This window comes from Micromys minutus (genome assembly GCF_963924665.1).
Source record: "Micromys minutus genome assembly, chromosome: 11".
Taxonomy (NCBI): Eukaryota; Metazoa; Chordata; class Mammalia; order Rodentia; family Muridae; genus Micromys; species Micromys minutus.
Window position 1 is genome coordinate 5,858,533 of NC_137980.1, and position 71,811 is coordinate 5,930,343.

General features: G+C 42.1%; 3 protein-coding genes across 3 annotated transcripts in view; 2 read left to right on the forward strand and 1 right to left on the reverse strand.

Annotated features, from left to right (window-relative positions):
- Positions 1 to 1,737: 1,737 nt before the first annotated feature.
- MBLAC2 (metallo-beta-lactamase domain containing 2) lies at positions 1,738 to 28,480 on the forward strand. Its single transcript, XM_080925829.1, has 2 exons — positions 1,738 to 2,256; positions 27,668 to 28,480. The coding sequence occupies exons 1-2, from the start codon at positions 1,803 to 1,805 to the stop codon at positions 28,051 to 28,053; spliced, it is 840 nt and encodes a 279-aa protein (XP_080781955.1). The 5' UTR covers positions 1,738 to 1,802; the 3' UTR covers positions 28,054 to 28,480.
- Positions 28,481 to 40,060: 11,580 nt separating this feature from the next.
- LOC308426843 (C-terminal-binding protein 2-like) lies at positions 40,061 to 41,335 on the reverse strand (the record flags this gene model as incomplete). Its single annotated transcript, XM_080924800.1, has 1 exon — positions 40,061 to 41,335. Exon 1 carries the CDS (start codon positions 41,321 to 41,323, stop codon positions 40,061 to 40,063), a length of 1,263 nt encoding a protein of 420 aa, XP_080780926.1. The 5' UTR covers positions 41,324 to 41,335.
- Positions 41,336 to 62,025: 20,690 nt separating this feature from the next.
- The window catches only part of CETN3 (centrin 3), a 12,768-nt gene continuing 2,982 nt past the window's right edge, over positions 62,026 to 71,811 (forward strand). Inside the window, exons 1-4 of the mRNA XM_080925062.1 lie at positions 62,026 to 62,144; positions 63,389 to 63,524; positions 65,395 to 65,509; positions 70,654 to 70,845. Coding sequence (XP_080781188.1) covers positions 62,128 to 62,144; positions 63,389 to 63,524; positions 65,395 to 65,509; positions 70,654 to 70,845 — 460 coding nt within the window. The 5' untranslated portion in view covers positions 62,026 to 62,127. The remainder of the gene's footprint in view (positions 62,145 to 63,388; positions 63,525 to 65,394; positions 65,510 to 70,653; positions 70,846 to 71,811) is intronic.

Sequence of the window (71,811 nt, forward strand, 5' to 3'; positions counted from 1 at the left end):
TCATGGCCACAGAACAATACTGTGCCATCTCACCGACCAACTCCCTTCTGCGGCAGAAACAGAGCAGAGGGCACCGTGTTTCTCTGCAGAGAACTCCTGCTTTAAAGCTGGTGCATTCGGTCAATAGTCCATCTATACGCAGAATCCAGTTTTTGCATCCATGATGCATTATACAGCAAGAATTTGTACACGTGTGTCAGCTTCCTCAGATTCTTGAGAACTCAAATCGGACTTTTCTTTACACGGGTTTCCTGCTGGTCACACGTCCTTTAGTTCAGGCACTAGTTCTAAGAATGGTCCCAAGTGCATAACCCTGTAATAGATGAGATTAGCAAAATACTCCAAAGAGCAGAAAGCTGATCCAACACCCACCAGAGAGCTGAGGAAGAATACACCTCTCCCTCCAGGAAAGACTTATTAGGAGAGGCCACAGAAAGGAGTTTCCTAATTATCCTGAATAATGCTGTCCCGTGGGTCTCTTTATAATTTCTGAAGGTTAGTCAAATTCTCAAGGGAATTTCTGCATCTGAAATAGATGCATCGGTAGCTAGTGGTAGGGTGCAAGCACGGGAACTTGATATTGGCAGTGGGGGTGATTTCGGTGGCTTGTAAGGCCACACCCAGTTATTATCCACTTTTCCAGTCCCTCAAAGTGCTCCGCCTTTCCATAAGCTCTTCTCTGCTCTCTTCCACGAGCAAAGAAACACCCAGAACTATGTCATTTAGGATTTCCTTTTTAGAAAAAAAAAAAAATCCCATCACCAGCCCCTCTGCCCACTATCAAAGGTGCCAACGGTTAAGAACACAGAAGCAATAAGTATGTCCTTATCAGCAAACCGCCGCCAAACTTTCCTTGAACAAAACCCACAGTCACCGGATTTGCAAAGTCTTCTCTGTAAGATAAACTCCCTCCTAGCTCACTGAGAACACCCCCAGCGGGAGGCTGGAAGATCAGGCTACCAAAACTTTGAAAGGTTTGGAAGGCGGCAAGCAGCAGGCTTTGGTGAGGTAGGGTTACCTCCCAAAGTCGCGCCTGAGGGGCTTTGATGAATTTTGCCTCCAGATACCGGGCCACCACGTTCTCCATGTGCCCCATCAACTAACTCCCTTCCACCCTCTTCTCCTCCATCCCGATCCCGGATAGCTTCCAGTTACCTGCTTACCAAGTCTGGAGGGTCGGGCACAGTGTGCAGCGACGGTGGCAGGACCCGCAGAGTCCACCACCCGAGAGCGGCGCGCACCACTCCGCACGCGGTTACAGCCAAAGGCAGCTCAAGGAAGCCCCGCCCAACGCAGGGAAGCCCCGCCCCGTCTCTGCGAGGCCACACCCCCGGAAAGGAGCTTTTTAGCCCTTGGCAGGCGCCGTAGTCCGCCTCCAACTGGCTCGGCCTCGCTTTGGCTCGCCCGCTGCCAGTGTGGGGGCGGTCCCGTCGCTTCCCACGCATCTCTCCCGGCCTCTGCAGTAGGACCCCGGTGCAGGACAGCATTGCGCCCCCTCCCCGTGTCTCCGCCCCGCTCCAGCGGCCTGCGTTACCGCCTTGGTGCTGCGGCTGCAGGAGCTGCGGCAGCTTGGGGGTGCAGTCTTTGCGCTCTGCGGCTTGGACGGGAGGGCGCGGAACAGGTGATCTGGGCAGTGTCGCCGCGTCCTATCCGCGCTCCTTTCCGCATCCCCGCCCCTCGTTCGCGCCTCCTCCTCCCCCGAGCCGAGAGTCGCTCCTCGCGCACTGCAGCAGCTGCGAGTCCCGGACTGCCTGTGGGAGGCACACCCACCTTGTCCGGCCGCACCCCCGCAGCGCAGCAGCATGTCGGCTCTCGAGTGGTATGCCCACAAGTCCCTGGGCGATGGCATCTTCTGGATTCAAGAACGGTTCTACGAGTCGGGCAACCGGGCCAACATCTGGCTGGTGCGCGGCTCGGAGCAGGACGTGGTGATCGACACGGGCCTGGGGCTACGCAGCCTCCCGGAGTACCTCTACTCCTCGGGCCTCTTGCAGGATAGCGGGGCTAAAGAGGACGCAGGACGCCGGCCGCTGCTGGCTGTGGCCACCCATGTGCACTTCGATCACTCGGGCGGTCTCTATCAGTTCGACCAGGTGGCTGTGCACCGCGCCGAGGCCGAGGCCCTGGCTCGCGGGGACAACTTTGAGACCGTGACCTGGCTCTCTGACAGCGAGGTGGTGCGAGCGCCCAGCCCTGGCTGGAGGGCCCGGCAGTTCCGAGTGCCGGCAGTGCAACCCACCCTGATTCTGCAGGATGGTAATGGGCCCCGCGGGCGCGCGCCGTCACTGAGGGAGGGGCTCGGAGAGCGGGCAGAGCATGCTGCAGACCTCCGTGGCACTGCTGGGGTACCGTACGGGGAATACTCTGCTGCGTGAAAGCCAGATTGGGCAATGCCCTAGGCCTTGGGAGCCTTTTCTGCCAGGAGACGCGCGCCACTCCTGTGTGGCTGTCTCTTTGAAAGCTCACACCATCCCCAGTCAGTAGTAACACCGCAGAGACTGTGACTGGAGATTTTTCCATTCTTTTCCCAAGTACCGGTTGAACATTTCCAGCTTTTGTAACGAGTAGGCTTTTAAGAAATGGCACCTTGCCTAGGGTGTTAGGCTCTGAGCTTTGCAAACTGCGGACTTCATTGCGGAGTCCCACCTGTAGGCGTAGGAAGCTCTGCTTCCGCTTCCTCCATCCTTACCTTTCTCATGGGCTTGTTTGCTGATAGCCTCAAAAAAAAAAAAAAAAAAAAAAAAAAAAGCTTGATCGTGAACATAAACGCAGAATTCTGACAGATTCTGGTCTGGGTTAGAGTAAGGCCTAGGGAAGACCAATAAAGGAGTTTCTTCCAGTGGATAAAGTGTGTGTTAAAGTAGACTTCATTCCCTTGCTCCTAAGAAACTGATAAAGTGGAGCAAGATGGAGTAGGGTCCCAATCCCCTTCTCCCGTGCAGGACTGCACTAATTGAACTGATTAGCGACAACGTCAATATTTTTGATTTTATATTTTTGTCTTAGGGTTTATTTACATCCTCAAAGCCGTTCCGTCCCTCACAGAGTTCCCCCTTCTCCTCTGAGAGGGAGGATCCCCTGGTCATCCCTCCTTAGGTGCATCCTCTCACTGAGGCCGGACAAGGCAGCCATGGAGTCTGAGCTGCATGTCTGCTACATATGTGCCTGGGACCTCGTTTTAGTCTGTGTATGTTCTTTGGTTGGTGTGTCCTGTTAGTTGACTCTGTTGGTTTTCCTGTGGAGTTCCCTATCCTTTCAGGGCCTTCAGTTCTTCCCCCAACTCTTCCATAAGAGTCCCTGACCAGACTGAACATGAGGACCCCAATGAAGGAGCTAGAGAAAGGACTGAAGGAGCTGAAAGGGTCTGCAACCCCATGGAAAGAACAGCATCATCAACCAACCAAACCCTCCAGATCTTCCAGGGACTAAAACACCAACCATTGAGCACACGGAGAGACCTATGGCTCCAGTTGCATATGTAGCTAAAGATAGCACTGTCTGGCATCAGCACCATCCAATGGTTGCCGTGGGTGTCTGCATCTGTCTCAGTCAGCTCCTGTCTGCAAGCATAACAGAATCACTAATAATGTCAGGCATTGGTGCTTGCTCATGGGATGGGGTTTGAAGTTTTACAGTTGCATGAGGTCCCATTCATCAAGTATGGACCTTAGAGCCTGAGCCATTGGTGTTGTGTTGATGAACTTGTCTCCCATACCAACGCAATCAAGCCTGTATCCCCACTTTCTCTTCTGTGAGCTCAGTGTGTCCAGTTTTATGTTAAGGTCCTTGATCCACTTGGACTTTAGTTTTGTGCAGGGTGATGAATGTGGGTATATTTGCAGTTTTCTGTATGTAGACATCCAGTTAGACCTGTACTATTTGCTGAAGATGTTTCCTTTTTTCTACCACATGGTTGATATGATAGAAGATTAAGTGTCCATAGGTGAGTGGGTTTATGTCTGGGTCTTCTATACTGTTCCATTGATCAATCTGTTTTTGTACCAATACCATGCAGGGTTTTTTTTTTAATCACTATTGCTCTATACTAAAGCCTGAGATCAGGAATGGTGATTCCTCCAAAGGTTCTTTTATACTTCAAGATTGTTTTGTCTACCTTAGGTATTTTGTTTATCTATATGAAGATGAGAATTACTCTGTAAAAGAAAATGTGCTGGGATTTTGATAGGGATGCATTGAGTCTGTAGATTGCTTTTGGTGAGATGGACATTTTTACCATGTTAACCCTACAGATCCATGAGCATGGGCAGTCTCTCCATCTTCTGATATCTTCTTCATTTTGTTTCTGCAGGGACTTGAAATACTTATCATACAGATAACCCACTTGCTGGGTTAGAGTTACATGAAATATTTTATATTATTTGTGGCTATTGTGAAGTGTTATTTCCCTAATTTCTTTCTCTGCCCATTCATCATTTTTACTTAATTTTGTATCCAGCCACTTTGCTGAAGTTGTTTATCAGCTGTAGGAGTTCTCTGGTGGAATTTTGGGGACCGCTTATGTACACTATCATGTCATCTGCAAATACTGACATCTGGACCTCTTCCTTTGCACTTAGTGTCCCCTTGAACTCCTTTTGTTATCTAATTTCTCTAGCTACAACTTCAAGTACTATATTGAATAGATGGGGAGAGAGTGGGCAGCCTTGTCTTGTCAGTGCTTTTAGTAGGATTGCTTCAAGTTTCTCTCCATTTAATTTGATGTTGGCTATTGGCTTGCTGTATATTATTATGTTTAGGTATGTGTTTTAAATTCCTGATTTCTCTAAGACTTTTAAACATGAGTGGGTGTCAAAGCCTTTTCAGCATCTAATGAGATGATCACGTGATCTTTTTCTTTGAGTTTGTTTATATAGATTATGTTGATAGATTTTCTTATATTGAATGATCCTTGCATCCCTGAATGAAGCCTACTTGATAATGGTAAATGATGTTTTTGATGTCTTCTTCAATTCCATTTCCTAGAATTGTATTGAGTATTTTTTTCATCAGTGTTTATAAGGGAAATTGGTCTGAAGTTTGGTTGTTGTGCGGTTTGGATATCAGGGTAACTGGAGCCTCATAGAGTGAATTAGGTAGTGTTCCTTTCCTTCTCTTTCTATTTTGTGGAATAGTTTGAGGAGTGTTGCTATTAGCTCTTCTTCAAGGTCTGTTAGAATTTTGCACTAAAACCATCTGACCTTGGGCTTTTGTTGTTGTTGTTGTTGTTGTTGTTGTTAGAAGACTTTTAATGATTGTTTCTATTTCCTCGGGGGTTATGGGACTGCTTAGATAGTTTAACTGTTTGATTTAGCTTTGGTAAGTGGCATCTATTCTGAAATTCATCCATTTTTGGTTTTTCAGTTTTGTGGAGTACAGGCTTTTGAAATAAGACCCAATGATTTAAATCTCCTCAGTTTCTATTATTATGTGTCCCTTTTCATTTCTATTTTATTTTGAATATGGATACTCTTCTCTGTGCCTTTTAGTTAGTTTAGCTAAGGCTTTGTCTTTCTTGCTAATTTCTCAAAGAACCAGCTCAGTTTTATTGATTCTTTATATTGCTCTCTTTGTTTCTAATTGATTGATTTCTGTAGATTGTTCTGAAGCTGTTGTATTTTAATGTTAATTCCATTTCCCCAATAAGGACTCCTACTGAACCTTCCCATTTTAATTAGTAAAATAAGGGAAAGCCAGTGACTGGGCAGGGCAAGGGAATTAGAGAGGCCTGAGAGCCCTGAGGAGGTCAGAGGACGGAGGGTGAAGGTCATCATGGCACCATGGATTTCCCAAGGACCAGCTAGACCCAGGTGATATTAGTTGGCATTAAATAGCTATGAACATTAGGATTATATAGGTCTAGCATCTTATATGAAGGGCAGTTTGTATCTTTGTCTATATGATGTAATCTTGTTGTAGAGGGTTTGTGGATTGAGAGTTGAACATATAAACCTGTATGAAAAGCTATCGGGCTGTAGAGTTATGTTTATATGGGATTTTGGGGTACAGAAATACCCTGGGACAGAGGCGGAGAACAGGCCGTAGTAAACCACCAAGGGAAGGGAGTTGGCAGACAAGTTGGGCTGTGGTGGCTCGGACCAGGCTCCAGAGGTACGTGGGTCTCCATATCGGGGTCGGGCCTGAGGTCCATAAAGAGATAACCGATTTTATTTTTTAATATTTACAGCAACAGATTTCAACCCTGAGTTTGTCTATTCCTGTTGGGTGTTTGTTGTTGTTGTTGTTGTTTTGTGTTTGTTTTCTTGGTTCTTGAGCTTTCAAGTGCTGTTGAGAGCTCTCTAATTTCTTTATGAAAGCACATGGTGCTAAGAACTTTCCCTTTAGCACCGTTTTTATTGTGTGATGCTGCACTTTTAATTTTGTTGAATTCTAGAAAGTCTTTAATTTTTTTGTTTATGACCCTCCTGACCAAGTTGTCATTGAGTAGAGAGTTGTTCAGTTTCCATGAGCATGTGGGCTTTCTTTTGTTTCTGTTGTTGTTGAAGTTCAGCCTTATTCCATGGTGATCTGATAGAACACAATGAGTTATTTCAATTGTCCTGTATCTGTTAAGGTTTGCTTTGTGTCTAATTATATGGTCAGTTTTGGAGAAAGTTCCATGAAGTGCTGAAAAGGTATTCATTTATTTATTTATTTTTATTTGGGGTTGAAAGGTTCCATAGATATGTATTAAATCTGTTTGGTTTTTTACATGACTTTCATTGTTTCTCTGTTTATTTTTTGTTTTGTTGACCTGTCCATTGGTGAAAGTGGAGTGTGAATTCCCTCACTATTATCATGTGAGGTTCGATGTGCAATTTGAGTTTTAGTAAAGGTTCTTTTATGAATATGGGTGCCCTTGCCTTTGGAGCATAGATGTTCAGAGTTGAGATGTCATCTAGGTAGGTTTTTTTTTCCCTTTGATGAGTATGAAGTGCCTTTCCCCATTTCTCTTGATAACTTTTGGGTAAAAGTCTGTTTTATTAGGTATTAGAATGGCTACTCCAGCTTGTTTCTTGGGTCCATTTGCTTGGAAAATCTTTTTTTTTTTTTTTGGGGGGGGGGGGGTCCTTAACTCTGAGGTAGTATCTATCTTTCTTGCTGAGGTGTTTCTTTTTTTTTTTTTTTAAACAACTTTATTTAACAAAACAAAGATAAATGTACAGATTTTAAACATTTTTTGCTTAAAATTATACATTTTTTGTCAGTACGTTTTTTTCAGATTTTAACATAATTTTTATATAAAACTATATGAATATATTTTTTAGTCAGTACTTGATTTTTTTCAAGGTTTGGTTGTATGCCTTGAAATAGTTACAATGAGCTAAAGTACATGTAAAACAAAATGTGACATGGAAATAGTTAAAGTTTTCTTGTTTTGTAAATTTTTTTTGTTTTGTTTTGTTTTCTTTATTTCTTGGACTTCATACATTCTTGTGAGTTGTTTCTGGGGGAGTGCAAGCCTCTGGGGTTAGCATCCCACTATCAGTGACTGCATATTATGTCTGTTCTTTTGTGACTGGGTTATCTCACTCAGGATGATATTCTCTAGATGCAGCCATTTTCTTAAGAATTTGGTTAAGTCATTGTTTCTGGTGGCTGAGTAGTATTCCATTGTGTATATGTACCACAATTTTTGTATCCATTCATCTACTGAAGGACATCTGGGTTCCTTCCAGCTTCTGGCTATTATAAATAGAGCCGCTATGAACATTGTGGTGCATATATCTTTGTTGTGTATTAAAGTGTCTCTGGGGTATATGCCCAGAAGTGGAATAGCTGGGTCTTCAGGCAGTACTATATCCAATTTTCTGAGGTATCGCCAGACAGATTTCCAGAGTGGTTGTATTAGCTTGCAACCCCACCAACAGTGGAGAAGTGTTCCTCTTTCTCCGCAGCCTTGCCAGCATCTGCTGTCATCTGAGTTTTGGATCTTGGCCAATCTGACTGGTGTGAGGTGGAATCTCAGGGTTGTTTGGATTTGCATTTCCCTGATGGCTAAGGATGTGGAGCACTTCCTCAGATGTTTCTCGGCCATTCGGTGTTCCTCAACTGAAAACGTTTTGTTTAGCTCTGTACCCCGTTTTTTAATAGGGTTATTTGATTCTCTGGTGTCTAGCTTTTTGAGTTCCTTGTACACCTTGGATATTAGGCCTCTATCTGCTGTGGTGTTGGTAAAGATCTTTTCCCATTCTGTTGGTTGCCGTTTTGTTTTCTTGACAATGTCCTTAGCCTTACAGAAACTTTGCAATCTCATTAAGTCCCATTTGTTAATCTTTGACCTTAGAGCTTGAGCCATTGGTGTTTTGTTCAGGAAATTTTCTCCTGTGCCTATGTGTTCTAAGGTTTTCCCTACTTTCTCATCTAATAGTTTCAGTGTATCTGGTTTAATGTGGAGATCTTTGATCCACTTACACTTGAGCTTTGTACAAGGAGATAAGAAAGGGTCTATTTTCATTCTTTTGCATGCTGAGTGCCAGTTGGACCAGCACCATTTGTTGAATAGGCTGTCCTTTTTCCATTGAATGTTTACTGCTCCTTTGTCAAAAATCAGGTGACCATATACATGAGGGCTCATTTCTGGATCTTCTATTCTATTCCATTGATCCACATGCCTATTTCTGTACCAGTACCATGCAGTTTTCAGCACAATTGCCTTGTAATATAGCTTGAGGTCAGGGATAGTGATTCCCGCAGATGTTTTTTTGTTGTTGAGGATGGATTTCGCTATTCTAGGTCTTTTGTTATTCCATATGAAATTGCACATTGATCTTTCCAATTCCATGAAGAACTGGGTTGGAATTTTGATGGGGATTGCATTGAATCTGTAGATTGCTTTTGGTAGGATGGCCATTTTTAAGATGTTGATTTTTCCAATCCATGAGCATGGGAGATCTTTCCATTTTCTGAGATCCTCCTCAATTTCCTTCTTTAGAGGTTTGAAGTTCTTGTCATACAGGTCCTTCACTTGCTTAGTTAGAGTCACAACAAGGTATTTCATAGTTTTTGTAACGATTGTGAAGGGTACGTTTTCCCTAATTTCTTTCTCCACATGTTTGTCCTTTGAGTACAGGAAGGCTACTGATTTGTTTGAGTTGATTTTGTATCCAGCCACTTTGCTGAACTTGTTTATCAGCTGTAGGAGTTCTCTGGTGGAATTTTTGGGGTCACTCAAGTACACTATCATGTCATCGGCAAAGAGTGATGTTTTTATCTCTTCCTTTCCGATTTGTATCCCCTTGATCTCCTTTTGCTGTCTAATTGCTCCAGCCAGGACTTCCAGTACTATGTTGAATAGGTAGGGGGAGAGTGGGCAGCCTTGTCGAGTCCTTGATTTAAGTGGGATTGCTTCAAGTTTCTCGCCATTAAGTTTGATGTTGGCTGTTGGTTTGCTGTATATTGCTTTTATTATGTTTAAGTATGGGCCTTGGATTCCTGTTCTTTCCAGGACTTTTAACATGAAGTGGTGTTGGATTTTGTCGAATGCTTTCTCAGCGTCTAGTGAGATGACCATGTGATTTTGGTCTTTGAGTTTGTTTATATGGTGGATTACGTTGATGGATTTCCTTATGTTAAACCATCCCTGCATCCAGGGATGAAGCCTACTTGGTCATGATGAATGATTGTTTTGATGTGTTCTTGGATTCGGTTTGCAAGGATTTTGTTGAGTATTTTTGCATCAATGTTCATAAGTGAGATTGGTCTAAAGTTCACTTTCCTTGTAGGGTCTTTGTGTGGTTTAGGTACGAGGGTTATTGTAGCCTCAAAAAATGAGTTGGGTAATATTCCATCTGATTCTATCTTTTGGAATAGTTTGGCGAGTATTGGTGTTATATTCCCAATAAATGTCTGATAAAATTCTGCACTGAACCCGTCTGGTCCTGGGCTTTTTTTGGTTGGGAGGCTTTTGATGACTTCTTCTATTTCTTTAGGTGTTATAGGGTTATTTAGATGGTTTACTTGGTTCTGCTTTAACTTTGGGACCTTGTATCTGTCTAGGAAAACGTCCATTTCCTCCAGATTTTCCAATTTTGTGGAGTATAAGTTTTTGTAGTAGGATCTGATGATTTCTTGAATTTCCTCAGTTTCAGTTGTTATGTCACCACTTTCCTTTCTGATTTTGTTAATTTGGATACTCTCTCTTTGCCCTCTAGTTAGTCTGGCTAGGGGTTTATCAATCTTGTTGATTTTCTCAAAGAACCAGCTCTTGGTTTTGTTGATTTTTTTCAATGGTTCTTTTTGTTTTTATTTGGTCTATTTCTACCCTAATTTTGATTATTTCTTGCCGTCTACTCTTTTTGGGTATATCTGCTTCCTTTTGTTCTAAGGCTTTTAGCTGTGCTGTCAGGTTGCTGATGTGAGCTCTCTCCAGCTTCTTTTTGGAAGCACTTAGGGCTATGAGTTTTCCTCTCAATACTGCTTTCATTGCATCCCATAGGTTTGGGTATGTTGTGTTTTCGTTTTCGTTGAATTCTAGAAAATCCTTAATTTCTTTCTTTATTTCTTCTTGACCCTGCTATCCTTTAACAGAGCATTGTTTAGTTTCCATGTGTATGTGGGCTTTTTGTTGTCTTTGTTGCTGTTAAAGACCAGCCGTAGACCATGGTGATCTGAGAGGATGCATGGGAGTATTTCAATCTTCTTATATCGATGGAGGCTCGTTATGTGTCCAATTATGTGGTCATTTTTCGAGAAGGTGCCATGGGGTGCTGAGAAGAAGGTATATTCTTTTACTTTAGGATAGTATGTTCTGTATATATCTATTAATTCTAGTTGGTTCAAAGTCTCTGCTAGTTTTGCAGTGTCCTTGTTCAGTTTCTGTTTCCCGGATCTGTCCATTGGTGAGAGTGGGGTATTAAAGTCTCCCACTATTATTGTGTGGGGTGAAATGTATTTTTTGAGCTTTAGTAGGGTTTCTTTTATGAATGTGGGTGCTTTTGTATTTGGAGTGTATATGTTAAGGATTGAGAGTTCCTCCTGACAGATTTCCCCGGTAATGAGTAAAAAGTGTCCTTCCTTATCTTTTTTGATAACTTTTGGTTGGAAATTTACTTTATTCGATATTAGAATAGCCACTCCAGCTTTCTTCTTGGCGCTGTTTGCTTGGAAGTTTTTTCCCCACCCTTTTACTCTGAGATAGTGTCTGTCTCTGTCTCTGAGATGAGTTTCCTGTATGCAGCAAAAGGCTGGATTTTGTTTATGTATCCAGTCTGATAGTCTATGTCTCTTTATTGGGGAGTTGAGACCATTTAGGTTAATAGATATCAAGGAATAGTTGTTTCTGTTTTCTGCCATTATTGCTTTTTTGGGTTGAGTTGTGTCTGTGTTTTTTTCTTCTTTTAGTTTTCTTGTTTAGGAGTTTTCTTGTTTTTACTAGGCTGTATTTTCCCTCATTGTATTGGGTTTTCCACCTATAATTCTTTGTAGTGCTGGGTTTGTGGTCAGATATTGTGTGAATTTTGATTTGTCTTGAAATATCTTCGTCTCTCCATCGATGGTGATTGATAGTTTTGCTGGGTATAGCAGCTTGGGCTGGCACTTGTGCTCTCTTAAGGAGTGCATGACGTCTGTCCAGGCTCTTCTAGCTTTCATAGTCTCTGTTGAGAAATCGGGTGTGAGTCTGATTGGTCTGCCTTTATAAGTTACCTGACCTTTTTTCCTTACTGCTTTTAGTATTCTTTCTTTACTTTGGGCACTTGATGTTTTTACTATTATGTGTCGGGAGGTATTTCTTTTCTGGTCCAACCTATTTGGAGTTCTGAAGGCTTCTTTTTTGCTCGTGGTCATCTCATTCTTGAGGGTAGGGAAGTTTTCTTCTATGATTTTGTTGAAGATATTTACTGTGCCTCTTAGTTGATACTCTTCTTCCTATTATCCTTAGGTTCGGTCTTCTCATTGTGTCTTGGATTTCCTGGACATTTTGGGTTAGGAGCTTTTTGTTTTTTGCATCTTCTCTGGCTGTTTTGTCTATGTTTGCAATGTTGTCTTCTGCTCCCGAGATTCTCTCTTCGATCTCTTGTAATCTATTGGAAATGCTTGCTTCTGTGACTCCTGATTTCTTTTTTTGGTGTTCTGACTCTAGGGTTATCTCTTTTAGCGTTTTCTTTATTGTGTTTTAAATTGCTTTTTCCATTCCTTCATCTCTTTGGTTCTCTTTTCCTCTCGTTCTTTGAGTTCTTTGAGTGTTTTTTTTGTTTCTTCTTTAAAAGATTCTGAATCTTTTTGCTTTTCCTCCCTTTCTTGTTTAAGTAACTCTATCAGCGTCTTGAGGTATGATTTCAGGTCTGTGTCTTCTTTTTCTGGAGTGTTTGGAATTCCGATGTTTGCTGTTATGGGAGAGCTGGGCTCTGGTGTTGCTAGATTGTCTTGGTTCCCTTGGGATATACTCTTTCTCTTTCCTCTTGCCATTTTGTTGTCAGTGATATGTTCTCGTCTTTCCCTTGTTTCTGGTCTGTGTCCCTCGTTCTCCACTGGTCCAGGTGTCAGATGGGTCGAGCCCTGTTTTATGCCTCAGAGTCGTCGGGTGTGAGCAGAAGTTCCAACATTCTGTTTTTGGTTGCTGGATCAGGCACGTCAGGGCAGGGCAAGGCAGGGGGTGCACTTTCCGTGTGCACTCCTCAGAGATCTCTCTGCTCCCCTGCTGTCTAGGTCTCCCACCCACCAGTTGCTCAGCCTCTACGAGCCTCCGTTCCGGGTGGCAGATGGGCCAGGCTCTGCTCTGCGTCCTGAAGTCGCCTCCGGGTGGAAACAGAAGTTCTAATTTTCTGTTCCCAATCGCTGGATCGGGCAAGGCAGGGCAGGGAAAAGTTAGGGTGTGCACTTTCCGTGTGCACTCCGCAGAGATCTCTCTGCTCTCCTGCTGACTAGGTCTCCCACTCACCAGTTGCTCAGCCTCTATGAGCCTCCGTTCCGGGTGGCAGATGGGCCAGGCTCCGCTCTGCGTCCGGAAGTCTGAGGTGTTTCTTGTATGTAGTAGACTGATACATCCTGTTTATGTACCCAGCCTGTCAGCCTGTGTCTTTTTATTGGTGAGTTGAGGCCATTGATGTTGAGATGTATTAATGACCAATGATTGTTAGTTCCTATTATGTTTTTGTTAGAGGTGGTATTATGTGTATGTGATTCTCTCCTTTTGGTTTTGATGTGAGATGATGAATTTCTTGTGTTTTCTTGGGTTTAGGTGCCCTCCTTGTGTTGGAGTCTTTTTTCTAGTATCCTCTGTAGGTCTGCATTAGTAGAAAGATATTGCTTAAACTTGGTTTTGTCATGGAATATCTTGGTTTCTCCATCTGTGATGATTAAGAGTTTTGCTGGGTATAGTAGTCTGGGCAACCATCTGTGGTTTTGATTATTATGTGTTGAGAGGAATTTCTTTTCTGTTCCAATCTATTTGGAGTTCTGTAGGCTTCTTGTATATTTATGGGCATCTCTTTCTTTAGGGTAGGGAAATTTTCTTTTATATATTTTTTGAAGATATTTACTGGCCCTTTGAGTTGGGAATCTTCGCTTTCTTCTATACCTATTATTCTTAGGTTTGGTCTTCTCATTGTGTCCTGGATTTCTTGCATGTTTTGGGTTAGGCACTTTTTACATTTGGGATTTTCTTTGATGTGTCCATGGGTTGTGGCATCTTCCATACCTGAGATTCTCCCTTCCACCTCTTGTGTCCTGTAGTTCCTGTTCTGTTTCCGAGGTTTTTCATCCCCAGGATTGCTTCCATTTGTCTTCCTTGTTTCTATTTCCATTTTAGTCTTAGACTGCTTTATTCTTTCCCTTCACCCACTTGCATTTGCCTGCATTTCTCTAGGGGATTTATTTGTTTTTCTCTTTGAGAGCTTCTACTTGTCTGGTTGTGCTTTCCTGCATTTCTTTAAGGGAATTATTTATATTCTCCTTTGAAGGCCTCTATCATCTTCATGAGATGGGATTTAAGGTCATAGTCTTGCTTTCCAACTGTGTTAGGATAACCAGGACTTGCTGTAGCGGGAGAGCTGGGTTCTCATGGTGCCATATTGCATTGGCTTCCGTTGATTCTGTTCTTGCACTTGGATTTTGCCATCTGGTTCTCTGGTGTTGGCTGGCTTGTATGTCGCAGGTTTGAGCAGGCCTCTTGGGAAGTAGGCAGAGCTGTGGGGTGAGGTGCAGTGTGCTGGCCCCTGACTGCTGCAGTTTAGGTGCAGGCCAGAGGAGGATAGGGCTCCGATAGGATACTTTTACTAGTATAGGTGCGGACCAGAGGCAAGATGGAGCTCCAACAAGACAGGGCAGAGCCTGTGACTGCTAGTAGGATTTATCTTTAAATTTTATCCGCATAATACTTGTGACGTGAGGCCAGAGACTCCCGATTAAGCGTCTCACCTAGAGATCACTGAGCAGAATCATAGTCAACCTGGGACTTAAACCAAGGCATAAAAGATGAAAGCACAGGAGAATACAGAACAATTCTACTCATGAGATACATTATGAAAATCAGGGGTAGATCATGGAAGTCACTTTTCTGTGTTAATCATCTTAAATTGCCTACAAACTCCTCTGTAATGTTAAGAAAAAATCCAGTTGCTGCATTAAAATGAGTCTTACTAAACTAAACCATACGGCAATAATAAAATATTTTACAGAGATACATTTATCTCACAGGATATAATATACGATATTTAAAAGTATGAGGCTCTGTTCCCTTACAACCATGTAACAGGTTCTGTAATTATGGTTTTAAGTCTAAAGATTTTGTTTTAAAAATTGCTCTAAAGGGGAGTCTCCTTTGGAAATTGTAAACTTCATGAAGTGGCACACAGTTTTAATTGCAGCACTTGGGGGGGTGGAGGCAGGTAGATTTCTATGAGTTCAAGGCCAGCCTAATCTACAGATGGTGTTCCAGGACAGCCAGAACTACATAGCAAGACCATGTCTGGAAGACAAAGCAAATGAAACAAAAACAAATCAGAAATTACACATTTACGTTAAATATAATTTTTATTACTATATTTGTTCTTAAAATTGATGGTTTCAGGGAAAAACCTAAAATTTGCATTAGCTGTTTGTGGCGGTGCATATCTCTAATCCCAGCACTTGAGGGACAGAGGTAGACAGATTGCTATGAGTTGGAGGCTGTCCTGTTCTACATAGTGAGGAAGAAGAAAAAAGAAAATAATCTGAAAGGTACGTGGTGTGAGCCTGTAATCCCAGCTCTAAAGAGACTGAGCAGTTCAAGTCTACCAAAAAACCAAAATACCCTCTTCTTCTGCAGAGAAAACATGTCTCTCCCCCACTTAAATAATTTGAATTAATATTAAAACATATTAAATTAATAGGTGAAGGCATTTCCATCCAGCCTGACGACCGGAGGTTGAGCCCTAAGGAGAGAAGTGACTCCAGCAAGTTGATAGCCACACACACCTGGGCATGCCTGTGTGTGCACACACATTCACGCGAGCACACACACATCCTCGATTTTCATTTTAGGGATGGTAGGGTTATTGTTATGCAGAAGAGGGAGACTAGCTGAATATCATGGTTGTGGTCACCTACTGGTAAGAGACCAGGATTATGATCCTGATTTCCCAAATCCGAGTTGATGTTGCTGGGTTTCAGGAATCGCCACAGAAATCATGCGAACGATTAAGCAAGGATAGTTCATTGAACACACGCTGAAATACCTGTCAGGCCATCATTCAGAATTGGGTCTGAAACTATGACATTGAACATTTCTCAGAGCAGGCTTTTTATAGAAAATACCAGATCCAGAAGTTTAACAGCAGCCTGTGGCGTGATACAACATTTCGGCTTCCTAAACAGTATTATCAGCTAACCTTCAAGCCAGCTGGTCGTGAGTGAGGTAAGGGGGTGGTAGACAAGCAGGGCACAAGGAAACACCATAGATAACAGAAGTGATTCAACCATAGCCTTTTAGCTTATTAGTAACATTTCCCAGTATCGGCTATGGATAATTACTTCTGGGAACCAGAGTCTAAGAACCTGAACTAAATTTCACCTTACGAGCAAATGGAGACTGAACGCAAAATGCCTTCGGTTATGTTCAAAGGAGCAGGCCTCAGCCACGGGCACTCCTGACATTTTTGGAGCTGGAAAAGTGTTGTGAACAACCGATGTGCGGTGCTCTCAGCCTTGTCGTGAGGACAACGCGACCATGTTGTGTCATGTCGCCCCTCGTTAAGAGATGGACACCTCCAGCTCTCCGGCACCATCTGATCTCCCATCTCAGGAATAGTAATTTCCCGTCTTCCGGACGATGTGGGCTAAGTGAATATTAACACAGTCCAGATGTCTGGAAGAAGATGTAGGATATTTATATTAAAAATTCATTTTCAGTGTGTGCACCCATACTTATGTGCAGCTCTAGAAGAATAGCCTTGGTTTGAATACGAGTAGACAGAGTCAGTGCATCTCACTAACTGAGCAGATGATCTGCTGTGGAGGAAAAGCATAAATCTACTTTGTATCTCTAACCTGAAAGCTGCCTCTAATTGAAGGTCAAAGAGGATAGCAATCTCATCTCCTGCATTAGCCTGAGTGAAAAACAATTCATGTCCTAACAGTGAAACAGTATCTTCTGTAAGATGAAAGCTATAGGCCTGAAATGTAGTTCAGCCCTATGAACTAAACATATCTCTTCCGTCTTATTTCTTCCACAATATTCTTCTGGTTCAATTCCAAGCGATTCCCCTTTGTCTTCTTCATCCATATTTAAACAGTTTGCCTAACGTCACCAAGATCAATGACATCAGAGGAGAGAAGTAGTTTTAGACAGACGTGCCATTTATGCAAATTAAAAACAAAAGCTGCATGGGCCAGAAAGGGAAGAACAGATGTGCAATTTGTTTCCCTCCTGAAACCTGGAACTGTGGGCATCCTTGTGACCACCAGAGCCAGCAGGATGTCCATCTGGGAGAAACAAGGAATTTAATTTATTTAATTTGGTGCTCTAACGGTCCTTTTATAGGGTTCACCTAAGGCTGCTATGAACATGGTGGAGCACGTGTCCTTGTTATATGTTGGAGCATCTTTGGATATATGCCCAGGAGTGGAATAACTGGGTCCTCAGGTAGTACTATGTCCAATTTTCTTAGGACCTGCCAAACTGATTAGGGCTAGTCTCCTAAACTGCCAAATGGAAGCCTGTCATGGAGTCAGCCTAGTTTTCCCAGTCACGACTAAGCATTAAAATATATGATCCTGTAATCTATCATGTGGGTCCTGAGAACAGACCGTGCTAAGTGCTCTTAATGGCAGAGCCTTGTCTCCAGCCCTTTAAATTTATATTATTTTTATTATGTGTGCATCAGGGAGGATGTGTGTGCATTAGTACGGGTGCTGGTGGAGGTCGGAGGATGTGGGCTGTCCTGTGAGTGCTGGCATCTGAACTTGGGTTGAATCATATGAACTCTTAACTGCCAAGCCATCTCTCTGGCCCTTGAGGTGCACATACATATTGATGGAATTATCCCTGATACTTGAAGTGAAGCCACCTCCATCATGATTTTCATTGTCTCCTTAGCTGAATTCTGTATTGGCTCACTGAATGCGTTTAAAAGTGTTCTCTCCATTTCTAACCTTTGGAATACTTCAAGGAGATGATTTTAACTTTTCTATAAAGGCCTGTTAGATACAAGCAATCAGTCTGTCCAGTCCTGAGTTTTGTGTTGGGAGTCTGTGACGGCTCTTACTTCATTGCTCATTATAGACCTGTTTGTGTTTTGTATTTTTTTTAATTTAGTTTTGTATTTGTGGGGGAGGGTTGTTTTTAAAATACGTTTAAAAATATTTTCCCTAATTATTGCAGAAACTTTATTGAATCTGCTTAACATCCCCTTTTTTGTCTAGTTTTAAGGATTTAGGCCTTGCCTTTCTCTTGACTAATTTGCCGAAGGGTTAGTTGGTCTTGTTTTTTGTTGTTGTTTTTCAAAGAGCCGTTAAGGTATTTTTCTAGTCTTTTGATTTCTGTTTCAATAAATTTCTGCCCCCATCTTTTCTGCTGTTGTTATTTTTTTTCCATTTCCGGCCTTGGGTTTGAGCTGTGCATCACTGAGTACTGAGAGCCCTCTAGGTTTTCAGTGGAATCTCTAGCATTTGCTTAGTCTTTCCTCCTAGGACAGCCTTTGCTGCTGTGCTGTTGTTTTCATTTGACTCTGGGGTTTAAAGTTTTATTGTTTTATTTTGTGTACATGGGAGTGTTACCTACATGTGTGTCTGTGCACCCAGGAAACGGCACTGGATCTCCATAGGAACTCAAGTTACAGAAGCTTAGGAGACTCCAAATAGGTGCTGGGAATAGAGCCTAGTTCTGCTGGAAGAGCAGCTAGTGTTCTTAAATGATGATCCATTTATTAGCCCATATTTATTTTTCTTGGATATTTTATTGATTTACATTTTAAATGCTATTCCCCATCCTGATTTCCCCTCTGCAAACTCCCATTCCCTTCCCTGTTTCTATGAGGGTGCCCCTGCCACTCCCGCCTAACTAAACCACCCTAGCATTCACCTACACTAGAACATAGAACCATTACAGGACCAAGGGCCTCTCCTTCCACTGGTGTCTGACAAGGCCGTCCTCTGCTACATATGCAGTTGGAGCCATGGGTCCCTCCATGTGTGCTCTTTGGTTGGTGTTTTAGTTCCTGGGAGCTGGGGGGGGGGAGGTCTGATTGGTTGATATTGTTGTTCTTCCTATGGGGTTGCAAACGCCATCAGCTCCTTCAGTCCTTTTGCTGCCTGTTCAGTCTGACTGTTGGCTGCAAGTAACTGCATCTGTATTGATTAGTCTCTGGCAGAGCCTCTTAGGAAACATCTATATCAGGCTCCTGTCAGCAAGAATTTCTTGGCATCAGCAATAGTGTCTGGGTTTGGTGTCTGCAGATGGGATCGATCCCCAGTGGGACAGTCTCTGGATGGCTTTTCCTTCAGTCTCTGCTCCACACCGTGTCCCTGTATTTCGTTTAGACTAGGGCAGTTCTGGATTACCATTTTGGAGATGGGTGGGTGGTCGCATCCTTCAGCCGGGAGCCTTGCCTAACCTCTGGATATGGTCTCCACAGGCTCTCTCTTCCCTTTCTTGGGTATTTCAGCCAATACCATCCCCACTGGGTCCTCCAGGCCTCTTGCTTTCCTGGCATCTGGGAATTTCTGGTGGCTATCCCCAGCTCCCTATCCCCCACTGCTACACACCTCTGCTCATTTCCTGACCCTCTGTACATCTCCCCTGACTCTTCTCATAACAAATCCTGCCTCCATGTTTTCCTCCCCCTTCTTTTTTCCTCCCAAGTTCCTGAACGCTCTACCTCCCATGATTATTTTGTTCCTCCTTCTAAGTAGGACTGAAGCATCCATACATCTGTCTTCCTTCTTCTTGAGCTTTATATTGTCTATGAATTGTATTCCAAGCTTTTTGCCTAATATCCACTTATCAGTGAGTACATACGCTATTTGTGTTCTTGATATTCTCTCGTTTCATCATTTGCCTTCGAATTTAATGAAGTCATTGTTTTTAAGAGCTGAGTAGTACTTCATTGTGTAAATGTACCACAATTTCTGTATACATTCCTCTGTTGAAGACCATCTAGGCTCTTTCCTACTTCTGGCTATATAAACAAGGCTGCTACGAACATAGTGAAACATGTAAGCATCTTTTGATTATATGCCCAGGAATGGTATAGCTGGGTCCTCAGGTAATACTATGTCCAATTTTCTGAGGAACTGCCAGACTATTTCCAGAGTGGTTGTACCAGCTTGCAATTCCACCAGCAATGGAGGAGTGTTCCTCTTTCTCTACATCCTCACCAGCATCTGCTGCCACCTGTGTTTTTGATCTTAGCCATTTTGACTGGTGTGAGGTAGAATCTCAGGGTTCCTTTTAGTTTGTATTTTCCTGATGACTAAGGATGTTGAACATTTCCTTAGAAGCTTTTCAGCAATTTGATATTCCTCAGTTGAGAATTCTTTGTTTAGCTCTGTACCCCCATTTTTCATAGGGTAATTGGGTCTTCTGGAGTCTAACTTCTTGAGTTCTTTTTATATATTGGATATTAGCCCTCTGTAGCCTATGTAGGATTGGTAAAGATCTTTTCCTAATCTGTTGGTTGCCATTTTGTCCTGTTGACAGTGTCCTTTGCAATTTTATGACGTTCCATTTGTCAATTGTTGATCTTAGAGCATAAACCATTGGTGTTCTGTTCAGGAAATTGTCCCCAGTGCCCATGTATTCGAGGCTCTTCCCCACTTTCTCTTCTGTTAGATTCAGTGTACCTGGTTTTAGGTGGAGGTCTTTGATCCACTTGGACTTGAGCTTTGTACAAGGAGATAAGAATGGATCATGCTGACCACCAGTTGAACCAGCACCATTTGTTAAAGAGGCTGTCTTTTTTTCCACTGAATGGTTTTAGCTCCTTTGTCAAAGATCAAGTGACCATAGGTGTGTGGGTTCATTTCTGGGTCTTCAGTTCTATTCAATTGGTCTACCTGCCTTTCTCTGTATCAATACCATACAGTCTTTATCATTATTGCTCTGTAATACAGCTTGAGGTCAGGGATGGTGATTCCCCCCAGAAGTTCTTTTATTTTTTGAGAATAGTTTACACTATCTTGAATGTTTTTTTTCTTTTTAATTTCAAATGAATTTTCAAATTGCTCTTTCTAACTTTGTGAAGTATTGAGTTGGAATTTTGATGGGAATTGCATTGAATCTGTAGATTGCTTTTGGGGAGATGGCCATTTTTCCTAATCCTGCCAACACATCTGTGAGCATGGGAGATCTTTTCATCTTCTGAGATCTTCAATTTCTTTCTTCAGAGAATTGAAGTTCTTGTCATACAGATCTTTCACTTGGTTGGTTAGAGTCACACCAAGGTATTTTATATTCTTTGTGACTATTGTAAAGGGCGTTGTTCTCCTAATTTTTCTCTCAGCATGTTTATCCTTTAAGTAGAGGAACACTACTGATTTGTTTGAGTTAGGTTTTTATCAGCTGTAGGTGTTTTCTGGTGGAATTTTTGGGGTAACTTAATTATAATTATATCATATCATCTGCAAATAGTGATATTTTGACTTCTTCCTTTTCCAATTTGTATCCCTTTGACCTCCTTTTGTTGTCTAATTGTTCTAGCCAGGACTTCGTTCGGGTACTATATTGAATAGGTAAGGAGAGAGTCAAATCTCTGATTTCAGTGGGATTGCTTGAAGTTTCTCTTCATTTAGTCTTCTGTATATTGCTTTTTACTATGTTTAGGTATGGGCCTTAAATTCCTGATCTTCCTAAGACTTTTACCATGAAGGGGTGTTGAATTTTGTTAAATGCTTTCTCAGCATCTAATGAGATAATCATGTGGTGTTTTTTTTTTTTTTTTCTTTGAGTTTTGTTATATTGTGGATTACATTGATGGATTTCCATATATTGAACCATCCCTGTATCCCTGGGATGAAGCCTACTTGATCACATTAGATGATTGTTTTGATATATTCTTGGATGTGGTTTGTGAGAATTTTATTTAGTATTTTTGCATCAATATTCATAAGGAAAATTGGCCCGAAGTTTTCTTTCTTGTTGGGTCTTTGTGTCATTTAGGTATCAACATAACTGTAGCTTCATAGAAGGAATTCGGTACTGTTTTGTCTGTTTCTGTTTTGTGGAATACTTTGAAAAGTATAGGTATTAGGTCTTCCTGAAGGTCTGATTCTGCACTGAATTCTGCACTAAAGCCGTCTGGCCCTGGGCTTTTTGGTTCGGAGGTTTTTGATGATTCTTCTATTTCCTTATGGGATATGGGCTTATTTAGATAGTTTACTTGCTCTTGATTTAGCTTTGGTATGTGGTATTTGTATAGAAAATTTCATCCAGATTTTTCAGTATCGTTGAGTAGAAGCATTTGTAGTCAGATTTGATGATTTTTTTGAATTTCCTTGGTTTCTGTTGTTATGACTTCCTATTCATCTCTGTTTCGTTAATTTGGGTACTGTCTTGGTGCCCTCTGGATACTTTGGTTAAGGGTTTATCTTTATCTGTCTTCTTGATTTTCTCAAAGAACCAGCTCCTGGTTTTGTTGATTAGTTGTATAATTCTCTTTGTTTCTATTTGGTTGATTTCAGCTCTGAGTTTGATTTCCTGCTGTCTACTCCTCTTGGGTGTATTTGCTTCTTTTTGTTCTACAACTTTCAGGTGTGCTGTTAAGCTGCTAGTGTATGCTCTCTTCAGTTTCTTTTTGGAGGCACTCAGAGCTATGAGTTTTCCTCTTATCAGTGCTTTCATTGTGCCCTATAAGTTTGGGAATGTCGTGCCTTCATTTTCATTAAATTCTAAAAAAAGTTTAATTAATTTCCTTATTTTTTTCCTTAACCAAGGTATCATTGAGTAGAGATTTATTCAGTTTCCATGTGTATGTGGGCTTTCTATTGTTTTTGTTGTTATTAAAGACCACCCTTAGTCCATGGTGATCTGATAGGATGCATGGGATTTTAGTCTTCTTGTATATGTTGAAGCCTGTATTTTGATCAATTATATGGACAGTTTTGGAGAAGGTGCCATGAGGTGCTGAGAAGAAGGTATATTCTTTTGTTTTAAGATGAAATATTCTATAGATATGTATTATCTATTTGGTTCATAACCTCTGTTAGTTTCACTGTATCTCTGTTTAGTTTCTGTTTCCATGTTCTGTCCATTGATGAGAATGAGGTATTGAAGTCTCCCACTATTATAATTTGCGGTGCAATATGTGCTTCGAGCTTTAGTTTAGTAAAGTTTATTTTGAGAATGTGGGTGCCCTTGCACTTGGAGCATAGATATTCAGAATTGAGAGTTTTTCTTGGTAGATTTTTCCTTTGTTGAGCATGAAGTGTCCTTCCTTGTCTCTTTGATAACTTGTAGTTCAAAGTCTATTTTATTGGATATTTGAACAGTTACTCCAGCTTGTTTCTTGGGACCATTTGTTTGGAGAAAAAGATTCCCACTTTTTTACTCTGAGGGAGTTTCTATCTTTGTTAATGAGGTGTGTTTCCTGTCTACAACAAAATGCTGGGTCCTGTTTGTGTATCCAGTATGTTAGTCTGTGTCTTTTTATTGGGGAATTGAGTTCAGTGATATAAAGAGATACCAAGGACCAGTGATTGTTGCTTCCTGTTATTTTTGTTGTTAGAGTAGAATTATGTTTATGGAAGTATCTTCTTTTGGGTTAATGAAAGAAGATTGATTTCTTGTTTTTTCTAGGGTATAGTTTCTCGCCTTGTATTGGAGTTTTCTATCCATTATCCTCTGTAGGGCTGGATAGAAAGATAGTCTTCAATTTTTTTTTTTTTTTTTTTGTCATAGAAAGTCTTGATTACTCCATATATGGTAATTGAGAGTTTTGCTGTTTATAGTAGTCTGGGCAGGCATTTCTGTTCTCTTAGGATCTGTAGAATACCTGTCCAGGATCTTTTGGCTTTTAGAGTCTCTGGTAAGAAGTCTGGTATAATTCTAATAGGTCTGTCTTTTTATGTTATTTGACCTTTTTTCCTTACTGCTTTTAATATTCTTTCGGTTTTTGTGTGTGTGCATTTGGTGTTTTGATTACTATGTGATGGGAGGATTTTCTTTTCTGGTCCAAGCTACATGGGGTTCTATAGGTTTCTTGTATATTTATGAGCATCTCTTTCTCTAGATTGGAGAAGTTTTCTTCTATAATTTTGTTGAAAATATTTTCACTCTCTTCTATACAAATTATTCTTTGGTTTGGTCTTTTCCTGTGTACTAAATTTTCTGGATGTTTTCAGGCAGGAGCTCTTTGCATTTTGCATTTTTTGACTGTTGTGTCAATGTTATCTATGGTATCTTCTACACCTGAGATTCTCTCTTTATCTCTTGTATTTAATCGTTGATGTTTGCGTCTATGTCTCCTGATCTCTTTCCTAGGTTTTCTATCTCCAGAGTTGTCTCCTTTTGCGATTTATTATTTCTATTTTTAGATTCTGTATGGTTTTGTTTAATCCCTTCACCTGTTTGGTTGTGTTTTCTTTTATTTTCATAAGGGATTTATATGTTTCTTCTTTACTGGCTTCTACGTGTTTACCTTTGTTCTCCTGTATTTCTTTAAGGGAGTTATTGATGTCCTTCTTAAAGCCCTCCATCATCATCATGAGGTGTGACTTTAAATCAATCTTGATTTTCTGCTGTGTTGATTATCCAGGACTTGCTGTGGTGGGAGAACTGAGTTCTGATGATGCCAAGTAGCTTTACTTTCTGTTGCTTAGGTTCTTGTACTTGCCTCTTGCCATCTGGTTATATCTGATGTTAGGTGGTCTTGCTGTCTCTGACTGTAGCTTGTCCTTCTTGTGAGCCTGTGATCTTATGTGTGTTAGCACTCCTGGGAGACCAGCTCTCTCATAGGTAGAGAGCTGTGGCACAGGGTTATCTCCATAATGCAGATAGAAACTGGAAGGATCCCCAATTTATAATTAAAAAATACTTCCATGATGTTGCCTGTCACTCACTGGTCATTCAAAAGCATGGTGTCCAGTTCCCCATTTGTTCGTATAGTTTCTGTCATTTCTCTTGTTATTGTTTCCTAGTTTTATTCAATTATGATTTGATAAGTTGTAATTTTTTTCATCTGTAGACACTTGAATTATGGCATAAAATTTGATTTATGTCAGAGAAGGTTTCATGACCTGCTCATAAGAACATGTACAGAAAAGAAGATGAATGTTCTATTGTCATTTGCCATTTGGTGTAGATTGACTCTAACATTTCTTTCTTGGCTTTTAGTATGAGTGATCTCCCTAAAAACAAGTGATATATAAAGCTGTTCCGGTTACTTCATCAGGATCTACTTCTCCTTTCATGTCTCTTAATATTTGTTGGATAAATTGGGAACCCCAATATTTGATGCATACAAATCATTCTGTCTTCCCTTCTATGTGATGTCCTACTTTATCACGTCTGGTTAACTTTGGCTTGTGGCCTTATCAACTGCAAGAGTAGGTAAGCAGGCTTCTTTGGCCTGTCCATTTGAGGGTGCGTTGATTCTCACCCTCTCACTCTTGTCTGTGTCTTTGCCAATGAGGTGTGTTTCTTTTAGACAACATATAGTTCAATCTTATTATTATTATTTTTTTAAATCCAGTGAGCTACTACAGACCTTTAAAATGTAGAGTTATTACCATTTAGAGTTACTATGTAGAATTTGGTGATTTCTGTCATTTCACTGGTTGTTTTCTGTTTGGATATGTTTTTCTTTACTATTTTCTTTCTCCCCTGTACTAATTAAGGGTTTGGGTGTTGACTAATTTGGATATGATTTGTCATTGCCTGTTTTTGCTTTCATTCATCCATCTCTCATAAATACATTCCCTCCTGTGTTATGATTGATACTCCATTTCTTCTATCTGATTTGAATTCATCTATATTCTGCAATGCTGGCTTGGTGGTAATGGATTTCTTTAATTTTTTAGGTCTCAGAATACCCTCATCTGCTGATTTTAAAAAAGAACCTGCTATATATCTTTGTTAGACATTGTTTGCCTTCAGGGCTTAAAATACATCATTTAACCTCTCATGACATTTAGTTCTGTTGAGTAATCTGGTGTTATTGTCTGTACATGCTTTTGTGTGTCAGTGGGCATCTTTTTCTTACAGCTCTAACATTGTTCCTCGCTCTGTGTTTTTGGCATCTTGACCATAATAGGTCTCCAGTCATGTCTGTGTAAGACTCTCAGTGTGCACTATGCTCAGATGTCACCATATGTAGATTTGGGGAGTCTAGGTTATAAATCACTGACTAGATTTTTTTCCCCTTTTGTTCTCATCTCAGGACCTTCTTTTTATCTAACGGGTTTCTAAGTTTAGTGTCTCAGTCATATCCCACGAGACAGCAAAAATTTAAAAGTCCAAACAGCCAGATAACAATACCAACACAGCGGAAAATAATGCGTAGGAGAAGCAGTTTGATGAGTTTTTTGAGTACGGAGCCATCCTGGTGCAAGGGACAGTGAGGTGAGGTGTGGGCCTTCTTGGTCTCGTCCCATATGAACGGGCGCCAGGCTCCTGTGCCTCTTAGTCACTCACTGCTGTCTCCCCTCCTCCCATTCTTCATCCTGGGCATTTGTCCTTTCTTCAGTTTGTTTTGATTTGCTTAGCAAAGGGCATATTAATTTTGCTGCATTATTCAAAAAACAATTTGCCTTTACTGTTTTTTTTTCTCTAACAACATTTGTTTTTTATTTTATTTTTCCTATGTTCTTTTTAAAAATGATGTATTTATTTGTATTCTGTATATATAAATGTTTGTTTGCACTCACGCTACATGCCTGGTGACAAGCCAGAAGAGAGTATGTGCTCCCTTAGGACTGAAGTGTGATAGCTGCCGTGTAAATCCTGGAAAACTAACCCATGCCCTCTGCCAGAGCAGCAAGTTCTCTCAATGGCTCAACCATTTCTCTGTCCCCATTTTATGTTCCTTATTACCATTCTTTTAAAAGTTTTTTATGTGCATATGTGTTCAATGTATATGCACACATATATAAATGGTGGCCAGAGAGGTCAATATTAAGGGTCTTTCATTGTTCTCTGTCTTATCTTTTGAGACAGGGTCTTTTACTGAACCGGACTCTCACAAGTTGGCTAGTCTGGCTCGCTAGAAACGCCAGGGCTTTTCCTGTCTCTGCTCATCCTATGCCGTTACCAATGCATGCATCCATACTCAGCCTTCTTACCTGTGTGTGAAGATCCACCCTCGGGTCCTCATGCTTTTGTGGCTGAGTCAACTCTCCAGACAGCTACTGTGTGTTTCTTAGTATCTTAGTACGTAGTTGTGTTTGTTTGCTCTGACCTTCTTAAGGCAGCACCTTTGGAATTGATGTCAATACATAATGCTTTAGAAAACCAACATTTAAAGTAATTTTAAACACTGCTTTACCAGTTAACACAAATTCTGATATGTTTTGAATTTATTCAGATTACTTCAGCCCAGGATACTTCCTAATTTCTTTTGCTGTCCTAAGCTGGGGAGGAGTATGGAAGGGCATCTGTGGCTATTTCCCAAATTCATACTTGCTGTCTCTTTCATTTTCTAAGATTTTTGTTATTTAAGATGCACTATAAATTATCTGTATTATTTCTCTTTGTGCTATTTCTAATAATACCCTAATTGTCTTGTGGTCAAAGGGTAGATTTTGCATTTTATTCCTTTAAATGTATTGAAACTTGTTTTATGTTTTAGCATTATAGGCAAATGAATATTGATAGATTTTTTTTTTGAGATAGATTCTCACTCTGTAGCTCAGAACAACTTGAAAATCGCTGTTGCCCAAGCTAACCTTGAGTTATGGCAGTCCTCCAAGACACACACACACACACACACACACACACACACACGTGCACATAAGTGCACATCACACATGAATAACACACACACACAGCACATAGCACACAGACAGACAGATACACACACACACACACACACACGTGCACATAAGTGCACATCACACATGAATAACACACACACACAGCACATAGCACACAGACCGACAGATACACACACACACACACACACACACACATACACAACATGAAAGTAAAGCTAACGCTGTCCTCAATTTCCTGGAAACCCATTTAATGCGCCTCTGCTGTTTTCAGTGATTACCATCAAGGAACACTGTCCTGTGTCATTGGTAACTTCTGTCTCTGTTTTAGGGGATGTGATCAACCTTGGCGACAGGCAGCTCACAGTCATGCACATGCCGGGTCACTCCAGAGGCAGCATCTGCTTACATGATAAAGACCGCAAGGTGCTCTTCAGTGGTGATGTCGTGTACGATGGATCGCTGATTGACTGGCTCCCGTACAGCAGGATCAGTGACTATGTTGGAACTTGTGAACGTCTCATAGAGCTGGTGGACAGAGGTCTTGTGGAGAAGGTGCTTCCTGGGCATTTCAACACCTTTGGTGCTGAAAGGCTGTTTCGTTTAGCTTCTAACTACATTTCAAAAGCTGGGATATGCCACAAAGTGTCCACTTTTGCCATGAGATCTCTTGCAAGTTTAGCTCTCCGGGTAACAAATCCTAGGACCTCACCCTAGTACCTACACTGGTCATTTGTTTGTATTCACTGTGTAAATTAACCCAGTTCCCCTGTGTCGTTGGAAACAGTTACCAGTGAGCATTTCAAAAAGTGCTTTGATATCACCATTGTATGTTAGAGAAAAAGAGGATTAAGGAGGAAGTAAAAAAAAAAACAAAACAAAACAAACAAACAAAAAAAAAAGCAGAGTCTTAGCTGAGTATCTTTTTTTTTCTCCAAAGAATAAGCTACTTAAATAAGCTTGTAATTGGACAGTGCTGTCCTGTCCGAGTGTGTTCTGATGATGGCCTGTGCTGCTTCAGGCAGCAAGAACACAATTACAGCAGCACAAAGAACTGCCCTTGTCCCATGGTTTACTTCCCCAGATACTGAGGCGGAAATCAAGGGAAATCGTATGGGGCTCTGTGCTTACACTTTAACTTGGTTTTTCCCTCTGCATTGTATTTAAAGATAAAGTCCCTTGGGTTATAATAAAGGAGAGCTCAGCATGAACTAGCGTTCAGAATGACCACTAAAACAGTGCGTATTTGTGATCCTAGATTTTATGCCTCTTTTCTTATTTATTTTTTAATCCTGTGTAAGTATAAAGCATATAACGTGCTATACAGTTTAACTTATGGACAGTACAGTGAATTTTTGTCTTACTGCAAAGCTTTAAATGTAAATTGCAGAGCACTTCAGTAAAAAGCTACTGTGTGTTGTTTGTTGTTGCATAAGTAATAGTTTCAGTCATGAAAGTGACATTCAGGTGTATGTTATCTAACTATAACTTGTCAGATTTCTTAGAAAGGACACTGTCAGGCAAATTTGAAAATAACCACATTGAGAACTTTTTTATTAGATCCTATTTTAGTATTAAAAATGCTATAAACAAACTGTTTTCAGGTTAAATAGCAGTTTCAGTATTGTGTCATGTTGTACAGTATCAAAGCAACTCCTGATATCTCTGAAGTCTTGATGGAATTCTTTTAGTTAATCTAACGTCTGTGTACCACAGAAGAATATTTGAATTTATTGCAGTGTATGTATTATCTATTAACTAGAGCAATGGCCTTCTTATCCTGACTCACAACACCTGCTCCTCTTCCGCATTCTCTGTCTTAAAACAAGTTTGTGTTCATATGTCATACAAATGATTAAGCCACTACTCAGTGACACTAAGTAAAATGTTTGGGTTTGGTGCTTTTAATAATGATAATTTATCAAAAAGCCTTTGGAATATTTCATAAAAGTTTTTAAAACAGTTTCCCACTACTTTTGTATGATTGATGTTTTATTGTTGACATCATAGACCACACAGTTCTACTTTTGGAAATCAGATCACTCCATACAGTAGTTCTTTTTCCTGTCGAGTTATAAATTTCTTACTCTGCAAACTCCCAAGTCTGTTAGGTTTTTATTCTTCCAGTAGATACACATGCAAACGTGTAGGTGTGCACACACACAGACACAGGCATGCCACATTTACACATAGGTACACAGTACTGTGATGGACAGTGCAGGATGTTTGAAAGTGAAAGAACTCTTTACAGCTAGAAGTTAAGGCCACAAAAGCCAAAAAATAATATATGCAAGATGACATTAATAAACATAATGCTTAAATGTAAAGGACAGGAGACAGGGTGTGAAGTTGATTAAGGGCAAATTCGCTGAAAGAGGGGACCTTGGGTCAGATTTGGAGGGAGGCTGGGAAATACAAAAAGATGTGAGCCTATACTTTCAGGAACTGCCAGATAGACTATCCTGTTTTTTGTGATCATATAAATTTAATTTTCTGGAATCCCATTTCCCCCCAGTATCATATACTTTGCATGAAAAAGACAGGTTTGTGATTGTATATGTGACTCATTCAAAGTCAGAAGAACTAAGCTGTCACATGCCAGCATGTAAACCATTGGTCATACTCAGAAAGGAGGTTGTGATGGGTTCTATGTGAGGTGTCGTGAGTGTTCTGTTGTGGTTCTTAAAGACAATGGGTTTGTTTCAGACGGTGTCATAGTACCGAGACTAGAGATTGGTTCAGGGCAACTACAATCACATAATAAGCCTTAAATATAGCCATTATTTTTGTATCAACAGCACAATATAAAGCCAAAAGTCCTTAATCATTGACTATTTTATCATATTCTAGTATTTACTTTAAAATCAGGATAGAGTAGGCATTAAGCTTTATTAGGAAATTTTTTTCCTGATATTTCCTTATTTATTAAAAGTACAATTTTTTCAGTATAAATTGGGTTTTTTGTCTATTTTACCGATTTTTAAAAAAGATTTATTTATGTATATGAGTCATTGGAGTCTTTAGACACACCAGAAGAGGGCATCAGATGGTTGTGAACTACCATGTGGTTGCTGGGAATTGAACTCAGGATACCTGGAAGAGCAGTCAGTGCTTTTAACTGCTGAGCCATCTCTCCAGCTCCAATTTTTAGTTTTTTTAAATTGCAGTATAAGATTGTAATATTTCACTATTGCTACCCTGTGAAAAACAGAAGTAAATTCATACTTATTTAGTATTCATGATAAATTTTAAATTTGCACCTAGTTCTAGCACCAAGAGGTAATTGGCCAGCATTGTACAGCATTGACTAAGAACAGTGCTAGTAATTGAACACAGGTTTGTCTGCTCCCGTACCACGCCCTCTCTTAAACCTGCACAATACACAGAATTGCCCACAGATATTTTTACTTTCAAACATGCCATATATGTGAAAAATAAATCAAATAATACCAAATCCTAATAGCATTTTTAGAGAATTAAAAAAAATGTATTTTCACCCTGACAGTGACCCTTGTAAATTTATTAATTTTTTTGGAAACAAAATATTGTAAGTGTAACTTAAGGTTGTCAAAATGTTAGACATATCAAAATAATTTTTCTTATTTATTACTGCTAAAAATGAACTATGGACATTCACTTTATTTAGTTAATGTCTCCTTTTAACTGAGAAGCTTGAAGCAAACAGAAACCTTGCGTGTTATATTGACGTAATTGAATATATGTTTATGTGTATTTGTTCTAATATGGGTATTAATATGAATGTGACATGCACAAATTGTCCTATAATTTTCAAATAAGTGTATGTAAACATTGGTGTGGTAGCTATTAAAGTGGCCATTTATTTCAGTGTCAGAAAGTGGTGCTTTCTATATAACATTAACAGACTTCCCTTTAACACCTCAGAAGAATATATACTATATAAAACATTGTGTTTTAGTAAATGAAACTTTGAAAGGTTCATAGCAATGAGGTATAAAGTCTGGGGAAAGCTATGCAGAACCCAAAGGCAGCCAAACACCTACAGAGGCATTAGACTTCATGCATGAAGAATCCAAAATCAGCGGGATTCAGGACCATTACAGTTTCTGCTACGGGTGATCAAGGTTTATGCCACCATAAAAGCAAATCTGAAGTTGATTGAAAGTCTAGATATATAAATCAGAGCTATATGTGTGTGCAGTAGGAATAGGAGGGGCCTCATTACATTAAAAAGCATCAAGTACAACAAAATTTAACCCCTTATTGGCTTAAGATTACATGTCATAAAAAAGGGAGAGAGGAGGAAGGAGGGGGAGTGTTGGTGAGGAGGAAGAAAAAACTTACAACCTGTATACTTCTTTAATAGCACGAGAGAACTAAGAGATTGTCTTGGGTCTCAGAAGACATGCTTTAGCTTTAAACAGTGTTGAGGGTAGGAGTGGCTATGGAAACTTTTAAAGCAGAAATAAGTGCATTTGTGTTGCCACAGCCACACACCAGTGAGGTACCAGGGAGTGGAACATGGTGGTTTGAATGGAAATGACCCTATAGGCTAATATGTCCCAATACTTGGTCCCCAGATGGTGGAACTGTTTCAGAAGGATTGGGAGGTGTTGCTTTGCAGGAGATGTGTCACTGGGGGAGGGCTCTGAGGTTTCAAAAGCCCACAGCATTTCCTAGTTTTTTCTTTCTGCCTCATGCTTGTAGATGAAGGTGTCAGCTCTCAGCTACTGCCCCAGCACCACGCCTGCCCCCTGCTCCATGCTTTCTGTCATGATGCACGTTGACTCACCCTCTAGAACTGCAAGTTCCAAAAAACTGCTTTCTTTTGTAAACTGTCTTGACCATGGTGTTTTACACATCACTATAAAAGTAACTAAGCAATGGTTTTAATCAATCCTATTGGTGACTTCCAGTGCTCTTGTGTTTGCTGATGTAAAGATTAATATGCAGGGAACATTTTTTACTCGGTGTTCTGATGTCTTTACTTTAATAGAATAAAAAACAAACTAGGACACAGGTATCTATAGTGTACTTGTTCAGTTGTCAAGATTAGCTGTAATTATAAAATGCTTTGTCAGTATTGACTTAGAAAAACACTTAAAATTGCTTTACATTTATACATACATTTTTCTATAATTTCAGTTCTTATTAATCTAAAACTCACAAGTGACCAGTACTAAATGGAACAGTAAGACAATGAATATAGCATTTTACAAAGAAGATTTGGTGATGTACTCTGTATTTGTAAGTCATAGTAAGATCCTAGGAAGCTATTTTGGAAACTGAGACGCGATGGAGAAAAGAAAAAGGCAGGTGAATCATTGGCCAAAAACTTAAAGAGACAGTACAGGCTGTGTGTGCCTCTGCCCTGTCCACTGCAGCTTAAAGAGACAGTACAGGCTGTGTGTGCCTCTTCCCTGTCCACTGCAGCTTAAAGAGACAGTACAGGCTGTGTGTGCCTCTTCCCTGTCCACTGCAGCTTAAAGAGACAGTACAGGCTGCGTGTGCCTCTGCCCTGTCCACTGCAGCTTAAAGAGACAGTACAGGCTGCGTGTGCCTCTGCCCTGTCCACTGCAGCTAGCTCATGGGCTCTGGCTCCATGAGCATTCATTACAGAGTTAAGTATATCTTTTGTGGAGCAGCAGCTAAGGAGACACCATTTCCTTCTGTGATGAGAGACAAACCAAAGGAAGGAGTCGGGACTGAAAGCAAAAACGATATTTATTTGAAATTATCAGGTCAGGATGATTCTGTGGAACAGCTTAGGACTGAGAGGCAGATGCCACCCAGTAAACTAATGAAAGTCGGTATGGATGATTCAACTTGTCAGTGAAGCAGAGTTTGTCAAATCAATTCTGATTTGAAGACAAGCAATCTGTAAAACAGACAGATACCTCTTCACAGTTGGTAACGAAGGTCTAAGATACGGTACATCTGGCCCAGAAGCAGATAGGAAATGTCTTCTAAGAAGAGAGCCTATTAATTTATTCTAGAATGCGTTCTCAACTAGAAAGCTGCAATTTGGAACTCATTCTTAGACCTGATGCTTCCTCCCTGTGGGAGCCCGTCCTTCTACCACACTTCCATTCCTTGGGAACTCTGCCCCTTGGCTCAGACCAATGGTTCTCCTCTTCCCTGATGCTCTTCTGAGCCTTTGTTGTGCCCAGTTTGCAAAAAAACCAAAGAGACCACCAGGGACCACAGCTCTGATGCATGTGAGAGTCTTTAGTCAAACTCTCAAGCTTCCTCGTGCAACAGAATAGGAGAGTGACCCTCCCCCCAGGTCGAGGGGGAAAATACCGCAAGAGGGGGTTTCCAAGCCTTGGCATTACATGAGAGGGTAAAGCAATGTTGGTCTTTAAGCTAATTGGTGTACAGCACCTGGTGAAACACAAGGAGGGAGTCTACATCAAAAAAGGAGCGTACTGACCTGGGGAAGACTTACGCCTTCTTAGCCCACCCTGTTGTTAGCAGCCAGCTGCAGCTGCTGAGTATTTTGCTACTGTCGGGACATTTTGTGATTTTTCTCAGACCTCAAGGGTGGGGGCCATGCCTCTCTAAGGACAAGTTAACTGAGCCTGGAGTCTTAAGAACAAAATGGAGTTTATGCTGCTACCTCGGTCCCTTCACCGTGTCATTAGCTTCTTTACACTCTGTCTTAGTTAGGGTTTTATTGCTGTGAACAGACACCATGACCAAGGCAAGTCTTATAAATAACATTGAACTGGGGCTGGTTTACAGGTTCAGAGGTTCAGTCCAGTACCATCAAGGCAAGAACATGGCAGCATTCAGGCAGGCATGGTGCAGAAGGAGCTGAGAGTTATACATCTTCATCTAAAGAAAACCAGGAACAGAATAAGCATCCTCAGGCAGCTAGGAGTGTCTCCAAGCCCAGCACTGGAGTGACACACTTACTTCCTCCAACAAGGCCACACCTTCTAATAGTGCCACTCCCTGGGCCAAGCATATGCAAACCATCACACTCTGTGTTACTGACCTGCAAGAACTCTAACAGGCACCCCACTGCCACCTACTTAGGATCAAGAGCGACAGTCACCACAAAGGAACAGAACACCCACACAGCAAACACAAGACAATATTTTTACAGAAGGGAACAATAAAATCATCTCAATTCAGATGCCTAGATCCCAGGGCAAAAAGAAAAAACCGTGAACATACAATATAGTATTTTCCCTCCAGAAGCCAGCAACCGTGTTACAGGCCCAAGAAAAGCTATTTAACTGAAGCACAAGAGAAGGACTTCCTTGAGCACCCTTGCTTACTGGGCTTAGCATTCATGTCTTAACTTGGTAACCAGGACGTCAGTTACCCACATACATGATCCTTTCTGAAGAAGGATGTCAATTCCCAGGGAGGTCTTGGGAACTTAAACTTTACTCAGCTCCTGCTCATCATGGGATTCTTACCCTAAACAGATGCAGGCGTCTTTCTTATGTTGGGATCCATCCCAGGGCCATTTTATAAAGGAAAATTCCAGAAAAACCTATACACAGGGGCAGGCAGTGCTACCTGGTGGTTGATTTGGCTCCAGACTTATTGTAGGTAACTGTTCAAAGCTGTTGTGATTGGTTTCCAAGAATCATGGAATGTAACAGAATATGTTATCAACTTGAACGTGAGAAAGTTTCCTAGTGACCTCACAAACAACGTATGGGACGTTTTCTTACCGTATTAGTAATGGCGGAGAATGGCAAGCCAGCCAGGTAACAGCTACCTAGGTCTTAACATTCCATCTAGACCATGATATTTTATCTAGTCCTTAACAGATACAAAACAGATCTCAGCACATGCTGTGGCTTAAAGCCATAAAGTAACATTACAAGTAACAGAGCCTGTGAACTCATGAAAAATGATACATTCATTGCTGAATGAGTTAAAGATCAAGAGAGGAAATGGTAAGGAAGTTGAAAAGGTTTTAGAATGAAAGGAAACGACACATGGCATACTTAAACCCACAGGACACTGTGGGCAGCTCCAAGAGGCAAATTCACAGAGTTAAGTGCCTACATTAAAAAAATTGGAGAGATTGCATATGAGCAACTTAGTGACACACTTGGAAATATGAAACAAACAGACAAACAAATACTTAAAACAGAAAAGATTCAAGTTAATAAAATTAGGGATCAAAGGGGAGAACATAACACCAGTTACTAAGGAAATTCAGAGAATCATAAAGAACATACTTTTAAAATCTGTGTTCCCTTAAACCTGAAAACCTAAAGGAAATGGATACATTTCTTTTTTTCTCTTTTTTAAAATTTATTTTTATTTTATGTGAATTGGTGTCTTGCCTACACATTTGACTGTGTGAAGGTGTCAGGTCCCCTGGACCTAGAGTTACACACAGTTGTGAGCAGCCATGTGGGTGCTGGGAATCGAACCGGAGTCCTCTGGAAGAGCATTGAGTGCTCCTAACCACTGAGCCATCATCGCTCCTGCTCCGATACATTTCTTGACACATTTTACCTACCAATACCAATGTTAAATCAAGACCAGATAAGTGGTTGAAACAGACTCATATCCCAAACTGAAGTTAAAGCAGTAATTGACAATCTCCCGTCTTAAAGACAAAACTCGAACAGTTAGCTTTGGCACAGAATCCTCCCAGACTTTCAAAGATTTAATGTCAATATCTTCAAGTTATTCTACAAAATACAATGAACACACTATTTCCATGATATCAAAACCATAAAAAGAAACAAAAAAGAACTCATAGGCCAATAACCCTTATACAACTGCAAACATTCTCACTAAAATACTAGAAAGTTAAATCTAAGAATCCATCAAGAATAATATTTATATTGTTCATTCCCATCAGGTTAACTTCATCCTAGAGAGGCACGGATGATTTAATATATTAAATCAATCAATGTAATTAGCCACCCAATCAGAATGAAAGCCAAAAACCACATGATTATCTTAGATTCAGAATGGGCTTTGGCCAAATCCAACTCCCCTTTGTGATAAAAATCCTGGAGACCGTAGGGATACGAGAGACACACCTAAACATAAGAAAGGGATTTACAATCAAACCACATCCAACATCAACCTAAACAGAAAGAAACTCAAGGCATTTCTATTAAATCAGGAGCAAGGAAAGACTATTCACTCTCTCCAAACCTTTTCCATACAGTACTCGAAGCCTTAACTAGAGAAACAAGACAACCAAAGGAAATTAAGGGATAATTTTGTATAGATCCAAAAAGAGCTTGAAATATTTTTATTGGCAGAATAGTTGGTTAGTTCATCTGAGAGGAAGGGACTACAACGGAGAAAATGCTTCTGTAAGATTGGCCGAAGACAGGCTGGGGGAGAACTTTGTTAACTAGTGATTAATGAAGAGGGCCCAGCCCGTGTTGGGCGGGTGGTCCTGGGTTCTCTAAGAAAGCAGGCTGAGCAAACCATAGGAAGGCAAGCCAGTGAGCAGCATCCTCCAAAGCCTGTGCATCAGCTCCCGCCTCCAAGTTCCTTCCCTGTTTAATTTGTCCCAGCTTCCTTCGAGGATGGACTACGGTGTGGAGGCAGAAGCCAAATCAACTCTTTCCTCTGGAAGTTGCTTTGGCTATGTCTGTCACAGCCACAGGAAAAGGGTAGTGGGATATTGCTGTGGTAGACCTGACCACGTGGTTCTGGGGAGCGAGGACCGGGAGATCTTGGAAGGACTTTAGAACTTTAGGTGAGAAAAGCTACTGAGTGTTCAGCGCTTGGTAAGATGTGTGGGAGCTTGGAGGAAGAGAATGCTGCTAGAAAGGCAGAGGGTGAGGCCTGGCATCAGGAGTTCCCCCAGGGATGTTTGAAAATCAGAGCTGAGGTTAGTACTGACTGAGACCAGGATCATTGAGCGAGTGGTCTGTGGGGAGGAAAGAGAAGGGAGGAACGATGTAATGTAACCTAGCAACGCTAAAACATTCTTTTAGACTCCATTTACAAAAGAGCGAAGCCAGATGCTGGCACTCCTGGTCTCCATCAGGAAAACTGCTGCTTTGAGGTCCCTGCCTTACGCTGCTCGGGTGTTGGCAGGTGCTGTGTAACGTGGATTTCTGTGCTCAGAGCCAAAGCTGTGCTGCAAAACACGGTGGATTCATTATGCACTGGACTTTACACGACTCGCTGGTTGTTGTGTGTTCAGAAATCCTTTATTGCTTCTGTTGGGATTCTGTAAACCCCACCCCTCAGTTACCTAGCAACAGTCAGGTATACCCCACCCCTCAATTACCGGCAGTAGCCAGGCAAGCTCAGCCCCAGTGACCTGACACTATAAAAGGGGCTGCTTGACCCCTCCTCTTTCTTGCTCTTGCCTCTCTAGGCCTCTTGCAGCCCTGCTCTCCCCCCTTTACCCTTCCTCTTCCCCTTCCTTTCCCCCCATCTCCCTCCATCTACTCGTCTATTCTCGTCTCTCTGCCTCTACCCTCTTAACTCTCCCATGACCTGAATAAACTCTATTCTGTACTATACTGTTGTGTGGTTGGTCCCTCAGGGGGAAGGGATTCCCAACATGGGCCCCTCATAGGCATCTCCCTCACCCCCAGGCCTCACCGCACCTCCATGGGCCATATGCCCCCCCCCCATCGTTTTCCTAATATTGGTGCTGAAACCTGGACGTCATCTTCTAACAACATTGGTGCCCCGTGACTTTTCCTTTCAGCTTCCAGGCATCGAGACCACTGCGTTCAGTGACGTGACCTCAAAATGGGGGATAAAATACAGAGCCATAACATCTGCCGTAGCCTTGAGCTCCCCCTAGACAGAGGCCGTTGAGTATTGCCACGTCGCGTGTAAAGTGCAAGCCAAGTCAGAGGTGAGCTGTTTCTTATTTCCTCTGAATGTCTTTGTGTATACAGCAGCTACTGCCAGTTACAGAAATCTACGGTTTGCCTGGTTTGTCACCAAACCTGGTACTCATCATATGTAGACAATCTCGTGCCAACAGTGCCTCCCTGTGGATTGTTCTGGCATGGCAGCAAATGGAATACAGCTCTCTCCAAAGAGGCTGTTCACCGCAGCAGCGCTGTTGGTGCTCCTAACACTGAGGAACCCCTTCTTCCACATGGAAGTTGGGCGTACAGGCACTGGGGGGGGGGGGGGGCGTTCTACTTTGATAAGACTGTTGCTTCGTCTTGGCCGGGTGGATTTGAAGGAACCTAGTTTGCATCTCAGTAGAAATATGTAGATCTTAGACATCAAGTTACAAGTCAGTTAATTTTATGTTAGAGATACGCTTTCAAAAATAGAAAAAAAAATCACCTTTACACTGCTTTATAGGATATTAAACAGTTGGGCGTCTGCTGGCAACGTTTTCTTTAAGCAGATTCTATTTAACGAATGAGGGGAATAAAGTTTTCCACTTGTGCTCACTTCATATTTGCATGAGAATAAGGATCACTATTAGTTCCCCTTTAAAAACATTAGAATTTAGGGCTAGTGAAGCTTGCCACTCTCCCAGAGGACATGGGTTTGATCCTCCCTATACATGAGCTGACAACTGTCTGTAACTCTAGTCCAAAGGGATTTTATTCATTTTTCTGGGCTCCCGGGGCAGCAGGTATGAACACAGAACACAGATATGTATGCAGGTAAAAGTAATATAGCAATACAATATTTGATACTTTCCCTCCACATTTAAATACTTTTACTCGTGTAAAAAAAAGGCAAGCCAGACACAGGCCAAACGTTGCAGTTTTAAAAAAAAAAAATTTAATTATTTTTTATTGAAAACTGCACTGAGTGCTAAATGTCCACTTTTACAGTAAACCAAAAAGGCAACAAAAGACTGAATAGATCATGAAACCAGCTGATACAAATCTAATAGGGTTTGTTAAAAATCAGTCACATCTAATGGCACATTTGACACATTGTTGTATAAAATGTCACGTGAAGAAAAGAATTTGTCAATGTCTAAAAAAGTGGGTTTGTTCAGACTCTTAACAGGTTACCATAAAAAGTGTTTCCTGAGACATAAGGAAATGCAACATTGTTCTTCTTGAACCCTTCGTCCAAGACTTTCCACTCAATAAAATAGCGGAGGATCTGAAACTGAGAACACATTGAGTACAAACAGCTTGTGAAACTTATACTTTCTTCTTTTGTTCTTTTCCCTTTTTTTGTTTTTGTTCCGTTGGTTTTTTTTTTTTTTTTTTTTTTTTTTTTTTTTTTTTTTTTTTTTTGTATCAGAGGGTTTTACTGAACTCACAACCAAATTTGCTGCTCAGATGTGAAACCCTCTGTATAAGAGCTTTTACTTCCTCAATCCTGTGCCCAGAGATGTCTACATAGGCAAACAACATCCTCCCCATCTTGTCTTAATTTTAATCTTCCTATCAGCAAAGGAGGCACCAGCCCCTGGAGACCAAAGGTACTAGTCTTGATGGGGATTTCCTCTCGATTTTTTATTGATATTCGGAGCTCTGGATGCAACATTCTAGAACAAGCTGCGCAGGACCTGCTGTGCCCAGGGGATTGATAAAGGAAAATCTCTGATCTTTGTGATTTGATGCACAGATGAAAAACTTAACACACAATAGAAGTTGGTCGTTGATAATCACGTCCTATTGTTTTCACACTTCTGGAAGCAGATGCCATCTTCCGTTTTCTAGCTTTTGTAGCTTTAACACTGCAGTATCAGTGATGTCCAGGATCAGTTTAAAAGACCATCAAATTCATCCATTTTCTACTGTCTCTTGGTCCCAAGTTTATCTGAATGATTACCTTCAGGCATTCTCTGCTATTGCTCTTTGGGGCACTCTCGATTGTCCCCATGTTTTGTGGGCTGGTTGGGGGAGGGAGCTTGGGAAGGGTGTGCCACGGTGGGGAGGTTGTGAGTCACAGGGATGCCTCCTGGGATGATCCCTTCCATGGCTGGAGGAAGGCGTCCTGGAGCCACACCTGCAATGCCTGGAGGATACCCATAGGTGGCACCACCGAGCTCGGGATGAATTGCTCGCTGGTCAATGACTGAACGAGGAGCTGAAGTAACCAAAAATTCTTTGTTGACACAGTTTCGTAAGTTTTCTGGGATTCGACCTGTCATTGCTCGGCGGATCTCAGTGGCAGCTGCTTCCCTCATCTCCAGCAATGCCTCTTCACTGTACCAGGCTGTGTGTGGTGTGCAGATGAGATTTGGAGCATCCTTTAATGGGCCCTGAGCAGAGCTGAAGGGCTCAGACTCGTGCACATCCAGAGCAGCTCCTCGTATCCTGCCCTCTTTGAGGGCCTGAGCTAAGGCTTTCTCATCCACCAGGCCACCTCGGGCTGCATTCACAAGGAATGCTCTATGCCTCATCTGCTTGATAGTGAAGTCATTAATGAGGTGGTGGTTGTGCTCGTTCAGATTGCAGTGCAAAGAGACACAGTCGCTGTGATTCAACAAGTCCTGCAGGGTGTAGACCCTTTGCACGCCCAGAGACCGCTCTATCCCGTCTTGCAAGTAGGGGTCATAAAATATGACGCTGAATCCAAAGGCCTTGGCTCGAACAGCAACTGCCTGCCCAGTGCGACCGAAGCCAACGAGGCCCAAGGTTTCCCCTCGGATCCGAGCAGCTCCTGAGGCGACCTCACGGATCTGTTCCACACTTTGTACCGGTGTGCCTTCTTGGAGGGCCTGGTGGAGCCACGTGTTCCGCCGATACAGATTGAGGATATGGCAGACTGTGGAGTCGGCCGTCTCTTCCACTGCAGCAGACGGGGTGTTGCACACGGCGATCCCGAGCTCGCCTGCAGCCTTGATGTCCACGTTGTCGTAGCCACTGCCGATTCGCACGATCACTCTCAGGGACTTGAACTTCTTCAGGTCTTCCCGGGTGAGGGCGATAGTGTGGTACATCATGGCGCCCACAGCCTCATTCAGCACCTTCTCATGGATTTCCTGAGTGGACTGTGCATCGCAGAAGGCCACGGTGGCCAGGTCCTTCAGGATGGGCATTTCCACAGCGCAGTCTGTGCCATCCAGCAGTGCCACTAGGGGGCGGGGGCACAGGGGGTCGTTCATGATCTGGGGGCGGATACCAATATAAATGCGAACACAAACCCTAGAGCTCGCGCGATGGGCCGTCCGTCTTTTCCAGGAGGCGCAGCTTCGTCAGTTCGCAACCGTGGGCAGGAGTGAAGTCCTGGTCCAAGGAGAAGGGCGCCCTCCCGGGAGGCGGTGGTGGCGCTGGCGGTGTGGCTCCCGGCTCGCTCTCTCGCCACTCCGTCCGCAGCTGGCTCCTCTGGGCCGCTCCCGAGCCACCTTAAAAATGACACACGCACACAGAGACACACACACACACAACTTAATCTCTCCAGCTCCTTGTATACAAGGCTGAGTTAATATGTCAGCCTTGCTTCCTACTTAGCCTGGTCTGGCTTTGAACGCGGGATCCTACGACCTCGCCCCCAGTGCTGAAACTACAGGTGTGAACCACCGCGCGTGGAAAAAGATGGTGATTGAGCCAGTGAAGAGATGAAGGCAGATTGAGAACTGGTCGCGTGTGCTTTGTGGGAGAGGTCTCCTTGCAGGCTTTGTACAGCAGAAGCCCACTGGCCCGAGGAGAAGACTCGGTTCTCATCAGTGGCCCCAGTGGCTTCTCTGTCCCTATCAATCAGAAAGGATGTAAACGTACCACAGCCTGAACACAATAAAACACTCTTCTAAGTGCTTGAAACCCCTCAACTGTAATTTACTTCCTCACACAGAACCAAATAATCGTCTTTCGACAACATTTAAAATACAATCGTTTCCTTAGGAGCCATTTCGCTGGTGGACTCACAAAAGAAACGAGGATAGTGCCATCTAGTGGCTTAATTGAAGAACTTCAGTTACGCGCCTCACCCCCGCCCCACCTTTGGCTTCCTTTCCTCAATGAGGACCTCCTGACCATGAAGCCTCTGTAGAAGCAAATATCACACCTCACACCAGTACTTCAGACCTGGCCATTCACTCTTTCTCAGGCCACATTCCCTACTAAACTCAGACTACGATTCAGAACACACACGATCCTTTCCACGACTGAAAATGCTTGCAAAGCACCGTGATTATTTGAAGAGCCTTCAAAGATGAATCCAAAACTAACTTGGCCAATTTAACAGTTTCAAAAATTAAAGCAGTGAAAATAATACGTGTGTGTGTGTGTACTTATGGCAGCACAGTAATGTCCCCTGAAGAATGCCAAAGCTGAGTTCTTTTGGTTTAATTGAACACATTCACTGGGGCTGGGATAGAACTCTGGGAGTAAAGGCACCTGCCACAGAGCTCAAGCCGAGTCCAATCTCCAGGACACACATGGTGGAAGGACAATACAGTCCCACAATCGTCCATGTAAATGCCATGCAAATATGTGTATGTCTGCGTGCACACGCAAGAGATTAAAAAATAGATATTTAAAAAAACCCTTCATTACAACATGAGTGCATATAAAATAGTACCCCGCTAGGTGTTATATCATCAAATAGTATTATAAAACACTCTGCAGTGCTCTCTAATAAGCTTGACATGTAAGCATTTAAAAATAATTCTAGCAAAATATTAATATGCAAATCCAGATAAATCACTAATATTCACTTTCCTTATTCATATAAGCTTTTTCCCCCCTCTGTAAAAGAGCCACTCCGTCCTCCCGGAGTTCCATCTCATTTGTAACGAATCACAGTGATAGGACGGAACATCTTACACACAGAGCCACAGCACATGAAGGAGTTCCTCAGACTCACTATCTGTGTCAGGGTTTTCTAGAGCCACAGAACTTAGCAGTCTCTACATAGTAAGGTGTTTGTTGGCGACTTACAGTCTGTGGTCCAACTCCCCAACAGTGGTCCGCAGCTGTGAGTGGAAGTCCAAGGATCTAGCAGATACTCAGTCCCACAAGGCAGGCAAGAGAGACAACCTTTCTTCTTCCAGTGTCCTTAAGTAGGTCTCCAGCAGACGGTGTGTCCCAGATTAAAGGTGTGTAGCACCACACCTGGATCTGGGACATGCTTTGTCCCAGATGACCTTGAGCTCAGAGATCTCCTTGCCTTAGTATGCAAAGATTCATAGCCTCTATGCCTCAAGGTCAGGATCAAAGGTGGGCCTCCCAATTCTGGATTGTGGTTCATTCCAGGTATACTTGAGTTGACAACCAGGAATAGTCACTACATTCCCTTGAAAGTCAAAAATTGTCATTAATGTAGGCAGAAGATCTCTCTCTCTCTCTCTCTCTCTCTCTCTCTCTCTCTCTCTCTATTTCTGAGCATTTGGACTTCACTTTTCCTCTTTGTAAAAGAAAAATAAGATTTATTTTCTGTGCATGGTGTCCTGCATGTATGTTTGCATACCATGTGCATGTCTGTGCCCGAGAAGGTCAGAAGAGCATCTGATTCTTTGGAAGTAGAGCAACGGGTGGTGAATCACCACGTGGGTGCTGGAAATTGAACCAAGGTCAACAGCCCCAAGTGTGCTATGCCATGTTGCCATCTATGCAGAGTCTCAACTCTTTCCAAGCAAGATTTAAACTTTTGGAAGCAACAGCTTCCCCGGGATTAACCAGAAAGGAGTTTCCTTCTCAGCCACAGTCTGGAGAGTTCTGTCTTGCAGCTGTTCATTCATCCCAGGACAGACAACACAGACAAGATTCTGGGTCTTTTAGTGGGAGAGCTAATGAACTAAATAGAATAGAGGAGTTCTGTTTGTGGCTTGCCACAGTCCTTCTTATACTTTCTCTTCTGAGTTTGCAGAGGCAGAGGCCCCCATACTCCTGGAGAACTTCTGTAGGAGCAGAAGATGCCTGCTGATCTTCTTTCTGCTGGCCCTCCACTGCCCTCACAGCTTCTGCTCAGATGCAGAAGACAAGGACGGAACTCATGGGCACGTGTGTGTGTGTGTGTGTGTGTGTGTGTGTGTGTGTGTGTGTGTGTGTGTGTGGCTGACAGTCCACGCATGCCATCTGTGTTTTATTGTGGGACTAGTAACAGAAGATGGTGATGTGACAATGGGCTTAATTTAGTCGTACTAAATAATGTACATTTATTTATTTATCTATCTATCTATACTAAATGAAAGCCGATGAAGCTAAATTGTTAAAGTATAGCTGATTTCAAGAGTTGTTTGCGGGGTGTTGTGGTATCTGCCTCGTAAAGTGGAAATAAACAAAGGGTGGCGTCCATTTGTAGGACGCCTTTCCCCAGGTCTGTTGTATCATGTGTGGATGCTTCCGTTAGGAGGCAGAATGCTAAAAGTGCTGAACTTTTGTCTAGGGATGCGGCTCAGTGTACAGTACCTCCAGAGTGTGTGCCAGGTGCCTGACTTAGTCCCCGGTGCCACAAAAAATACACAAGCAAAACAAAACAGCATTCCTCCAACAGTGGAGGCTACAGTCTGCCGCTTTGGTTTTGTTTGTTTGTTTGTGTTTTCGTGGCCACTCTCCCTGGCCATTCTGACACCTGGTTTTGAGATTTGGTCTCCCAGGCTCCAGTGACTAAACTACTAAGACCTTTGTGGAAGAGGTTTTAAGGCAACCGAGGGTGAAACAGTAGAAGAACCCGTCAAGTTTAATCGCCTCTTTGCTGAGAGCTGGTGGATCACCAATGAGATTTAACACTTACTCTCCCAAGGGTGTGAGGAATGCACCTTTAATAGCACGTGGGTAAAAATCAGTGTGCAATAGTGGAGACATCTAAATAGTGGAGCACATTTGTTTTATTGATTTAAAAGTTACTCATGGAGCACCAACAGGCACCAGAAATCAAAAAAAAAAAAAAAAAAAAAAAAAAAAAAAAAAAAAAAGTCTCTGTTTTAGGAAACCTGTTGTGTAATCAGATAACTAGTTGGCATCAGCGTAGCTACAAATCATCTATAAACTTCTCAAGAATGCAAATGTTCAACATCTGCTTAAAAAGAATAATGATGCAATTAGCAAGATGGATTATAAATGCATATTTGTAATGCTGTAACTGCATATTTGTGATGCAAGCTGTGAGATTTATGTTGTTGCTGCTGTTGTTTTGAGACAGCATCTTCCAGTGTAGCCTGCGCTGGCCTTGGAAGCTCCAGCCTTCGGCTTCCAAATGCTGTGACTACAGACAGGTGCCACCATGTTTGATCTCAGTGGCTTCATTTTCAAACACCCACAGAGACGCCACCTAACCCATGGTTCAGACACAAGAGAAAGGTGATGGTCGGGATCTTTTGTTCAAAGAAAAAGATGGTACCTTGGACTTCTGAGTAAGAACTGCGTTTGTTGAGAGGGAGGTTGGACAATGGCTCTGTAGGATGAGAATGTGGAACGTAGTAAGTACGGTTCTAGGTTCCGGATTTAGGAGTTGGGAGGAAGATAGAGGAAGGTGAGATTGAAGAAGAGAAAGGGGAGGGGCGTGGGGTGGAGAAGTCTGCAGGGGACATGGAGATAGGGAGGGAAGGAAGCGGTGGAGGAGAGTGGGTGTGGATGTTTTTGGTTCTACTAAGCTCATCAACAGTGCCTTCTCTGTTTGTGTGGACCCTCCTTTTGCTGGGTTCACGCTAAGTGCTTTGTGTTTAACCAGCCGTGCCTTTGGTCGGTGCTTACACTAGCGACCGCTCTAATCAATGCATCATCTCACTAGGACAAACTCCACCATCAGCCTGTCCTTAGTCCTTTCAGGGGTTGATGACAGCCTTAAATGGCACTTCCTCCCGATGCTCAGAGCTTCCTACCTTAAGCCCCGGGGCTTTAAATAGGAATTGTTTCTCTGTACTCTAATGTGTGCTGAACCTGTGGTCAGGTCCTGTCAGAAGTATTAGGGTGTAATTGCTCCCAGAACAGCGTCAACCAATGCGGAGTTTGATGTTTACTCTTCGGTGAGTCTTAGCCCTTTGAATGAATCAATGGAGGCCCCTAACCAGCCATTGTTGTTAGGGTTTCTCCCTTCCCTGCTTCACTTCCGCTTGGCCTCACTGTGTCCTGGCGTCATTGGTTAAGTAACTAACTTGTACTCTAACCTTGTCTTGGAATTTGCTTTGGGGCACACCCAAATAAAGGTAGTAATTCTCCCAAGAACCCACAGTAAAAGGCTACCGTTCCTCCTTTCTACATGCGCAGGTGGATACCTGGAAAAATAAACTCGGATTCAAACCCACACCAAGTGTCCTTGACACTAATCCCTGCCAGTCGGAAACACCAAGATGCAAGGTCAGCCTCCCTGCGATGGAACGAGAGCCGGAGGCAGTGTTTGTCAGTTTGTTTTGAGGCACCATAGAACCGACTAGCATTTTAAAATTGTTTCTAATAATTGTGATTGTTGAGCTTGAAACCAGTAGCTCAACATGCCTTTCTCTGTGCTCGATTTAGTCGGCTGAAAATGCATCTTGTATTTTCTTCCCCTTGCAGAGAATGTCAGTCACAGAGAATTTAGAAGCTGAATGGATCCCCCCCCCCTTTTTTTTTTTGGCAAAGGCTCAACTACAATCGCATATTGAAAAGTAGTTTAGCTCATTATGTTTGACCTGTACCTCTATTGGCCAGTCACACACACACACACACACACCTCCCATAACACTTTCTTGGTTTGATTTATTTATTTATTTATTTATTTATTTATTTATTTATTTATTTATTTATTTATTTATTTATTAAGAATGTGAGGTGCACATGGGTGGAGAAGAGAAATGGAAAGGAAGAAGAAACGCATCTAAAACTCCCGAGCGGCTCAGACCTTCTTCTCCTTGTCCAGGACCGAGACGACTCACGTGCCTTCACGTGTGTGTGGGAAAACACTGCCTGGGGCAGATCTGATCTCAGCCCCTTCACCAAGTGGCTGTGTGACATCGAGCAGAGCGCCTCACTCCTCAAGGTCTTTGTTGCCTTTTGAGGCAGAAGGAAGAGGAGGATTTTCAAACGCAGTGTGTTGTCTGTTTCAGTATTTCTGTGGGTGTCTCCCGATGAGACACACCCAGCTAGCACCGAGGCGGAAGGAGAAGCAGCCCATAGTTCCACTTGACCCTCTGCGGGAATGGTGGACACCAAGTTCGCGCATTTGCTTTAGCTTCCCCGTCACGCAGAATGCTTGTCCTTCTCTTACAAGAAGTTCAAGCCGATCTTTAAAACTCTTAATGATTTCAGAAACAATCAGGCCTGCCCCTGCGCCCTAAGTATTGATTATCGACGCACTCAGGCGTATAGCACTTAGCTCTTATAGCGCAAGAAAACCCCGTGAGAGACCTTGCAGTAGGCATAGACTGTGGTTTAATTGCTGGAGAAGTGGTTTGAAGTGTAGTTCTCAATATGGGGTGGAAAAAAAAAATCACACTGAGAATCACTCATCTAAGACTGTGCTCCTTTCTCCCTGATCAGACGCAGGCTAGCACGCCATACACCGCAGGATGAGGATAATTAGTATATAAATGAATTCAAATACCCATATACTCCATAATGTACAAAATGAAACTACCCTTGCAGTAGAAGGGACTCGCAAAGAAGGAGATCATAATTCCCACCTGCAGGGGGCAGCAGCGCCTCGACTGTGAGGGTTCAGCGTCTGAGCGCTGGATCTTGCTTCTTTAAGAAAAGCCTCAAACTGAAAGTCTTTGTTCTTTGTTCCCGATTTTATAATGTTAGCAACAAAGCCAAGTATTTTTAAAAATACCCTTTTAAGGTCTTCCTTGGCGGTAGGTGGTCTCTTAGGCTATGATCATTTCTTCTTCGGTCCAACCTAGGGTGGCTTTTCCAACAGTGTCTAATTCTCCCCAGCTTCATGAAACCAGCTGTGTGATCAAACAAACTCACTTGACAGAGCCACCTGTCAATCAGATTCGCAGATTACCTCTCCCTTTCTCCCTCCCCTCCCCCATCTCCTTTCCCTTATGAAACCCCACAAGATAAATACATTAAATGAAATTATGTGCAACACACGAGGGGTGGGGGGGGGGGGACTGCAAAACAAAAAGGATTAGTTGTATTCCCTGGAGGTTCCTGTGGAGCTTCCCAGCAGGCTCCGAGCCAATGTGGCCCACTTATTTTCCTGTGTCCCTCGTGTCCTTTCTTCCTGCTTATGCGCCTTTGGCCTCTTTGGGAAATGTGCCTTCTCGAGTTGTAAGTTCTTCACAGTAAACGCCGGTCTCCCTTTTCTACTACACCATAAAAGCCGTTCCTTCTGGAAACTTGCGACCGGATACAAACATAGAATAATATTCTCGACCCCTGCGTGCTCAGTCATCCCAACAGGGACAGACAATTGTGCGGGAAGATGATTATATTTCCTTCCCAAGACGTTCCAGCCGTAGTACTGTAGTAGTGGTGCTTTGAAGTATCAGATGTTCCGTGTGAGGCACTGCACAGCGTCAATAAACTGTACAAAGGGTGGACTTTTGTTAACTCTTCTTTTTGTGGGTGTGTGCTGGGGGTTGAACTCAGGGCCTCCCACAAGTTAACCATGTGCTGCACCGTTGGACCACACTCCCAGCCCAGCGACTCTAGCATTCATTATAAAAGAGAAAGGGGTAAGCAGGAAGGGGTAGAATTATAGTAGATGTAGGTTAGAGGAGGAAATTATTTCTCACAGTTCCAGGTAAATCTAAGGTTTGAAAATGTAGACTAGCCTATGGTCCCCCATTATTAGAAAACAATTTCAAAATGTATTTTTACGCAAGTCTTAGTTAACAGTAGAAATGCTGTGACTACTGATTAGTCATTTCCGGCTTCCGGTGCTAGTTCTCTTCAAAGGGAAGGATTTTCGAGTTTTGCTCACTTGTTAGCCTGTTCTGTTACTCCATTTATACTTTCTATAGAATGTAGCATTGCGCCATTCATTTGAATGAATGATTTGTGCTTTAGTAAACACATACATAGCATGAACACACATAGGTAGATCCCCTTGGAACGTTCATTCCTGAGGCTTGGACTAGACACAGCGTGGGCAACAAGTCTGTGCAAAGGAGGCAGAAGACTTAAGAGCTTGTGGGTCAGAAAGACTTGATGCTGAGTTCCCTGAGCATTTTGTTCCCAAGATCCTAGAATGTGTGATAGCGCCACCAGCAGGCACAACTCCACACAGTAACAAAACCTTAAAAAGCACAGAGAAAGCTGGCTTCCTTGAATCAAATAACAAGAGAGAACGATGTAACAAGAGAGTGCAATGTAACGAAATCAGAACTCAGGAAACTAACTGCTACAAAGCAGAAAACCACGTCCCTGTCCTCACCCATGCCAGAGGGGCTGAAAGAGATGCTTGAACTTCCAACTGTAGCTCCATCGTCTCTTAACCTTTAGATCCCGTTCGTGAGACACTTAATCACATTGTTGTGCTTACTTCTCCCTTCCCCCACCTCGCCAACCAAAGCCAAGCCGGTAGCGAGTCTTTCTCCCAGGCTCCCACCAATCCCCGCTGCGCGAATATGCCGTGGTTTTGTTTTCTCCCTTGTCCACAAAACCACACAAAAACCACATGCAACATCTTCATCTGTAACGGAGTGTAATTTCAACAACAGTTTCATCTGGTTGAAGAATACTGGCCGTATGAACTGGCGCTGACTTGTATTACTATGATATTTTTACTCAACTGATCAGTATATTCTATGCACCTCTTTTCTTCTCTCTGCATAACGATCTTTTGGAGGCATATCACAGGCTAGCCCCTTAGCAATGCTTATTGCTGTTCTTTTTTGGTAGTTAAATATCCACTCCATGACACTTGGGAGGATATTTAGTCCCCCCCCCCCCCCCAAACACGAAGCATCTTAGTTTTCAAGCTGCATGGGCTTTGAACCTCAGGCACAAGTTCAGGCTAAAGGACACCTTCAGCCTTGGGAAAGGTAAGACTATGGTGGGAGCTGGAGAGAAGGCGCAGAGGGAAGAGTGCTTACTGTTCTTCTGCAGTTTCATTCCCAAGAGCCAGGCCTGGCTCACAATTGTCTGTAACTCCTGCTTCTGGTTTGATGTTCACACACAGTCTAAATGGCTTTCCAAAGAAATTTCCCTAAGTTATCGGTCAATCATGTAGAAGGGAGCCTTACTCTGTTGCCTGACCACAGGGCATTTTATTAGCGAACCTAGATTTTTGCAAACCCAGCACATAAAAATTGACATCTTGTATTTTGGGGCATTTATCTTATTTTTTTAGGGTTCAGTAAGTCATGTGTAAACCAGAATTACAGTAATACATGAAATGTGCAGGTAATAGTGCAGCTTCTCATTTCATAAAACAATGTAGCTTGCGTTCTACTGAGTCTTTCCTGTAGAATTTATAACAGAACTGTCCAAGTGCGCTTCTATATTTTCTTATCTTAAGCCATGGGGGTCCCTGCCGTGATTCTTGCCTTCATTTATGTACATTGACTCTAACTTTGATATTCAAATATTGATAGTTTAAACCTTTAAAGATTTTTGTTGTTGTTATTGAGTTTTAGATTTTCAGTTTTTCTTTTCTTTACTAGTTTTCTAACTTTACTGGAAAGTATGTATTTTTTTTTTTTTTTAAGGTCTGGTATTCTGTAGATTTTCTGAACGCACCCTTCTTTTCCTGTACTTATGGTTTCTCTCCTTTCTGTCTTCTCTCCCTTCCTCCATTTTTCTACCCTTAGGACTCATAATCTGTTGCCACAGCAATCACTTTGTATAATTAGATGCCCCAATTTGGGGAGGAAAGGGAAGACTTTTTCAGGAACATTATGGTTTATTAAACGGAAAGCACCATTCTTTTGCTCCTGCTCTAGATGTTGTCTTGATGTTGTATGTAGGTGGCAGCTAAAAATAACCCTATTAATATTCTACTCCGTGTTGTATTCGCTAGCATGTTTAGTGCCTCATTACTAATGAGAATTCATCAAAAAATAATGTAGAATTCTGTTTCTGATGGTTGTAATAAGAGCACAATTTGAGTTCAAAGACATCGTGTGAATCTACAAATATGTATATCTAAATACAACCTGCTTTCGTATAAGGCAGACAAAGTATAAGGCAGACAAAGGCAGAGGATATGAAATTTCTCTTTATTTAGCTAAGCCTCTGAAATGCTAGCTTCAGGCCTACGGATAGCTACCAAGTGTTCTGATTTGAAGAACAGAGCTAAGATTAATGCATCATTTTCTGTTTTATACAATACTTCACTCACAGTAGGTGCACTAAGAATGGCATGAATATTTTATATATTTCAAAGAGAGGGAGGAAGAGATTTTGGATGCTTTCACTATAAAAAAGGCAAATATTCAGGGAGGAAGATGCATTTAACCTAATTTCAGCAGTACACAGCATAAACATACAATGAAAAGAAATAAATTAAAAACCCAAATGGATAAATGCTCCTTTGAAAGTTAAAAAATAGCCCCCTAATAAGGATTTAGAGTTTCTAATTTATGCTACACTCTATAGGATATTCTTATCTTGAGGTATATGTTCTTTTTACTCTGTTACAAGAGTTTGCCTGAGAGAAGGTAACAGTTATAGTCTACATATATATGGGATGGTAACAGCAGATGCTACCATAGTCTACTTATATATGGGATGGTAACAGCAGATGCTACCATAGTCTACTTATATATGGGAAGGTAACAGCAGATGCTACCATAGTCTACTTATATATGGGAAGGTAACAACTGCTGTTGGAAGCCAGAAGTGTTGACAATTGGAAACCTAATTGTGACTAGCTAAAGGACCTCAGTTTTGATTTCAAGATGCCCAGTTCAGCATGACTCTGCCCCCAAGTCTCCTCTCAATGCAAACCCTTCTATAGGAGAGGGGGCCTCAAACCTGTATGCGCCTCTTTTCCCTTCAAACACATAGAACCTCAAATCTCTGCTCATATGGTTCTGAGTCACCTCTCAGACTTCCACAAGGCAAGTACCAAGTCATAAGGGTGTGGATTCCTAAGACCAAGGCTGAGGGTGTGGATTCCTAAGACCAAGGCTGAGGGTGTGGATTCCTAAGACCAAGGCTGAGGGTGTGGATTCCTAAAATCAAGGTTGAGGGTGTGGATCACTAAGACCAAGGCTGAGGATATGGATTCCTAAGACCAAGGCTGAGCAAGAGTGAGATGAAGCTTGGGTTTTCAGAATGGAACATTCAAACTCCTGCACTGCAGGCTCCTTGTAGTGTAACTGAGGCAGAAGGAAGAGGAGGCAATGTTCTGGCTCTCTCCATATTAGCAATGTTGAGGGTTATTGTAGTTTCTTTTCCTCTCAATGCAAATATTCCAATACGAGCAACTTAATGAAGAACTGGTTTGTAGGCCACAGTTGGAGGCACAGTTTGTCATAGTAGGAAAACAACAGAATCTGGGGCTTGAAGGTGCTTGTCACACCACAAGCTGTTACGGGGCGAATTCTTCCCTATTGATGTATTTCATCTTGGGGTGTGGAAGTTCCTTAAGACATTCTGAAACAGTAGTTTTCAACCTTCCTAATGCTTCACCCCTTTAATACATTTCTTCATGCTGTGGTGACCCCTTGAATGAAATTATTTTCATTACTACACTATAACTGTGATTTTGCTAGTTATGAACCGTAATCCACATATCCGATATGTAGGATATGCTACTCCCGTGAAAGTGTCATTTGACTCACAAAGGAGTCACTACCCACAGGCTGAGAATTTTTCTGCAAAGGGAGGTGAAACCTTCATCCCACAGGGAAGTTTAACTCCCTTAAACTGAGGGAGGAAACAACTCAGATGCTTCCGGAAGTCCCTGAGGCAGATTCACTGGGTCCCTAAGCATACGTGAACAGCAAGGCCTTCTGGGAGATACTGAATAGCCATCAACCATATTGGGGAGCTGGGGCGGGTCCCCTCAGTGATGCTGATGTCTTTGAGTCACTTCTGCTCTGAACAACCCCCACACGTCTGTAAGGAACCCTCATAGAATTCATTGGTTCGCCAAGTTGGACTTGGATTGTATCTTTGGTCTGTCATGGGTTCCCTATCTGAGCTGAATAGATGTTTACTTGTGCCTCCACAGAAGTGATGTTGCACAACAGGAAACAGAAAGGATGCAGGGATGCTTGTTAGGGCTCAGTTCTGTTTGTTAATTTTTATTATTATTTTTTAATGTTTTATACAGTTCAGAGTCCTGGGATTACCCACTGTGCTACCTCTCACGGGGGGGGGGGGCTACCGATCTCAGTGAGTAAAATCAAATTAATCCCCCACAGGTAGCGTAGAGGATCCCAGGTGATCCTAGGTTGTGTCAAGTTGTCGATTAGCACTGACGGTCATAGCACGGGATGCCCACACTTCTCCTTACTGAGTTATTGGTGGGTGTGCAGTGAGGCAGGTGACTGTCTAAGGATAAATAGTCTATGGATGTGTCTTTTTCCCTTTCTCTCTTTTCCATGTCATCTCCTCTCCATGGCTTTTACTCTTAGTCATCTTTTGTGGACTATGTGAATTTGCCGACCCCTCATACATTACAGAGAAGATCACGGGCAGTGCAGTGCGCAGACTCATCACACATGTGACTCGAGTCTGCGCATGCGCAGGGTTAAATGCATTAAAGATAATGTTGGAGGCACCAAAAGACATTGATGCTACATAAAAAATAAAATAAAATAAAAGCTCAGCACTTCCCTGTGGATTAATTTGACCAAGTACAAGTCCAAAACTGACTTCTCCACTTTCTCCCTGTATTTCTGACTATCTGTAGTTTTTGGTAACTGGCTTTGTTTGTAGTCCATCTCTGAAATATGATCAATCCCCAGTGTCTGTGTTTGTAACCTGAAGGTTTGCTCTGTATTTCTTTGAGAAGCACAGAAAGCTTGGCTGGGAACATGTAGGAGATATTTTCCAAAAAAATTTAACAGTTTTACAAAGTTAAGTTATCAAACTATATCCATATTCTGTATTCAACACTTACAGTGGATATTGGCCACATAAGGTAGCTCTCTTAGTCAGGGTTTCTATTCCTGCACAACACATCATGACCAAGAAGCAAGTTGGGGAGGAAAGGGTTTGTTCATCTTACACTTCCACATTCCTGTTCATCACCAAAGGAAGTCAGGACTGGAACTCAAGCAGGTCAGGAAGCAGGAGCTAATGCAGAGGCCGTGGAGGGATATTACTTACTGGCTTGTTTCCCCTGGCTTGCTCAGCCTGCTTTCTTATAGAACCCAGGTCTACCAGCCCAGAGATAGCACCACCCACAATGGGCTGGGCCCTCCTGCCTTGATCACTAGTTGAGAAAATGCCTTACAGCTGGATCTCATGAAGGCATTTCCTCAACTGTGGCTCCTTTCTCTGTGATAACTCCAGCTTGGGTCAGGTTGACACCAAACCAGTCAGTACAGTTCCTTTCTATCTGTTGGCTGTTCTAAGGAAATGATTACCATATTGAACACATGTATTGCTTTGAGGCAGAGCCATGGAAGAATATATAATGTGAAATCAAAGGGATGCATCAGCTTAGGTTGTAAAAGCTGATCACATAGGAAGTCTAAGGCTAGTAAAGTAGAATATTGTTCTCTTAAAGATGGGCTAAACAAACAGGCTTAGTTCAGAGCCAGGTATCAGGTCAATTTTAAAAATGTTTATTTATTTTTATGAGTAGTCTGCCTTTACAGATACCCAGAAGAGAGAATCCGAATCCATTACAGATGGTTGTGAACCACCATGCAGTTGCTGGGAATTGAACTCAGGACTTCTGGTAGATCAGCCAGTGAAGGTACTTGCACAGATCTCTCTCCAAACTCAGGTCAAGTCTTAAATCACCCCAAAGTGTGTTACTAAGTTGGCTGCATGGTCCAGCAAAAAATTTCAGTCTCCTCGGTTATACAAGATATTTCCATAAAATCATTCTCATTACAGAATCAAGTGAACGAGTGATGTAAAGCAATCGAAAACAAAGCCTAACACACACACCCAATTATTATGAATTTCTTTAGGAAACACGCCGTTGTGTGCTTTGTTAACACACCTTGGTTCGGTTTGTTAGTCACTGTTTGTAAGCGTTCATGGAAGCTTATAGTCTCTGCCATGGAACTGCAAATGACTTTTGTCTAGTAAAAAGCAGCTGTAAATATTCATTCATTTTGACTACACAGTGTTAAGATGTAGGGTATTGAAGTATAAACTTATTCCAGACCTTCTTTAATAGGTCGCAACTACACTTAACCTTTCCTGGAAATCAGCTACTCCATCTTTCTGGTCTCCTCAGTAAAGAGTTAAATCGATTTTGGAAACATTTATTCTATATTTGTATGATTGGCATATCTTTAAATTTTGAAAATTGTATTTTGACAATTATGAGGCATTAACCTCATTCACAGGGGTTACATGAACTGGGTGACTGGTGTTGCTGTTCTTCACGACAGAAGGAAAAGGAGGAGAGAAGACCTGAGAAGGAAACGGGACGATGCCGGGTTTTGTTTTGGCACTTCGGGCTCTATTGAGGTACAAATATATGATCCACAGATAGGAATCTGAATTTCAGGAGTGAAATAACTAGAAGGGTACACAGAAAAAAGGCTTAAGTCGTTAGCATATAGGTGATATTTAAAGATAACAGGCAAAGGTTTGGGAAATTGATGGGGGAAAGTCAACATTTTAAGAAGCTAGGGAAAGCTTATGAGCTGTAGCTGGGAGAGCGGTTTCAAGAGCAAGTGCTTCTTTTTTCCCCCTTGTATTTATTGGATATGTTCTATTTATATTTCAAATGTTATCCCCTTTCCTGGTTTCCCCTCCGTACCCCAATCCCACTCTCCTCCGCTTCTAGGAGGTGTTCACCCCCTCCCCCTCCCTGCCCTGACATTCCCCTACACTGGGGCATCGGGCCTTGACAAGACCAAGGGCTTCTCCTCCCATGGAAGCTTATCAAGGCCACCCTCTGCTACATATGCAGCTGGAGCCGTGGGTCCCTCCATGTGCACTCTTTGGATGGCGGCTTAGTCCCTGGGAGCCCCGGTTGGTTCCTAGGAGCAAGTGCTCTTAACCACCAGGTGTGACCCGGGGATGTGAACGGAAAAGATCAATTAAATTTAGCAACTAGCAAGTATGCAATAACCTAGCAGAGCGACCTGGGAGAAAGGAAAGGCTTGATAGGTCTTGAGCTGGGAGAAACGGAGACCTGGGAAATGCAGACGGTCCTTTAAGGAATCTGCATTGGGTCTAACACCTGCATTAACGCACAGGAGCAGCTCAGAGTCTGCTCCTGTCTTGTCATTACACCTAGAGTGAAGTCCCCAGAGTCATCACGGTATACTGGGATCCAGATGAACGGCACGGTGCTTCTCAGTTTAATTCCCTGTGTCATTTCACGCTGCTCACTATGCTTTGCGTTGCTCTTCCTCTGCCTCCAATGTGTCAATCAACGCTTTCCCCCTCTTGGGGATTTGATGGAGCATCCGTTCTGAGGGTAGTGGGCGTGCAGTGAAGACTCATTGCTCGGATCTTCCCTTGAGAGGACCTACCGTGAGGAGCAAAGGTAATGCCTCTGAGCCTCCCTAGGGTCACCCTCGCATTCAACTCTGGCCTGGCAGTGGTGGACGAGTCACTGGGTTCGGCTATCCAGCACACTCGACCTCCGTGAGTCTCCTCTGAAGGGGAAACTTTTGTTTGGGGGCCCCCAACGGACTGAGATGTCCTTACAACCCTGTAAGCCACTCAAGTTCTTGCTCTCCTCATGGGTCTCAGAGCTGCCTTGCTGTCTGACGGCTGTCTAATCTTCCGTTTTCTATGTATTTCTGTTTCACAGGTGTTCCCGGTCTGTCTTCTGTCGCATGGAGGGACTGCGTGTGACAGCGGCGGTCACTGAACCTCTCCGTACCATACCCTTTACAGATCCACAGCACACGGGCACAATCATCTCCAGCCCCCTTCTGTTTCCCTACGCTGTTCTACCTTGTAATTCTTAAACTCCGGGTTTTTTTTTTTTTTTTTTTTTTTTTTTTTGTTGTTGTTGTTGCCGGTTTTGTATTCTAAGGGTGAATCTGAGACGTTTTGAACATTTTACCTTGAAAAACCTCAGTTTGCATCTCTAAAAATAACATTTTCATAAGTGGACGAAAATATTATCAGAATGCCCGAGGGAGTTAATGGTTCCTTTGTATAATTGAATTTCCCATTCATACACAAATCTCAGTTATTTCCATGATGCGGTTTACAGCTGCTTTGTCAAAACTCCCATCTAAGCCAGGATAAGGGTTTTCTGGAGTCCCTAACTCTTTTAAAATCTAGGCCAATCTCTTTTGTCCTACTCTGATTTGACGGGGCAAGGACAGTTGTCAGAAATTTACTTTCTGTTTTTGATTTGTCTGGTTGTTTCTTCACAGTGCTTCCACAAGAAGGTGTCTCCCCCACTATTAATTCCAGCCTGAGACTCTGCAGCAGTTGGACGACAGCTAGTCCCCTCCTGGTGTCTCTGAACCGCTTATTCAAGGTACTTTCTATATGCAGAATAATATATCTTCTTGGTACCTGGCTTATTTCACTTAATGCAAAGAGTTTCAGGATCAACCCTGTTCTGGACACATGGATTTCATTTCTTAACGCCAAATGATACTTGATTGTAGCACAGTGTGCTTTATCTGTTAACTCATCTGCCCAAACATCTATTTGTTTCCATTCGACTAATGTGAGTAATACTATGATTGGGTTTCTGTTTTCATTTTTGTTTGGGCCTGTACCTGAGGGATGTCATGTCTATTTATAAAAGAAGAAAGAATCACTATTGTTTTCCACAGTAATATTTTATATTCATGCCTGCACTCCTATGACATGGTGCTTGTCTAGGGAGATCACTCAGTTTGTTCCCTGTCACTGACAAAGAATTGGCCATCTGGGAAAGAGAGAAGACCACTCTGAGACGGGGAAATAGGAGTTGTATCTCTTCAGGATGGTAAAGCCCTAAGGCTGGGAGCCCAAAAAATGGATGCTGGCTTGGGTCCTCCTGTTTCCACTGTTGGGCCTGCTCAGATGCCTGCCTGTGTCTTCCCATACTATCTCTCCTTATAATGTCTTCTGTGACCAAGAAGCCAGCATCTCAGGGAACAGGGTCACTTTTACATTCCTTCTCTGCCTGTATTCTTTAACTTCTCTTCAATTCCAAATGCATATCAACAGGTGTTCATTTTGTTTTGCTTCATATTGTTATGTTTTTAATTGACATGATTATCATATAAATGAAAGGTGTCTAATTTGCTGTTTGGCATACAGACACACACACACACACACACACACACACACACACACAGAATACTGACCAATTCAGGACACCTAGCATAACCATTTTTTAACACTTATAATTTCCTTCTGTATCACAGTTAAAGGCCCTTCCTATCTACTTAGCAATGTGCAATACATTGTATACTAATTATAAGTTGGCTTATTCTCTCCTGTAAATGTGCTTTTGTGCCTATTGACCAGTCTTTGTATGTTCCCCTCATCAATCTTCAGTCTTGAGCAACATTAGTCTATTCATTTTCTACCTCTACATGATCAACTTTTTAAATAGTAGACTGAACATTTAAACTCTTTGATTCTTTAACCTCTGAAGGGGATCTTGTAATATTTTTGAGCAGGGAATTATCAGACACTGAGTCATCTCTCTAGTCTGATAGTTGATTTTCTTTAGAAGTATCTAACTTGGTTTCCTTGTCATTGGGATAAAATGGCAGAGGAGAGTAATTTAGGGAGGAGCAGTAGCTTTCTTAAGAGTTGTCTTGGTCACGGTGTCTCCTCACAGCAACAGAGCAGTGGCTTAGACAGGACGTGGCGACTGATCTGAGGGCACATCTCCCATGGGAAGGGAGGCACGAGGGCAGCCTGCTGTTTACATCTGCAGTGAGCATGCAAAGAAAGATGGATAACCCTGTTCAGTCCTCTTTCTCTTTCTTATTCAGTCCAAGAGAAAGAGCCAAGAAAAAGAAAGGTGTCATTTATACTTACAGTTGTTCTTCCCACCTCACTTAAACTAATCTAGAAACTCCTTCACAGATAGACTCAGAGATTTGTTCCTATCTCGACTTTAAATCCCATCAAACTGATGATCAAAATTAAGCGTTAGAGTAACTTAACTGTTTCCCTTTTAAATTTAAATCACTACACTTGAACTATCTTGCTCTTCATGAACAATGTGTTTCTTATATTCCTTTTTAAAAATATTCTATCATATTTCTGTAGCTTAGATTGTGTATGAAAGACACTATAATAGAGATGTATGCAAATTAGGTTGAACAGAAGGCTTCTTAGAAACAAGTTTTGAAAGGAACTGGCAGAGCAGATTGGATAGAGGGAGAAGGTGAACTACGAGGTGATTAAGACAGAAGCCTCAGAGGACTGCAGAGTGACCCATGAAGTTGGAGAACTCTGTTTCCTTGTTTTAGAAAGAAAATAAAAACAAACAAGTAGCCTTCCCCACACCGCCCCCAACTGAAGTCTTTGGGCGCATCTTGCCTGCATGGAAGTTGTACATTTCTGCTCAAGGCATCTACTTTGTGGAGAACAATTGCCCAGGAGGAACTGAGTGTGAGGTTTTTCAGTAGCCAGGGCTGTTGGAATCTGATTCTGAGAGGGAAATGTGAGTGGTACTCCGATGCATTTACTGTCACCTGATAGAGTGTGTTTAGGCTTATGACATTAAAAAAAAATGACCTTTTTTTTTGCACACACAATCATTTTTCTTTCTTTAATAAATATAAATTTAAGTCTAAACTCAATGTTTAAAATTTTTTGTCCACAATTTTTGAATTTTAGTTGAAATCAATGGTATTTTCCCTTGAAAATGTAACGGTCACACAGCTCTCATCAATTGCACAGACCTTTAAAAAAGTTTATATGTTTTATTGACTAGAAAGATACCTAAATCATGAGTGGCGTTGGGAGGTAATCAACAAAGCACATTTTTACATTTTTCTGAAATGCCAAACCAGAAAATGAAATTTTACCATATATTTAAGACTAGAATGAGCGAGCTGTGGTTTAAATTGCTCCTTCTAATTCATAATCTTCACCAACACAATACAATGAAATCAAACCAAACTATAGCAAGGACGACAAGAAGCTTGTGGGATATTTGACAGTTTTTGTGGCTTCTGAAACTGATTAATGGGATCAAAAATGCTAATCAAGAAAGGGGTCTAGTGCAGAATTTTGGTAGTAGTTAATGGCATTTAAATTACTGAATTGTGCTGTCTTTCACGTATTCTCTGTGAGAGCACTTTATAGAAGCCGTAACAAAATCTTAACACAAGCTTGCTTGTAGTTTTGAAAGCCAGACACTATCTGTAGGCCTCACTGGGCCAAAAGCTGGTTGGAGAGGCTGCGTTTCTTTTGGAAATGTCTAGCAGCACATCCAGCCTTTTGAAATGGGGACACAACACTGTCATCTGTGAACTTTACCATGACGCCAGACTGAGCCTTAACAAGTCTTTGCTGGCCCTTTCCCAGGTGGGGAAAGCCCCGTACTTGCCAGAATTAGACATTGTGATTAGACTCTGTTCACTCTCATGGTTCATTGTTATCTAACTTCTCAAGGTCTGAACTCTAATCAGACTCGCAGACACCTTTTCCCCTATCAGGCACCGTATTTAGGGATTCAGGATACCAAGACGTAGCCTTAGCTATTATTCTCCCTCCCACACTACTATAATCTATGTACCGTCTCCAGAAGTCACTTATGAATCGCTGGCAATTCTACAGTGTTTAACTTACCAGATAATAATTTGTATCTGTGCACGAAATATTTAAGAAATGAAAGTGCTTAGTTTTTATATTTTAGGCAGGGTCTCATTACTAGTTCTGGCTGGCCTGGAATTCACAATGTAAAGAACTCAGACATCTGCTTCCATGTCTTTTGGGTGCTGGGATTAAGAATGTGTAACACCATGTCCAGCGAGTCTAACATTTCTCTACTGCGGTTTTTGGAATTTAGCTATTACTTTTTAGTTCCATCCTAACGCTCGTAAAATTCCTATCTACAAACAAGGTGTCCTTCCTTCACATCCAAATTTATATACCGTACTTCCTCTTTCTAACTCCTAGTCCCAGTTTACTGTATTTATAAGAACTGCAGGGTATAGCTCAGTAGCTTCCAAGTTTTTCACAATAAGACCTCACTTTATGCATCAAGTATTTATGGGCACCCAAGTTCCAGATATTTTATTTGCTACAAATATTCGGGTAAAGTTATCGTGGCCTTGAAGACAGTCAGTCTAGCACCTTGATGATCCAAGACTGACTTCATTCAAGAGGTTTGGTGGGAAGTGAAGATGTACACACAGGGTTTACAGCACTCGAAAGCGAGGAGAAGCAAACAAATACATTTCAAGTCGCACAGAGGAAAAGGGTGGTTTTCAGATAGTCTCAGTGTAAACGACCTAACAAAACAACAAAATGAAAAGCCTGATCCGGCATGCCTTAAGATCACTTGGGAAAGTTGTAAAGGGGCTAGAAGGCTTAGCTTGAACTAAGATTGTTGAACGTCGCCGTTAGAATTAATTTTCTCAGGTTCACCAGCCACTTCTTCGCAAACCTGGTTGGCCAATGACTGCTCCCTTTCTGAGCAGGCTGCTTGTGCTGTGGCTTTTGTCGACGCTGTGCAAGCGTGCTCGGAACGCCAGCAGCATGCCACTCGTGGAGCCTCCCCTGAACCCCGCGTGGTGAGTCTTAACACCCTGCGCTCCAAGGATTCGGCAAAGCATCCGGCCAATCTAAGGGGGCAGACAGACAACAGGGCCGCAATGTGCATTTGATCGACACGAATGCCGACCAATGAAAACAGGAGACAAGCGACGCTTCCGCCCCCAAAGGGCGGGCTCTTGGCAATCCCAGCCAATCGCACCCAGAAGCTTCGGTCAGGTGGGTGGTCCCCGAGGCCGTGGAGGTTGGCGGCTGTTGAGCGGTTCTCGTGGTAAAGTCCTTGGGCGGAACATCTCTGTCGGAAGAGAGAATGAGTTTAGCTCTGAGGTCGGTAACGAGGAGGCCGCGCCTCCGTCCCCCAGAGGGCCGGGGCGGGTGTGGAAGGGAGGCCCGGGCTGCGAGCCGGTGGAGTGCGACCTCCGACACCGCCGCACCCCGAGTGAAGTCTCGCGAGGTTTCCCTCACGCGTCTTGCGGGACCCCGGCCTGGCCGCCTGCTTCCTCCGGAAAGTCACCGGCGAGCTCGCCTTTCTCCCCGGCTCCCGAGGCACGCCGTGCTTTCGGCGTCTCGGGTGGAGCTGGTTTCCGTGACCCCCTCCATTCACTTCCGGACATCCCTCCCCCCATTGGCTCCTCACCTTGTCCATCTACACTTAGAGCCCCCGCCCCCGGGCAGCGCTGTACCTGGGGCTGCACGGGGTGACAGGTGATGCTGTAGCCTGGGGTGGGTGTGAGTGTCAGTGTCAGCTGGGGGCCACCGCCGTCACCTGCTCTGCACTAAGTCAGCGCCCATGTCCGGGCCAGAGGGCCGGCGTCCTGAGCCAGCCGCCTTCAGACATAGATAACGCGAGCTGGTACAGTCAGCCGAGTCCCATCTTTTAAAACGTGCTGACACACGTGTGGTATCCTCGCTTAAACATTTGGACTGCTTTTTTGCATTGGCAGCTTTCGAGGCAGACATTTTCGGATCCAAAGGCCCTTTTTAGATTTTTCTTAAAGCCTCTCCAGAGTTTTTAAATGAAGACGTCTAACCTATCGTTTACATGTGAAGTGAGAGTTAAAACACTTTTAAACACCATGGTAGACTTAAGCGCGAGTATTAGATGCTGTGATTTTTGGGGCGTCTAGCATTTGCATGTTTAGGCTAATATCAGCGGAATAAAACCACAAAGCACTGTTAGAAATGTATACTCTAAAAAGCACTTTGAACTTACAGGGCTAAGGTAACCTTTTAAGTTTCATGGTTGATTTTTGTAGTAATAGTGAGAATTTATAAGCTGTTCAAAAGAAACCGTGTTTATCTTGGTTGTCATTTGTGAATTTCACTTACATATGATTTTTTTGTTATTTATTTTTATGCTCTCAGTAGATGACATGAATAATATGTATGGTGCTTTAAGCACTTTCGACTTTGATTAGGATTTCTTTATAAAAGTACATTTGGACGTCAGGACATTGACTTAGGGACACTTTCCTTATTTGCCAGACTACTCTCCTTTGTTGAAATTTAGAAAACGATTCTTTGTCCTAAGTTGGGTTAAAGTGAACTAAAGACATTTTTCTGTGTCCTAGAGGTGAGCTTGTAGTAGATAAAACAAAAAGGAAAAAACGAAGAGAGCTCTCTGAAGAACAGAAGCAAGAAATTAAAGATGCTTTTGATCTGTTTGATACCGACAAAGACCAAGCCATAGATTACCATGAATTAAAGGTAACAGGGCACTTTAAGATCCATTTTTAACTCAGTTGCATCGGTGACGGTTGCTTTAAAGTCTATTTTAGAAGCTTGTTTCGGAACTGTGAGGCTGCTTGTGGTGCCCACCCACAGGTGCTACAAGAAAACTGAAAGGGATGGCTTCTAGAACCTTGCACTTAAGTGTGACAGTGCATGCGGACGGAAGGCATGACTTCTCTATTCGCCCAGTCAAGGGACAGTTCTTAGTCTTAGCATGTTCTTCCCACTGCCATTTTTCCTTTGAAACACGGTGTTGGTGGATGTGCTTGTGCTTGTTCATGCCTGTGCCTCCTGCTTTGTCGTGTGGAGGACATAGGGCCCGGTGTGCCTTCAGTCACTCTACTCCACTACCTTGAGACAGGGTCTCACTTTGGAAGCTCAGCACTTGAGGGTGAACTCTGGGGATCACTCCTGACTCCGCAACTCATTAATGCACCTGCAGCCATGCCTGTCTTTTTACATGAGTGGTGGGGATTTGAACTCCGGTCCTCAAGACTGCAGGGCGAGCACTCCTACTAAGTGCAACTGGTTTTGAGATGGAGAGACTGTCAGACATTTCTGAGATTGAGCTTTTACTTTTTAAGGTAGTAACATATTCTCAGTGTACTCCTCTCTGTTACAAAGGGTATAGACTGTGGTGCCTAATGTTGCTACGTGCTGAGGGGAAATGTCCAGCTTAAGGCTTAAAATTACTAGTAAAGATAGAAGGGGAAATTGGTTATGAACACATTATTTATGTTCAACCTAATGAGAAAGATCACATGTTGATCTCTTTACCCTTAAATGTTCATTCAGTAATTTTAAATTGGGCAGCATTGTAGGTGATTTTTAAGCATTTCAAGTAGGGGTAGAATCTATGTAGTGAGAGGACAGATTATTAAGCAGTAGTCAGGGCTCAGTCTTGAGGTCCTCTTTTATCTCCTCCATTCCACTGTTCTCTTGCTGCTTCCCTCCCCCACACAACGTGAGTTATTCCTGACCCGTGTCTTAGACCATCACGGTTTGGGACTTTGTTTCATAGCTGGAGCTTTTTACACCACCATTAATTCCTGTGTTGGATTCTTTGGCCATGCTTTTTGCTCATAAGCCTTTTCTGGCTGCCCCCTAGTCACTAAGTAAAGCTTCCTCTGTGTCTGTTGCCCTTTGAATGCTGCTGTTTCCACTACCCCTGCTTGTTCTCACGTCTTCTGGAGAAGGGGACGGCTCTGTTCAGTAAGGGAGCACTGATGGGGAAGACCTCACTCACCACCAACACAGCTTTCCTTCCTTTCCTGGGACTAGCAGCAGTTTTCTGTTTAAACTCAGTCATCTGAAACTAATTGCACTGCAGTAGCTAATTATATCTGCTCTGGTGGGAGCAACGACTGCTTGCTTGTTTGCTGAGAAAGGATCTTTATCTGTATCCCATACTAGTCTCAAACTCATGACAATCCTGTTTCAGTCTCGAGTGATAAGATTATAAAGTTCCTCTGTCAGCCACGGATGCTTGACATTTTAATGCTTTCTATTGCTTTTATGCTCTGGGCTAGCCTTTTAATGTTTGGGACGTGCCATTAGTCCCTTGGTAACAACTTGTTATCTTTGTATTTAGTGCATTGTCTTCTGTATTTTTTGTAAATCTTTAATTAGTTGGTCATATAAAACAGCGAAATGTCAATGAAAATAATTTCTATTTAATTTCAAAATGAAAAGCCAATATAGGATCATATTCTTATGTTACAGATAAAACACAGAATGATCATACTTTATTAACCTGTTGTTGTGTTTTAAGATGGAGATGTTTGAGAAGTCAGTGGCTCTCCTTTTGGAAGTGCTTTACAATCTGTTTTCCCTGTTAATCCAAAAGGTAGCAATGAGGGCCTTGGGCTTTGACGTGAAAAAGGCTGACGTGCTGAAGATTCTGAAAGACTATGACAGAGACGCCACAGGCAGGATCACATTTGAAGATTTTAATGAAGTTGGTATGTACTTAAGTCATCTATATACCCAGAACTTGTTGAAAAATTATGAGGGTTTTTTTTTGTGTTTTCAAAGAAAAAAATATTTCCAGTTACACTGTAAGAATTAGTTTTGACTTTTGATGATTTCTTTAACAAGGAATTCTTGTCAGGTTTTTTATGGTTTATTAAAATTATGTCACTAAATGGTGACCAAAAATTATTTTTTGTCAGTAAAATAGAAGACTTAGTATCCTGGTGTTTAGGAAGTATCTGTGAAGACTGCTGTACTGTGACTGCTTTGGTTCAGTGGAGAAGAGGGATGTAGGACTTCGTGCCCGGGTGGGGGATGGGGACACGAAGTCATCTTGTTGACAGTTTGTTAGGCTCTGTGCTCTCAGTAACCTTAATGTCACTGTGTGTGTGTTGTGAAGTTGAGGCAACAGGTGGGCTGTTGTGAGGGATGTCGGCAGGACTGAAGCAGGAGAACTTAGCGAAAGCCACATATAATGAGTTACTCAGGGTATAGACCGGCAAGGATTTTTCAGTAGAAGATTCTGGAAGGCTGGGAATTGGCTACTGTAACAAATAAATTGCCTACAGTGTCATACATACATTATGTGAATATTTAGGTTTATTTTTGTTAAATTACTATTCTAAACCAATGATCCCATCTAGGGGTCATAATCTAAGCATGTCACGTAGTAATTTTCTTATATTAAAAAAATTAAAACGAATATAACTACACATGCACCAAAATCCCCTATTTAAATATTAATGGAGAAGTAATTCAGGGAAGAAAAGGAATGGTAGTGAGAAGACAGAGACCTCCCCCGTCTCTCTCATTAGCTCTACCTAAAGCCTGGGAGCAGAAGTACAAGGAAAATCCAGAAGGAAGACTTTGACTTAGGGGCAGTCCCCACCCAGTCTGCAGGATTGTTTCCTTGAGAAGAGAGCAAGAGCCACCTTTCTCCTCAGTGTCCGTGGTCTCCTGAGCTTGACCAGGTGGTTGGCTGGGGCAGTTTGAGAAGCGAGGTGTCCGGACACAGTGGGAATGATGCTCTCCACTGTAGCAATGACACATACAGTGGAAGCACATGACAGCACCACAGTGGAGAGTTAGCACAGGCTACCTTAGAACCACATGCCAGGTTCAGAACAATGCCATTCTCATCTGTGAAATGGGGGACAGTGTAACATGTTGTAGGTTTCTGGGAGGTAAGTAGGTGATTAGTCTGAGTGCTAAAGGCTGTAGTGAATAGTAAGGGCTGCTAAATGCCGGTATTATGATTAGGAATAGTTCCAGCACTTAGGATGAAGAAGTAACCCATTCTCTGTAAGTTTGAGGTCAGGCTGGTGTGCATAAGGAGCCCCAGGACTAATGAGACCCTGTCTCCAAGCAAAACACAGAGTTTGTGTCAGGGGAGAGAAAATAGTGCTTTCTTTGTTTCAGAATTCAGAAATTGGAAATATATTTGTATTGTTGGGACATTCTATAATCTCATTGTTTTATTTTCTGTTTTTCATTTTGAAGGCTACTTTAAGCATTATTTATATTTTTGTAAAGCATTTTTTCATAAGTACAATTTTAAGAATTGTAGTTTTTAATATTTTTCTACTTAAGAACAGACTTTCACATCACCTAACCCTTAGCATGTGGACCATTTGTTGTTGCCTATGGACTCTGTTCCACGTGAGAAAAAAGCATCAAGGTACGTTCATTGTGGTGGTAGCCATCATCCGTCTGAGGCTCATGGCCAGCAGGGGTTTCAGGAATCTCTGCTTTTAAGGTGAGGTGAATAGAAGTGAAATACTTCTACCTCATCTGTTCCTGGTTTGTTCCTTATGGTTTTAATTCTATCTAGAAGGAAATGTTACAGTGTTTCCACTTTGATTATTTCTCCAACACTGAATTTTTTGCATTTGGTGGAAAGAATTGGAGTTAAAATTACCAAGAGAGTCACTGAGGACCTTACGATTTAAGTGCAGGGGATGGTACATTTTGATTCTGTGAGAGAGAGATTGTTATCAGGGTCAGAGTTGTCGGATGGAGCCTGGGTCTGAATTTGTCTGTGCTCTCTGAGCCTGCACACATTGGGCTCGCTGTTTCTCTGCTGCCATGTAGTAGTTAAGACTGCGAACTTAGGACCCCTGACAACCTAAAATGTTTCCTATCGGGTCGTTCATAGGAAATACTTATCAAGTCTTCACCCAGGGAAGTTTAAGTTTTTGCAGAGGGGATTTTTCTTTTAAACTTAAATCCTTAGGGATTGAAGATTTGCAAGAAGACTGTAGGAGTGGAGGAGATGCAGTCCAGGCTTAGAAAGTGACAAAGCCGAGTGGTACTAGATGTTCAGTCCGTTGAGAAGCTTGAGCTCATGCAGCCCCTTCTGTGAGAGGAGGGTCAGAGCACTGGGAAGGCATCCTTGAGTCAGACTGATCCTCTTCCATAGTGAAGCAAACGGAACTTCAGTCAGTGGACTTTAAGGAATGGGAGATTGCGTTTTACAATAGTGGCTGATGAGAAGATTGAAGTGGTTTTGGAGGCAGAAAGTTCTAGACTTTATGGTCAAGATTGTTAGGTGAAAGAAAGGCTCTATTTGAGAGTAAAGCAAGATAGTGTCTCCAGAAGTGCAGTGTGCAGTACTTGGATAACTAAGGACATTTATGGGCTTGAGGATGATGCCACTGTTTCAGAGTCAGTGGTGCAGTCACCTTTTCTTCAGTGGAGGTTGAAGAGGCTGCAAAGCCCATAGAAGGACTTGAAAGTCCAACATTTTTGAGTTTGAAATAAGTATTATATGTTTGGATAGGAACTTTTTCTAACATCTTTTTAAAAAAATTATTAATATGTAGAAGTGCTATGTCTGCATATACACCTACATGCCAGAAGAGGGCGTCAGATCCCTTTATAGATCCCTGTATGGATCTCTCTCTATAAAGCCACCAAGTGGTTGCTGGTAATTGAACTCAATACCTCTGGAACAGTAGCCAGTGTTCTTAACCACTGAGCCATCTCACCAGGTCTCTAACATTATCTTTCATAATTTTGGTTTGTTTCAGAATTTGCTGTTTCCTTACGTGATCTTTATAAGGTCTAATATTTTTGATGGAAGGATGTTTCTGATAGTGTAGTTAAATTGTGTACCTTTGTAATTGGTTTTAGTGTGCTTTATGTCATTACAGTGTAACAATCAGAACAACAAAAAGTAGTTGCATGGACAGAAATTTGGAACTTTGTGAACCAGGTGATGCCTTAGCTATGTGTATATGTTAATTGCTTTAAATTCTCCTATTGCACTACAGGTGTGGGCCACCATGCCTGGTTTGTTTCCATTGAAAGGAAGATGTCTTACAAAGAAGTTGTACTTGTAGAACAGAAATGGAAGGTGACAGTGTAGGGGAGTCACCATCAAATACTTCGTGTTGGGTGATGCTTTAGCTGCTCAGTGATGGGCAGTTACAAGTCCTTAGCAGAGTGCATTCTGTCGGAGTATCGATAGGCGATCTTACAATTTTCCTAAAATACTGACAGGGCGTGGCCTCCTGTCTGCTGTGGCTTTAAGTGCATTCGTCATTTCAGTAATCTGCCCTTCTGCTTTACCTGTCATGTATGTTACTTAATCGATGAAGAAAATTCCATAAGTTTTTTTTTTTTTTTTTTCTTGTCCTGCTTTCTTGTTGGGACTGAGTTCAAAATAAGTTGAGTGTGTGCCATAGACTTAAGTGTGGTGTTTCATTTTGGTGTTATGGCTGTAGGTATGCCAATTCCTGTTTCTGAATATTTATGAGCTTTGATTTGCATACTTATAGTAATAGACTTCAATCAGCTTTTTGGAAACCTTTTTTTTGGATAAAATTAATGGTGATAGATAATTTTGGATATATGTGTATATGTGCATTTAATGTAACATTAGCTTGACTAGCTTCTTATTCAGCCAAATACAGATGCAACAGCAGTAGGCAGACACTGACTTGCAGAGACTTAAATTCTTTCACTTTGGACTCAGTAAACATTCCAGTAATTTCCATCCTCAGGCATTTGGAATTTTCAGATGAATCTACTGAACCCAATGGAACCAAGCTACTTTTAACGATAGAGTGATAAATGCCTTTTCTTGTAGCAACAGGACAGCAAATGAAGTTACTTCAGAAATGTTTACTTAGATATTTTGAGAATTTTATCAAGCAACATAAAATTTTATACTATAGACATCAATTTTTATTATGATTTGATTAAAGGCCTATGCTATTAAAATATATAAACTTAGTATTTGACATGTGGCTTTATTTTTTATCTATTAAGATTTATATATTAAGATTTACTGTTACTGAAGTCTCTAATGACTTGTATCTATTCAGCTAGTTTGAGAATTATTATTTTGCTAAGAAAATAAAATGGATATCACTTAGACCTGCTTCTAGAGGGGGTTTAGCCCATATTTACTGTTGCTGAAATCAGTGTGGTTTTTTGAATCATGAAAGATAATAGTGCATTTACTACTAACTTGTCTCATGCTTACACTGGTGTTGGCAATGACTTCTTTTAATTTCGGAGGCTTAGTTGGATTCAACTAGAGGAAGAATTAGGGTATTCAACTAGCTAACCGCTTTAACATGGCCAGGGCAAATTGTACACTTATTAGTGACCCGAGAGAGGTGGAGTAATGCTTTTGTGGACTTAATTATTATATGTGGTATATATACATCCACATATCATGAGTGTTTTGCTCATACGTGTTTGCACTGCACTTGAGTAAAGGGCCTAGGTCAGAAGAGGGCATCGGGCTCCTCGGACTGGAGTTATACACTGTTGTGACTTGCCAAGTGCTTGCTGGGAATTGAACCCAGATCCTCTGCAAGAACAAGTGGTCCTAACTGCTGAGCCATCTCTCATCCTCAGTTTAATTCTTAACAATAGTAGTAAGTTTAGTGTATATATGTTGTCCCCTTTTCGCCTTTGCACAGTATAATTTTTCTTATTACAGACATTAAATGATTAACATTTAAAATGTGGATTTAAAATTCAGGTTTTATTTCTGAGTTTTAATGAGCTATCGTGACATTTGATTATCAGACTAAATGTTGACAGACTCCCAGGGGTTGTCTCATTGAATAGCTGGTTTTTATGTGAATGTCCTCATTTGAAAAGTTTCTTTTAACTCTAGTGACGGACTGGATACTGGAAAGAGATCCACATGAGGAGATACTGAAAGCATTTAAACTGTTCGATGATGATGACTCAGGGAAGATAAGCCTGAGGAATTTACGCCGTGTTGCCAGAGAGCTGGGTGAGGGCATGAGCGACGAGGAGCTGCGGGCCATGATAGAGGAGTTTGACAAGGATGGCGACGGGGAGAGTAAGTGCGCCGCCCTCTGTCGGGAGGCTGCAGTCCCTACCTCCTCTCACTGAGATGAAACTCATGATACCTTAAAAGTTATTTCAGGTTTGACCTTGTCCTCCAGATCCTTTCACCTCAGCCCCTGAAGAGGTGGGAGTCTGTCCAGGTGAGGGGCAGACTCTGTGGCTTCATGTAAACTGAAGCCCAGCCTACGACAACTAACTATATAAGCTATAGTAAGAAATATTGTACATAGCTCTTTGAAGATCAAATATTGCTAAAATGTAGCTACCGACTAGAAGTTTAGGTTGCAGTGCTTTCCCCCTGAACTGTTTACACTTCTGACTATTACTACATTCATACATTTTTCTTTCAGCCACTTTTAATCCATTTTAGTTTGTTTTTCTCTGCTGCTCTGTTTCAGGTCCTGAGTTATATTTAAAATGTCACAGTGTTCTTTCCCTGGCTCCCGTGTGGTGCAGCGTTATGTACCACATGTCCTGCAAATACACGGTGTCTCTCAGCCTTCACATTGCCCCTGTGTGCTTTCATTCTGTCCTCAGTGTGTGCCACAGTGCTGTCATCTGTGCTCACGCTGGAGGGCGAGGCTTCACTAGAGTAAAGCACACACGTAGCACTGAGGTTGATTTCTGCTGCTGTCTCTGTTCTTGCTTTAACTGTCCTGCAGAACATCTGTGTCTCAGGACATTGGCTTTGCTGCTTTTCTCTCCGGGAGCTGATACCCACTGGTCTGTTGACGTGCTTCTCACTTTTCCCACCAAGAACATTTGAAACACCATCTATTTCTCAAAGCCACCAGTCTCTCAAAGGAAATGTAAATAATATAAAACAGAATGGAGTATGTGCTTCTATAAAGATGGAAGTGACATTTAAGAAGCTATAGGAGACCACCATTTAAGTAATGATGACAGTGGTTGGCGTCTTAGTTGGTGTCTTGTTATTTGATTTTCATGATAGCTTTTG

Bases quoted from the DNA above. Each gene is read 5' to 3' on its own strand.
- MBLAC2 (XM_080925829.1), top strand. From the start codon at position 1,803: ATGTCGGCTCTCGAGTGGTATGCCCACAAGTCCCTGGGCGATGGCATC. The intron at 2,257-27,667 runs GTAATGGGCCCC...TCTCTGTTTTAG, and splicing joins CACCCTGATTCTGCAGGATG to GGGATGTGATCAACCTTGGC.